General features: G+C 45.9%; 1 protein-coding gene across 1 annotated transcript; it reads left to right on the forward strand.

Annotated features, from left to right (window-relative positions):
* Positions 1 to 7,196: 7,196 nt before the first annotated feature.
* Positions 7,197 to 27,866, forward strand: LOC120042044 (Na(+)/H(+) exchange regulatory cofactor NHE-RF2-like; the record flags this gene model as incomplete). The annotated part of the gene is made up of 4 exons (XM_038986938.1): positions 7,197 to 7,457; positions 23,457 to 23,610; positions 23,996 to 24,114; positions 24,584 to 27,866. Coding segments are annotated over 4 exons (702 nt in total), but the record flags the coding sequence as incomplete, so codon positions are not given.
* Positions 27,867 to 52,500: the final 24,634 nt, after the last annotated feature.

A 52,500-nucleotide genomic window follows, 5' to 3' on the forward strand; every position in this document is an offset into this window, starting at 1 on the left:
CTAATACCAGGGCCTAGTTCTATTCTAATACCAGGGCCTAGTTCTATTCTAATACCAGGGCCTAGTTCTATTCTAATACCAGGGCCTAGTTCTATTCTAATACCAGGGCCTAGTTGTATCTAATACCAGGGCCTAGTTCTTTCTAATACCAGGGCCTAGTTATATTCTAATACCAGGGCCTAGTTATATCCTAATACCAGGACCTAGTTCTATTTCTGAATACCAGGACCTAGTTCTATTTCTAATACCAGGACCTAGTTCTATTCTATACCAGGACCTAGTTCTATTCTAATACCAGGACCTAGTTCTATTCTAATACCAGGGACTAGTTCTATTCTAATACCAGGACCTAGTTCTATTCTAATACCAGGGCCTAGTTCTATTCTATACCAGGGGCATATCCTAATACCAGGGCCTAGTTCTATTCTAATACCAGGACCTAGTTCTATTCTAATACCAGGACCTAGTTCTATTCTAATGCCAGGACCTAGTTCTATTCTAATGCCAGGACCTAGTTATATTCTAATACCAGAGCCTAGTTATATTCTAATACCAGGGCCTAGTTCAATCCTAATACCAGGACCTAGTTCTATTCTAATACCAGGACCTAGTTCTATTCTAATACCAGGACCTAGTTCTATTCTAATACCAGGACCTAATTCTATTCTAATACCAGGGCCTAGTTCTGTCCTAATACCAGGACCTAGTTATATCCTAATACCAGGGCCTAGTTCTATTCTAATACCAGGGCCTAGTTATATTCTAATACCAGGGCCTAGTTATATTCTAATACCAGGGCCTAGTTCTCATCTAATACCAGGGCCTAGTTCTCATCTAATACCAGGGCCTAGTTATATTCTAATACCAGGGCCTAGTTATATTCTAATACCAGGGCCTAGTTATATTCTAATACCAGGGCCTAGTTCTCATCTAATACCAGGGCCTAGTTCTCATCTAATACCAGGGCCTAGTTCTCATCTAATACCAGGGCCTAGTTCTATCCTAATGCCAGGGCCTAGTTCTCATCTAATACCAGGGCCTAGTTCTATCCTAATACCAGGGCCTAGTTATATCCTAATACCAGGACCTAGTTCTATCCTAATACCAGGACCTAGTTCTATTCTAATACCAGGACCTAGTTCTATTCTAATACCAGGACCTAGTTCTATTCTAATACCAGGGCCTAGTTCTATTCTAATACCAGGACCTAGTTCTATTCTAATACCAGGACCTAGTTCTATTCTAATACCAGGGCCTAGTTCTATTCTAATACCAGGGCATATCCTAATACCAGGGCCTAGTTCTATTCTAATACCAGGACCTAGTTCTATTCTAATACCAGGACCTAGTTCTATTCTAATGCCAGGACCTAGTTCTATTCTAATGCCAGGACCTAGTTATATTCTAATACCAGAGCCTAGTTATATTATAATACCAGGGCCTAGTTCAATCCTAATACCAGGACCTAGTTCTATTCTAATACCAGGACCTAGTTCTATTCTAATACCAGGACCTAGTTCTATTCTAATACCAGGACCTAGTTCTATTCTAATACCAGGGCCTAGTTCTGTCCTAATACCAGGACCTAGTTATATCCTAATACCAGGGCCTAGTTCTATTCTAATACCAGGGCCTAGTTATATTCTAATACCAGGGCCTAGTTATATTCTAATACCAGGGCCTAGTTATATTCTAATACCAGGGCCTAGTTCTCATCTAATACCAGGGCCTAGTTATATTCTAATACCAGGGCCTAGTTATATTCTAATACCAGGGCCTAGTTATATTCTAATACCAGGGCCTAGTTCTCATCTAATACCAGGGCCTAGTTCTCATCTAATACCAGGGCCTAGTTCTATCCTAATGCCAGGGCCTAGTTCTCATCTAATACCAGGGCCTAGTTCTATCCTAATACCAGGGCCTAGTTATATCCTAATACCAGGACCTAGTTCTATCCTAATACCAGGACCTTGAGTTCTTCCTGGTCAGGCCATATGGTCAGGGAAAACTCCTGACCCTACTTACAGTGCATACTGTTTCCTGACAATGTGACTTGACCAGGAAAAGCCCTGCACTCAGCCTGACTATGTTGTATTGATATCATGAAGGTGGAAAATATTCTGTTTGGATTTTCCTTTAGGAATCATTAGGAGTTATGCCTGTTAGTTTCCAATGGCCGTGTTCAGAACAGAAACGTAGCTCACACATATTGGAATGGGAGTGGAGAATGTCATTCTGTACAAAGTTCCTAAACAGAACACTCGATTTTCCAAAACAAGGATGGAGTTCTCACCCTGAAGTGATTTCCTGATTATAGGCTTGTTTGCCGACAGAAGGGGAAAAGCAAAAACTCGATTTTGTTCTGTTTCTCATCAAAATATCTAAAAGCCACTGACGTTGGAATAGTCCATTTTTCCCTCATAAATAGGGGTGGAGGTTGAAAACTGCCTAACCCCACCTGAAAAATAACTAATCTAGTAGGAAATGAAACTACCACATGTACACTGACTTTATATCCATCCATAATTCCAGATATCATCATTAACCTAGATAGGAAATACCTCTTATTCTTGTTCCCAGTTGGCTCCAAAACTCCCACACTGTTGCCAAGTGGAGTTGGAGGAGTGAAGCCTGGAGGGCGGCCATATTTGGCAGTGATGTGATTTATATTCTCTATATCTGCTGGTTGTCAGCTCAACTAACCAGTCCCTCCACACCCGTCACAGGTGTGAGAGTGACTATAACTGAAAGATGTTGTAACACCAAGCTCAGTGCAGTACACCACATGTAACAACCACTTCTTTAAAACCTCTTCGGGCTAGGGGGCGGTATTTTCACGTCCGGATGAAAAGCGTGCCCAAAGTAAACTGCCTGCTACTCAGCATATAATTGGTAGATTTGGATAGAAAACACTCTAAAGTTTCTAAAACTGTTAAATGTATGTCTGTGAGTATAACAGAACTTATTTGGCAGGCGAAACCCCAAGGACAAACCATCCTGGGAATCTTTTTTTGAGGTGACTGTTTTCAATTGGTTTCTAAGTGAATCTAGATTTATGATGCACTTGGTTGCAGTTCCTAGGGCTTCCACTAGATGTCAAGTCTTTAGAAATTGGTTGATGTTTTTCCATTGAGAAAAGAAGAAGTAGCCCTCTCCTTTCTGGGTGTAGAGCCAAGTGGACTGTTTTGTTTGAACAAAAGGACCATTTGTGATGTTTATGGAACATTTGAGTGCCAACAGAAGAAGATCTTCAAAGGTAAGGCATGAATTATAGCGTTATTTCTGAGTTTTGTGTCGCGCCTGGCGGGTTGAAATATGATTGTCATGTGTTTGAATGATGGGGTGCTGTCCTCAGATAATCGCATGGTTAGCTTTCGCTGTAAAGCCTTTTTTAAATCTGACATGGTGGGTGGATTAACAAGAAGTTAAGCTTTAATTTGGTGTATTGCACTTGTGATTGTATGAAAGTTAAATATTTCAAATAATTTTGGGGGAATTTTGCACTCTGCAATTTCACCGGATGTTGTCGAAACGTTCCGCTAGCGGAACCCCCAATTAATGGTAAGGTATGCGCATACATCGTCTCATAATGATCATGTCATAACATACATCGTCTCATAATGATCGTGTCAAAGCATACATCTTCTCATAATGATCGTGTTATAACATACATCGTCTCAAAATGATCGTGTCATAACATACTTTGTCTCATAATGATCGTGTCATAACATACATCGTCTCATAATGATCATGTCATAACATACATCGTCTCATAATGATCGTGTCAAAGCATACATCTTCTCATAATGATCGTGTTATAACATACATCGTCTCATAATGATCGTGTCATAACATACTTCGTCTCATAATGATCGTGTCATAACATACTTCGTCTCATAATGATCGTGTCATAACATACATCGTCTCATAATGATCGTGTCATAACATACATCGTCTCATAATGATCGTGTCATAACATACATCGTCTCATAATGATCGTGTCAAAGCATACATCGTCTCATAATGATCGTGTCATAACATACATCGTCTCATAATGATCGTGTCATAACATACATCGTCTCATAATGATCGTGTCATAACATACATGTCTCATAATGACCGTGTCATAACATTGATTATTTTCCTTTGTTTACTTCTCCTCTGTTTTTCCTCCTTTCCTTTAATATATGTTATCTTGCCCTTCAGAAACAGGAGAAAACAATCACATGAACGACTGTTGGTGTACTGACATTTGATCATTGCCATCTGGCTTGCAGAAATAGAGAAATCCCATTTAGATATACAGTATTGTCAGAGTTGTTATGACCACTTGTCTTGGACAGATCCTCAGAAGGCTTCTCATATCTTCCAAGTCCCTTCTTGTTAACTGATGCATTGTTTTTCCTCCAAGCCTTAACCAATCACCACTCTTTAATAAGACGTCTCCCGTTTCGCTGCACCTCAGCCTAGATTGGCCATCACAGACGGTGCTGGCTAAGGTACAGCGGAGGGGGCCTTTGGCACAGAAAGAGGAAGACACACACATGTACAGAGGGACGATGACATGGGCCACCCTCCAGGGAGTGGTTAGTGCTGTGTGGACGGGCATCTAGAGGCAGTCAGAGGTTGGCTTGGCAGGGACGGCCGTCTCCCCTCGCTAATGTCTACCAGCAGGGCTGTTCACACTGTTTATCTTACTCTCAGACCTTCCAGAACTCACTCACTCTCTCTCTCTCGCTCTCTGTTTCAACTCTCTCGTTTCTTCTTTCATACACACACAACCTCTCTTTCTCTTTCTTCTCCTTAACTTTTTCTATTCATCTCTATACCTCTCTCCCTCTTTCCTCTCTTTCTCTCAATCTCACTTTCCCCCTCCCTCCCTCCTCCATCTCTCTCTATGTGGATCCAGGACAGATCCCTGGGTGCTAATAGCTAAGTGACCGCTCTGTATTAAGCCCCACCCCTTCCTCCTGGCCTTGCGGTCACTTCCTGCTTCTCCTCCAATAAGAATTAATTTGAATGAAATCAGTGTGAATCATTCCATTGTACTCCACACCAGGCCTGGGTGACTTTCTTAGGGCCTCCTTCCCAGAACACTGTTGGTTTAAGCAATTTTAATGGAATTCTGTCCATGAAATGGGCCATGTTCTATATTTTGGTGTGTGAGAGAGACAGAGACAGAGACAGAGAGAGAGAGATAGAGAGAGAGAGACAGAGAGACAGAGAGACAGAGAGACAGAAGAGATTTAGTAAGTATTAAAACAGATTTTCCCTCCCCTATTAGATATCTACCTCGTAATACTTCTAAAAGTGACATCCATACATCTGCTTACTCCTTCCATCCCTCCCTCTTTCTCTCCCTCTATGCCCAGCGAGTGGCTGACCATTGTTGTTTTCCCTCCATATGAGCCAACATAGTGCACCACACCCTGTGTGTCTGTCTGCTAAAAATACCTTGGCAGGACTGGATGTATTGTCTGATGACAGGCGATGTATAATGCAGATATTGTGTGATAGTACACACACACACACACACACACACTGATAGCGTGTGTCAGGTATGTGTTCTTCATTGGGTGTTTGAGGGATAAGGTCCCATATGGGGGTTAGCCCAGACCCCCTACACCCTCTTTACCACTCCCTAACAACGCCTTATCACCCAACAGTGGAGGTGAGGTTACACCATGTCATTAATAACAATTACTCTGACACCAGTGACGCGTATTGTTAGTGAATGAACCTAGATGCTCATTGTGACCTTTTACACAGATACTCAACACAACATTTACCTCGATTCCCATGTACAGTGTAGTCTACAGTCTTAGCATCTTTTTTTCTATCTAGAACCTAAAAGGGTTCTTCAGCTGTTTCCATAGGATAACCTTTTTTGGTTCCAGGTAGAACCGTTTTAATTCCAGGTAGAACCCTTTTGGGTTTCATGTAGAACCCTTTCCACCAAGGGTTCTACATTAAACACAAAAGGGCTTTACCTGGAACCAAAAAGGCTTTTCCTGGAACCAAACAGTCTCCTATGGGGACAGCCAAAGAACCTGTTTGAGACCCTTTTATCTAAGATTGCATATCACTTTCCTGATAATCAGTTGTTATGTGTGGTTGAGGTTGAGGTGAGTGTTATGATGTGGTGTTGGGATGAGTTAGTCTTATACAAGGTGAAGGTCTTTGAGTTGGAGATTGTCTTTCTATACTTAAAGTCCAAATCATTTACATTACAACTATAGACTCAGTATAGAGAACCTGCTGAATGTTTTTTCCACTGATAGGCTAGCAGTGTTAAGGAGATGCAGGCCTACATATGAACATTCCTATTTTATTTCTTTGACAGTCATCTTACTGTAATAACATCAGGATGATCTGTCATGGAGGATTTCTCGCTCTGCTCATATGGCCTTAGTACATGTGCTGGTGTTGTACATAATACGTGTAGGTATCTTCAATCTGTGCTGCTTCTCTGACTCAAGTTGAACGGGATATACAGTAGATATGTAGGGGTCGTATCTTCAATCTGTTCTGCTTCTCTGACTCAAGTTGAACAGGATATACAGTAGATAGGTAGGGGTCGTATCTTCAATCTGTTCTGCTTCTCTGACTCAAGTTGAACAGGATATACAGTAGATATGTAGGGGTCGTATCTTCAATCTGTTCTGCTTCTCTGACTCAAGTTGAACGGGATATACAGTAGATAGGTAGGGGTCGTATCTTCAATCTGTTCTGCTTCTCTGACTCAAGTTGAACAGGATATACAGTAGATAGGTAGGGGTCGTATCTTCAATCTGTTCTGCTTCTCTGACTCAAGTTGAACAGGATATACAGTAGATAGGTAGGGGTCGTATCTTCAATCTGTTCTGCTTCTCTGACTCAAGTTGAACAGGATATACAGTAGATATGTAGGGGTCGTATCTTCAATCTGTTCTGCTTCTCTGACTCAAGTTGAACAGGATATACAGTAGATAGGTAGGGGTCGTATCTTCAATCTGTTCTGCTTCTCTGACTCAAGTTGAACAGGATATACAGTAGATAGGTAGGGGTTGGGATCAAGCAGAAGGCACATTTCATTTCCCTGTGTTTGTTTGGTAGAGAACACAAACAAGCAAGACTATTGGAGGGATCCAAACTTCTTCTTTCTGCACTTAAATTTGACAATACTTCTTTGAGTACTCAGTAGTGTATATGACTAGACTGTAGATGATATTGTGTATCTTTCTCTCTGTTCACTACAGGAGGCTCTGGCCCATGTTAATGCCCATGCCGAGGTGGCGCGGCCACCAGTGGACCCATCGGAGCTGTTCCCCAGGCTGTGCCACCTGGTGCGGGCCGAGACTGGCTACGGCTTCAACCTGCACAGTGAGAAGTCCCGGCCGGGCCAGTACATCCGCTCCCTGGACCCTGGGTCTCCAGCTGACCACGCCGGGCTCAGACCACAGGACAGACTCATAGAGGTGAGGAGAGAGAGGATGGGTGGAGGAGGGGAGAGGAGAGGAGGATGGGTGGAGGAGGGGAGAGGAGAGGGGGATGGGTGGAGGAGGGGAGGATGGGTGGAGAAGGGGAGATGGGTGGAGGAGGGGAGGATGGGTGGAGGAGGGGAGAGGAGAGGGGGATGGGTGGAGGAGGGGAGGATGGGTGTCGAAAGAGGGCAAGTGGTTAGAGACTGAAGAAGACGGGTGGGGGACTGTGGAGCTCCATGAAGGGGTTTATTTTTCATGAAGGTGAGGAGGACAGGTTTGTGAGGAGGAGGCTGGGAAGAAGGGCTAGTCCAGGAGGAGGTTAGAGGTGCAGGGGATTGGTGGTAGAGGGAGGAGGGAGTCTGATGTCTTAATAATCAGGGAACTATGGACCAGTAGAGGCTTGGTTTGTAAACTTTAGACAAGTGGTGAGAGAGAAGGAGACCGACTCCAATCAGCTAGTTTACAATGGTCCTAATGAGACCCTAATGAGGTGGGCTTTGAGAAATGGGGTTGGAACACCCTAATTAAGGGGGTTTATAGAACATGTCAGAGAGAGAGAGGGAGTGGGGTGATTGAACATGTGTCTGAGATAAGGGATACAGAGTGAGACCCCAACAGGCCTTTTAATCCCCTATGTACATTCAAATGTATGTGTGCTTGTGAATGTTTGGGTTTGTGCTTATCAGTGTGCGTGTACACAGGGGTGACCTCGTGTGGCAGCAGTCTCAATGCTCATCCGTCATGCATGTGCAGGTCCACATGTGCCTGGTTTAACCCCTCTAACGATACCACTGCTATAACACGGCCCGGACCCCGGCCTCATCTCTCACATGTTTGAGTTGAGATTAATGAGGACAGGCTGATAGTGGGGAGAGGTTGTTCATCAGTCTGAAAGCAGGATACAGACGGGAGAGAAACATATGAGGCCTGAATGTGTGGGAGAAAGAAGGGATGGAGGGATAGCAGAGGGTCAGAGATAGGAGACAGACAGGGGAGAAGCAGACGTGTGGAACATACTGATCCTGCTCACCATACACCCTCTCAATCAGACCCCCAGACACATTCCCATGAGCCCTGACCCCAGAGCAGTACATCAGGGCCTAACAAGGCCACACAGGGCCAAAACAGGGTCAGACAGGGCCAAATACAGAGTCAGACAGGACGTAAAATACACCGCATCAAAAACACAGGGTCAAATGAAAGTCACACAGAGCCAAACAGAATCTAGCTTAGTTTAACTGAACCTAACCTGGCTCGTAGCATTACCATGACGTTACCACAGCGTTGTGGTGAAAACACAAGGCTGGAAACAGTAAAAACAAAGTGTAATATGGCAGGCAGAGCAGTTGGATACAGTAGACCCCAACAGGGTCAAAGAGAGATACACACACACACACGGCTATACCATTCCAGTCCTGCCCATACAGTATGAATAACACGGACGGCTACACCATTCCAGTCCTGCCCATACAGTATGAATAACACGGACGGCTATACCATTCCAGTCCTGCCCATACAATATGAATAACACGGACGGCTATACCATTCCAGTCCTGCCCATACAGTATGAATAACACGGACGGCTATACCATTCCAGTCCTGCCCATACAGTATGAATAACACGGACGGCTATACCATTCCAGTCCTGCCCATACAGTATGAATAACACGGACGGCTATACCATTCCAGTCCTGCCCATACAGTATGAATAACACACACGGCTATACCATTCCAGTCCTGCCCATACAATATGAATAACACGGACGGCTATACCATTCCAGTCCTGCCCATACAGTATGAATAACACGGACGGCTATACCATTCCAGTCCTGCCCATACAATATGAATAACACGGACGGCTATACCATTCCAGTCCTGCCCATACAGTATGAATAACACGGACGGCTATACCATTCCAGTCCTGCCCATGCAGTATGAATAACACACACGGCTATACCATTCCAGTCCTGCCCATACAGTATGAATAACACGGACGGCTATACCATTCCAGTCCTGCCCATACAGTATGAATAACACGGACGGCTATACCATTCCAGTCCTGCCCATACAGTATGAATAACACGCACGGCTATACCATTCCAGTCCTGCCCATGCAGTATGAATAACACGGACGGCTATACCATTCCAGTCCTGCCCATACAGTATGAATAACACGCACGGCTATACCATTCCAGTCCTGCCCATGCAGTATGAATAACACGGACGGCTATACCATTCCAGTCCTGCCCATACAGTATGAATAACACACACGGCTATACCATTCCAGTCCTGCCCATACAGTATGAATAACACGCACGGCTATACCATTCCAGTCCTGCCCATACAGTATGAATAACACGCACGGCTATACCATTCCAGTCCTGCCCATACAGTATGAATAACACGGACGGCTATACCCTTCCAGTCCTGCCCATACAGTATGAATAACACGGACGGCTATACCATTCCAGTCCTGCCCATACAGTATGAATAACACACACGGCTATACCATTCCAGTCCTGCCCATACAGTATGAATAACACGCACGGCTATACCATTCCAGTCCTGCCCATACAGTATGAATAACACGCACGGCTATACCATTCCAGTCCTGCCCATACAGTATGAATAGCACGGACGGCTATACCCTTCCAGTCCTGCCCATACAGTATGAATAACACGGACGGCTATACCATTCCAGTCCTGCCCATACAGTATGAATAACACGGACGGCTATACCATTCCAGTCCTGCCCATACAGTATGAATAACACGGACGGCTATACCATTCCAGTCCTGCCCATACAGTATGAATAACACGGACGGCTATACCATTCCAGTCCTGCCCATACAGTATGAATAACACGGACGGCTATACCATTCCAGTCCTGCCCATACAGTATGAATAACACGGACGGCTATACCATTCCAGTCCTGCCCATACAGTATGAATAACACGGACGGCTATACCATTCCAGTCCTGCCCATACAGTATGAATAACACGGACGGCTATACCATTCCAGTCCTGCCCATACAGTATGAATAACACGGACGGCTATACCATTCCAGTCCTGCCCATACAGTATGAATAACACGCACGGCTATACCATTCCAGTCCTGCCCATACAGTATGAATAACACGGACGGCTATACCATTCCAGTCCTGCCCATACAGTATGAATAACACGGACGGCTATACCATTCCAGTCCTGCCCATACAGTATGAATAACACGGACGGCTATACCATTCCAGTCCTGCCCATACAGTATGAATAACACGCACGGCTATACCATTCCAGTCCTGCCCATACAGTATGAATAACACGGACGGCTATACCATTCCAGTCCTGCCCATACAGTATGAATAACACGGACGGCTATACCATTCCAGTCCTGCCCATACAGTATGAATAACACGGACGGCTATACCATTCCAGTCCTGCCCATACAGTATGAATAACACGGACGGCTATACCATTCCAGTCCTGCCCATACAGTATGAATAACACGGACGGCTATACCATTCCAGTCCTGCCCATACAGTATGAATAACACGGACGGCTATACCATTCCAGTCCTGCCCATACAGTATGAATAACACGGACGGCTATACCATTCCAGTCCTGCCCATACAGTATGAATAACACGGACGGCTATACCATTCCAGTCCTGCCCATACAGTATGAATAACACGGACGGCTATACCATTCCAGTCCTGCCCATACAGTATGAATAACACGGACGGCTATACCATTCCAGTCCTGCCCATACAGTATGAATAACACGGACGGCTATACCATTCCAGTCCTGCCCATACAGTATGAATAACACGGACGGCTATACCATTCCAGTCCTGCCCATACAGTATGAATAACACGGACGGCTATACCATTCCAGTCCTGCCCATACAGTATGAATAACACGGACGGCTATACCATTCCAGTCCTGCCCATACAGTATGAATAACACGACGGCTATACCATTCCAGTCCTGCCCATACAGTATGAATAACACGCACGGCTATACCATTCCAGTCCTGCCCATACAGTATGAATAACACGGACGGCTATACCATTCCAGTCCTGCCCATACAGTATGAATAACACGGACGGCTATACCATTCCAGTCCTGCCCATACAGTATGAATAACACGGACGGCTATACCATTCCAGTCCTGCCCATACAGTATGAATAACACACACGGCTATACCATTCCAGTCCTGCCCATGCAGTATGAATAACACACACGGCTATACCATTCCAGTCCTGCCCATACAGTATGAATAACACGGACGGCTATACCATTCCAGTCCTGCCCATACAGTATGAATAACACGCACGGCTATACCATTCCAGTCCTGCCCATGCAGTATGAATAACACGGACGGCTATACCATTCCAGTCCTGCCCATACAGTATGAATAACACGGACGGCTATACCATTCCAGTCCTGCCCATACAGTATGAATAACACACACGGCTATACCATTCCAGTCCTGCCCATACAGTATGAATAACACGCACGGCTATACCATTCCAGTCCTGCCCATACAGTATGAATAACACGCACGGCTATACCATTCCAGTCCTGCCCATACAGTATGAATAACACGGACGGCTATACCATTCCAGTCCTGCCCATACAGTATGAATAACACGGACGGCTATACCCTTCCAGTCCTGCCCATACAGTATGAATAACACGGACGGCTATACCATTCCAGTCCTGCCCATACAGTATGAATAACACGGACGGCTATACCATTCCAGTCCTGCCCATACAGTATGAATAACACGGACGGCTATACCATTCCAGTCCTGCCCATACAGTATGAATAACACGGACGGCTATACCATTCCAGTCCTGCCCATACAGTATGAATAACACGGACGGCTATACCATTCCAGTCCTGCCCATACAGTATGAATAACACGGACGGCTATACCATTCCAGTCCTGCCCATACAGTATGAATAACACGGACGGCTATACCATTCCAGTCCTGCCCATACAGTATGAATAACACGGACGGCTATACCATTCCAGTCCTGCCCATACAGTATGAATAACACGGACGGCTATACCATTCCAGTCCTGCCCATACAGTATGAATAACACGGACGGCTATACCATTCCAGTCCTGCCCATACAGTATGAATAACACGGACGGCTATACCATTCCAGTCCTGCCCATACAGTATGAATAACACGGACGGCTATACCATTCCAGTCCTGCCCATACAGTATGAATAACACGGACGGCTATACCATTCCAGTCCTGCCCATACAGTATGAATAACACGGACGGCTATACCATTCCAGTCCTGCCCATACAGTATGAATAACACGCACGGCTATACCATTCCAGTCCTGCCCATACAGTATGAATAACACGGACGGCTATACCATTCCAGTCCTGCCCATACAGTATGAATAACACGGACGGCTATACCATTCCAGTCCTGCCCATACAGTATGAATAACACACACGGCTATACCATTCCAGTCCTGCCCATGCAGTATGAATAACACGGACGGCTATACCATTCCAGTCCTGCCCATACAGTATGAATAACACGGACGGCTATACCATTCCAGTCCTGCCCATACAGTATGAATAACACGGACGGCTATACCATTCCAGTCCTGCCCATACAGTATGAATAACACGGACGGCTATACCATTCCAGTCCTGCCCATACAGTATGAATAACACGGACGGCTATACCATTCCAGTCCTGCCCATACAGTATGAATAACACGCACGGCTATACCATTCCAGTCCTGCCCATACAGTATGAATAACACGCACGGCTATACCATTCCAGTCCTGCCCATACAGTATGAATAACACGGACGGCTATACCATTCCAGTCCTGCCCATACAGTATGACTAACACGGACGGCTATACCATTCCAGTCCTGCCCATACAGTATGACTAACACGGACGGCTATACCATTCCAGTCCTGCCCATACAGTATGACTAACACGGACGGCTATACCATTCCAGTCCTGCCCATACAGTATGACTAACACGGACGGCTATACCATTCCAGTCCTGCCCATACAGTATGACTAACACGGACGGCTATACCATTCCAGTCCTGCCCATACAGTATGAATAACACGGACGGCTATACCATTCCAGTCCTGCCCATACAGTATGAATAACACGGACGGCTATACCATTCCAGTCCTGCCCATACAGTATGAATAACACGGACGGCTATACCATTCCAGTCCTGCCCATACAGTATGAATAACACGGACGGCTATACCATTCCAGTCCTGCCCATGCAGTATGAATAACACGGACGGCTATACCATTCCAGTCCTGCCCATGCAGTATGAATAACACGGACGGCTATACCATTCCAGTCCTGCCCATGCAGTATGAATAACACGGACGGCTATACCATTCCAGTCCTGCCCATACAGTATGAATAACACGGACGGCTATACCATTCCAGTCCTGCCCATACAGTATGAATAACACGCACGGCTATACCATTCCAGTCCTGCCCATACAGTATGAATAACACGCACGGCTATACCATTCCAGTCCTGCCCATACAGTATGAATAACACACACGGCTATACCATTCCAGTCCTGCCCATACAGTATGAATAACACAGACGGCTATACCATTCCAGTCCTGCCCATACAGTATGAATAACACGGACGGCTATACCATTCCAGTCCTGCCCATACAGTATGAATAACACGCACGGCTATACCATTCCAGTCCTGCCCATGCAGTATGAATAACACGGACGGCTATACCATTCCAGTCCTGCCCATACAGTATGAATAACACACACGGCTATACCATTCCAGTCCTGCCCATACAGTATGAATAACACGGACGGCTATACCATTCCAGTCCTGCCCATACAGTATGAATAACACGGACGGCTATACCATTCCAGTCCTGCCCATACAGTATGAATAACACACACGGCTATACCATTCCAGTCCTGCCCATACAGTATGAATAACACGGACGGCTATACCATTCCAGTCCTGCCCATACAGTATGAATAACACGGACGGCTATACCATTCCAGTCCTGCCCATACAGTATGAATAACACGGACGGCTATACCATTCCAGTCCTGCCCATACAGTATGAATAACACGGACGGCTATACCATTCCAGTCCTGCCCATACAGTATGAATAACACGGACGGCTATACCATTCCAGTCCTGCCCATACAGTATGAATAACACGCACGGCTATACCATTCCAGTCCTGCCCATACAGTATGAATAACACGGACGGCTATACCATTCCAGTCCTGCCCATACAGTATGAATAACACGGACGGCTATACCATTCCAGTCCTGCCCATACAGTATGAATAACACAGACGGCTATACCATTCCAGTCCTGCCCATACAGTATGAATAACACACACGGCTATACCATTCCAGTCCTGCCCATACAGTATGAATAACACGGACGGCTATACCATTCCAGTCCTGCCCATACAGTATGAATAACACGGACGGCTGCACACACACTGGCACTAGAGGGAGGAGTTGCTTTCAATGCTTTGATGTCCCTCTGTCTGTCCAGCAACAGGAGACAGTGAGAGTGAACTGTAGCTATGGGAGCTAGCTTCCTGTGTCTGTTAGATGACAATAACAGGCCAGGTCACTCCCTGTCCATATGCTCTAAGGTCCATAAATAGGTTTTATCATGTTTATATAGAGACTAAAGAGTCCCTGCCCTGAACCTGAAGACACACATCCAGAGAGAGAGACAGAGAGACCTAGATCTTCTGCACAGATTCTGTGAGACCAGGGCCCTGACAGTAAATCTCTGTAAGACAAAAATAATGGTGTTCCAAAAAAGGTCCAGTTCCCAATAAAGCCCCTTTAATTGAAATGTAATTGACAGAGATACCCTGCCCTGAACCTGAATACACACGCCCAGGGAGAGAGACAGAGATGCCCTGCCCTGAACCTGAATACACACACGCCCAGGGAGAGAGAGACAGAGACAGATGACTACACAGGACAGTAAATACAATGGACTCCATTGGGTTAATACAGGGTATAGTTCAATGCAGTACTGTAGGACATTCCACTGACTCCCCTCCCCACTGCTTAGATGCTGTAAGCACTCAGAGAGCCCAAATACCTGAGACAATACAGTACTGTCTGTCTCTACTGTGCTCTTCAATTCATAACAATAGAATCTCATTCTACGTCTATGCATTACCTTCCACAATATGTCTGCAAAGCAGCATTCAGCAACCATCTGTGACATTCCACCACATCATATTCAAAAAGGTATTTGTAGATCAAGAACCTGTATTGGTGTCCTCTTCTGAACACAACACAGTTAAAAGCCTTGGCCTTCTCCCTTCCTATATGAATGGGGCTCAACAGTATCAGCTGTGTTTTGACAGGACCGAGTGAAAGGGATTTCTAATGAACACAGTCTGGGTGTACAGTTTCAGCTCAGTGGTTCGTCTATAGTCATTGAAACCCTGTCTGTGTTAGCTAGATTAGCGCTAAGTGAAGTTACTCCCTACCCACTGATTCAGGGTCCCTATAATCAGTGGTGGAAAAAGTACCCAATTGTCATACTTGAGTAAAAGTAAAGATACCTTGATAGAAAATATGTAAAAGTGAAAGTCACCCAGTAAAATACTTGAGTTAAAGTAAAAAACGATTTGGTTTTAAATATACTTAAGTATCAAAAGTAAAAGTATAAATCATTTCACATTCCTTATATTAAGCAAACCAGATGGCACGAGTTTCTTGTTTTTAAATGTACGGATAACCAGGGGCACACTCCAACACTCAGGCATCATTTACAAACGAAGAATGTGTGTTTAGTGAGTCCGCCAGATCAGAGGCAGTAGGGATGACCAGGGATGTTCTCTTGATAAGTGTGTGAATTGGACCATTTTCCTGTCCTGCTAAGCATTCAAAATGTAATGACTACTTTTGGCTGTCAGAGAAAATGTTTTCAGTAAAAAGTAAATAATTTTCTTTAGGAATACAGTGGAGGAAAATTAAGTAGTACTTTAAAGTATTTTTACTTAAGTACACTATATATTCAAAAGTATGTGGACACCTCTTCAAATTAGTGGATTTGGCTATTTTAGCCACACCCGTTGCTGACAGGTGTATAAAATCGAGCACACAGCCATGCAATCTCCCTAGACAAACATTGGCAGTAGAATGGCCTTATTGGAGAGCTCAGTGACCTTCAACATGGCAGCATCATAGGATGCCACCTTTCCAACAAGTCAGTTCGTCAAATTTCTGCCTTGCTAGAGCTGCCCCGGTGTAGGGGCTGTTATTGTGAAGTGGAAATGTCTAGGAGCAACAATGGCTCAGCCACGAAGTGGTAGGCCACATAAGCTCACAGAACGGGACCGCCGAGTGCTGAAGTGTGTGGTGCATAGAAATCATTTATCATCGGTTGCAACGCTCACTACCGAGTTCCAAACTGCCTCTGGAAGCAACATCAGCACAAGAACTGTTCGTCGGGAGCTTCATAAAAATTAGTTTCCATGGCAGCGCAGCCGCACACAAGCCTAAGATCACCATGCGCAATGCCAAGCGTCAGCTGGAATGGTGTAAAGCTCGCCACCATTGGACTCTGGAGCAGTGGAAACGCGTTCTCTGGAGTGATGAATCACATTTCACCACCTGGCAGTCTGATGGACGAATCTGGGTTTGGCAGATGACAGGAATACACTACCTGCCCCAATGCATAGTGCCAACTGTAACGTTTGGTGGAGGGGGAATAATGGTCTGGGGCTGTTTTTCATGGTTCGGGCTAGGCCCCTTATTCTAGACGATTCTGGGCTTCCAACTTTGTAGCAACAGTTTGGGGAATGCCCTTGCCCCAGTGCACAAAGCGAGGTCCATACAGAAATGGTTTGTCAAGATCAGTGTGGAAGAACTTGACTGGCCTGTACAGAACCCTGACCTCAACCCCATCGAACACCTTTGGGATGAATTGGAGTGCCGACTGCGAGCCAGGCCTAATCGCCCAACATCAGTGCTCAACCTCACTAACACTCTTGTGGCTGAATGGAAGAAAGTCCCCAAAGCAATGTTCCAACATCTAGTGGAAAGCCTTTCCAGAAGAGTGGAGGCTGTTATAGCAGCAAAGGAAGAACCAACTACATATTAATGCCCATGATTTTAGAATGAAATGTTCAATGAGCAGGTGACCACATACTTTTGGTCATGTAGTGACTTTACATCACTGCCTATAATCATTTAGGTTAGGATCAGGAGTAGGCTGATCTGGTCCTAGATCTGGGGTTAAGGTTTAAGGACTACTTTTACCTTATGCAGTTTCCCCTATACAGTCAGTGTCAGTAAACTGTAGTCAGTGAAGCCCTGTGTCACTCAGTCATTGGTTTTGATGCTGTGTCTGTTAGTTCTAGCTGGATTAGTGCTAAGTGGCTAGGTCACTGTACCTGCTGAAACTGCAGGCAGAGCCCCGGGGGTTTGGCCTAGGTAACCCCAGGCAGGTGTGTGGGCTCAGCGGTTGACTAGAGGATGATTATGTGTGTGTTATTCTCTGTGGCTAATGGAGGATGTCTCTGACCAAGCAACTGTGTGGCACGGTGCACTGCTTGGTCCATCTGTCAGCAGCTCGTTAGTAAGGTGAAGACCCATATTCTTTTTCTCTCTCTCTCTCACTCTCACTCTCACACACTCACTCTCACACACTCACTCACTCACACACTCACTCACACACTCACTCACACACTCACTCAGGTAAACCATTGGAAACATTCCAGGGTGTGCAACCTAAGCAAACACTGACGATTATGATAGTACCTTGAAAATCGACTGCTCTGTAAAGCATTCAAACAGCACTGTATTCCAATGAAAAACAGGTTTGGCCCACTAGCACTACACTGACTGTTGTATTGTGTGGGAGTCGTCTAATGAACAAGGGCCCTATTAATTAGCTTGAGTGGGCTGGATTGTTTTGTTGGATTGTGAAGGATTGCTGCTGCTATGGAACATGACACAACACCTGCTCTCCTAGCCCAATACAAAGTGGGCTTGTTCCTCCTCATGCACTAGGGCTGGTATGATGAGACGATTCTCTACCAATTAGTGTGTGATGACTCCACTGAGCCTTATGTTCTGACACCTACTCTAATGGCGAGAGAGAGACAGAGACAGAGAGAGACAGAGAGGGAGAGGGAGAGGGAGAGGGAGAGGGAGAGGGAGAGGGAGAGGGAGAGGGAGAGCGAGAGCGAGAGCGAGAGCGAGAGAAAGAAAGAATAGATAGAGATGTGTTTCTGCACTGTAACGTTATCACTGCTTAACTCTCACTCTCTCGCTTTCTTTCATGCTCTTTTTTTCCAATTTTTCTCTCTATCACACACACAACACACACTCAACTTCTCTTGGTTTTACACATTCCTTCCTCCCTTTCTCTGTCTCTCTTTCCCTCCTTCTCCTAGTCTCTCCCTAGCCTTAACAGGCACTCACTGGACTTTTACATTTCCTATGTAACAGTTAGGAGAGAGTAGGCGGGTATCTAGCCGTGTTGTTACAGTGTATTAAACCAGTCTGGTATCTAGCCGTGCTGTTACAGTGTATTAGACCAGTCTGGTATCTAGCCGTGTTACAGTGTATTAGACCAGTCTGGTATCTAGCCGTGTTGTTACAGTGTATTAGACCAGTCTGGTATCTAGCCGTGTTGTTACAGTGTATTAGACCAGTCTGGTATTTAGCCGTGCTGTTACAGTGTATTAGACCAGTCTGGTATCTAGCCGTGCTGTTACAGTGTATTAGACCAGTCTGGTATCTAGCCGTGTTGTTACAGTGTATTAGACCAGTCTGGTATCTAGCCGTGTTGTTACAGTGTATTAGACCAGTCTGGTATCTAGCCGTGTTGTTACAGTGTATTAGACCAGTCTGGTATCTAGCCGTGCTGTTACAGTGTATTAGACCAGTCTGGTATCTAGCCGTGCTGTTACAGTGTATTAGACCAGTCTGGTATCTAGCCGTGCTGTTACAGTGTATTAGACCAGTCTGGCATCTAGCCGTGTTGTTACAGTGTATTAGACCAGTCTGGTATCTAGCCGTGTTGTTACAGTGTATTAGACCAGTCTGGTATCTAGCCGTGCTGTTATAGTGTATTAGACCAGTCTGGTATCTAGCCGTGCTGTTACAGTGTATTAGACCAGTCTGGTACCTAGCCGTGCTGTTACAGTGTATTAGACCAGTCTGGTATCTAGCCGTGTTGTTACAGTGTATTAGACCAGTCTGGTATCTAGCCGTGCTGTTACAGTGTATTAGACCAGTCTGATATCTAGCCGTGTTGTTACAGTGTATTAGACCAGTCTGGTATTTAGCCGTGCTGTTACAGTGTATTAGACCAGTCTGGTATCTAGCCGTGTTGTTACAGTGTATTAGACCAGTCTGGTACCTAGCCGTGCTGTTACAGTGTATTAGACCAGTCTGGTATCTAGCCGTGTTGTTACAGTGTATTAGACCAGTCTGGTATCTAGCCGTGTTGTTACAGTGTATTAGACCAGTCTGGTATCTAGCCGTGTTATTACAGTGTATTAGACCAGTCTGGTATCTAGCCGTGTTGTTACAGTGTATTAGACCAGTCTGGTATATTAGACCAGTCTGGACAAGAGGAATACCTATGTGAGAATGCTGTTCATCGACTACAGCTCAGCATTTAACACCATAGTACCCTCCAAACTCGTCATCAAGCTCGAGACCCTGGGTCTCGACCCCGCCCTGTGCAACTGGGTCCTGGACTTCCTGACGAGCCGCCCCCAGGTGGTGAAGGTAGGTAACAACATCTCCACCCCGCTGATCCTCAACACTGGGGCCCCACAAGGGTGCGTTCTGAGCCCTCTCCTGTACTCCCTGTTCACCCACGACTGCGTGTCCATGCACGCCTCCAACTCAATCATCAAGTTTGCGTACGACACTACAGTGGTAGGCTTGATTACCAACAACGACGAGACGGCCTACAGGGAGGAGGTGAGGGCCCTCGGAGTGTGGTGTCAGGAAAATAACCTCACACTCAACGTCAACAAAACAAAGGAGTTGATTGTGGACTTCAGGAAACAGCAGAGGGAGCACCCCCCTATCCACATCGACGGGACAGTAGTGGAGAAGGTGGAAAGTTTTAAGTTCCTCGGTGTACACATCACGGACAAACTGAAATGGTCCACCCACACAGACAGCTTTGTGAAGAAGGCGCAGCAGCGCCTCTTCAACCTCAGGAGGCTGAAGAAATTCGGCTTGTCACCAAAAGCACTCACAAACTTCTACAGATGCACAATCGAGAGCATCCTGTCGGGCTGTATCAACGCCTGGTACGGCAACTGCTCCGCCCACAACCGTAAGGCTCTCCAGAGGGTAGTGAGGTCTGCACAACGCATCACCGGGGGCAAACTACCTGCCCTCCAGGACACCTACACCACCCGATGTCACAGGAAGGCCATAAAGATCATCAAGGACAACAACCACCCGAGCCACTGCCTGTTCACCCCGCTATCATCCAGAAGGCGAGGTCAGTACAGGTGCATCAAAGCAGGGACCGAGAGACTGAAAAACAGCTTCTATCTCAAGGCCATCAGACTGTTAAACAGCCACCACTAACATTTAGTGGCCGCTGCCAACATACTGACTCAACTCCAGCCACTTTAATAATGGGAATTGATGGAAATTATGTAAAAATGTATCACTAGCCACTTTAAACAATGCCACTTAATATAATGTTTACATACCCTACATTACTCATCTCATATGTATATGTATATACTGTACTGTATATCATCCACTGCATCTTGCCATCTTTATGTAATACATGTATCACTAGCCACTTTAAACTATGCCACTTTATGTTTACATACCCTACATTACTCATCTCATATGTATATACTGTACACTATACCATCTACTGCATCTTGCCTATGCCGTTCTGTACCATCACTCATTCATATATCTTTATGTACATATTCTTTATCCCTTTACACTTGTGTGTATAAGGTAGTAGTTGTGGAATTGTTAGGTTAGATTACTTGTTGGTTATTACTGCATTGTCGGAACTAGAAGCACAAGCATTTCGCTACACTCGCATTAACATCTGCTAACCATGTGTATGTGACAAATAAAATTTGATTTGATTTGATATCTAGCCGTGCTGTTACAGTGTATTAGACCAGTCTGGTATCTAGCCATGTTGTTACAGTGTATTAGACCAGTCTGGTATCTAGCCGTGTTGTTACAGTGTATTAGACCAGTCTGGTATCTAGCCGTGTTATTACAGTGTATTAGACCAGTCTGGTATCTAGCCGTGTTGTTACAGTGTATTAGACCAGTCTGGTATCTAGCCATGTTGTTACAGTGTATTAGACCAGTCTGGTATCTAGTCGTGTTGTTACAGTGTATTAGACCAGTCTGGTATCTAGCCATGTTGTTACAGTGTATTAGACCAGTCTGGTATCTAGCCATGTTGTTACAGTGTATTAGACCAGTCTGGTATCTAGTCGTGTTGTTACAGTGTATTAGACCAGTCTGGTATCTAGCCATGTTGTTACAGTGTATTAGACCAGTCTGTGTCACAACCACCTCCTACTGCCCTCACTTCATAAGTAGCAGCGTTACTGAATTTTAAAACAAAATCCCCCTCAGGACACTGATACCTGAAACCCACACTATTGGTTCAGCAGAAGCTAGGCATCAATATTTGATGGTGTACCAACGTTAAGGCAGGCAGCACCGTGCAAAGCTACAGTACTAGCTGAATAGAGTTCATGGAATATACAGGAGTCTGTGGAAAGTCACAGGGAGAAACTCTCTGACAGAAACGTGCTGATGTGTTAGTGACTGGGGTGTAGGTGTGTGGGCTTCTTCTCTCCTTTCAGACACTCTCGCTCCCCTCTCTCTCTCCTCACCCCCCCCCCCCCTCTCTTTCTCTCCTCACACACCCCACCCCCCTCTCTTTCTCTCCTCACACACCCCCCCCCCTCTCTTTCTCTCCTCACACACCCCCCCCCCTCTCTTTCTCTCCTCACACACCCCCCCCCTCTCTTTCTCTCCTCACACCCCCCCCCCTCTCTTTTTCTCCTCACACACCCCCCCCCCCCCACTCATTTTCTCCTCAACCCCCCTCCCACTCTTTTCCAGCTGAATTCACAAGTTGCCGAACCAATAAAAGAGGGTTTACTATGACCAAAGAGAGAGAAACAAAGTGTTTGAAAAGGAAACAAATAAATGATGTTCTACTGTTAGAGCCCATTAGCTTACATGCTCGTTCCATCCTTGTTGTAATGGGGTATGGAATGTAAAGGTATTCTGTTCAGCTTGTACGTCATTGAGGAAGGAATGCAGAATATTCTCTCTCTCTCTCTATGCACCATCTTGCAAAAATGTGTGTCTGATTCCTCACAGGTTTTGTCCTCTCTTCATTGAGTCCAGTGGAAAATGATCGTTTTGGTGCATTGCACCCTCTACTGTTTGGATCAAGTAACGGTTCGCATATTCTGTTGAACCTTGTCTGAATAAATAAGTATTTTAGTTTAGGCTATACCATGGTTTTGGACAGTTGTGAATGTCCTAAAATGCTGGATCAGGTAAAGAGACTGTTGTTGGATTGAGACTGGTGACCTGCTGCACTGGTCCAGTGTGGACGTATCAGAAATCAACCAGTGTAAAGTCTGCACACCAGTAATGACAGATGACCGACTGACCAACATCACTAGTGTGCTTTTTTAGAACTTGTTTTGGATACTTAGTTGTTCCTGTCTGAACCAGCAGCAGGATCTAGAGTTTTCACTGTTTCTTTCCTACCGTATCCATATTCACAACCAGACAGCACTGAACGTCTTTCAGACATTGAAACATTGAGACAGTGACGAGGCCAGATCACAGAATCACAGACAACAGTATAGATGGAGACATCTGACATCACTCACCCATAACACCCTTTCTTCCCCTCTCTCTCCCTTCTCTCCTTTCAGGTGAATGGGGTGAACGTGGAGGGCATGCGTCATGCGGAGGTCGTGGCCTTCATAAAGAGAGGAGGAGATGAGACCAGGCTGCTGGTGGTGGACCCTGACACAGACCATCACTTTAAGAAGATGGGCGTCACCCCGTTGGCCAGCCACGTCAAAGGTAGGCCTACACACTTGTTGATCTGGAAAACAGAATATTTATTTAAAGTGTACTCTTATAAACCACGCCAAAGGTACAGTACAACTCAGGACAAGTCTCTAGTCTAATTGTACATCTACATTTTACAGTTGCATATTGAGAAGGCAGTAATGGTGTTGATGATCCTAATCTATAGTGAAATGTTACGGGGTAGTTCATCAAAACCAGCATCAGATAACTGAAAATCTGAGCCTGTAATTCTGGGTGTTGGGTGAAGTTGCCCGTAGGGCGGATCAGTTTTGCATTTCCCCCACTAATGGTTAAGGTTAGGATTGGGGGGAGGAAAGGGTGGAGAAGCTGATCCTAGATCTGTACATAGAGAGTAATTATGTCCCTTCTTTCCCAGACTATGACGGTCCGTCCATATCCAACGGCTCCCCCAGTCCTCAGATCAACGGCAGCTTCACCAGCCGCTCCATCCAGTCACACCACTCTGACCTGAGCAGTCCAGACAACAGCCTGCAGGTGAGACGTGTGTGTGTGTGTGTGTGTGTGTGTGTGTGTGTGTGTGTGTGTGTGTGTGTGTGTGTGTGTGTGTGCGCGAACAAACATGCAAGAAAGCGTGCAAGGTATGTGTGTCTGCATGCGTGTGTGGACTATATTGGAGTGTACAGTATATAACCTCTTGTTATTTCGTATAACACATGTATCACATTAACACAGATATTATCAGAATTACACATCAGGGTTCTATTTCAATTCATTAAATTCAGGAAGTAAACTGAGGTCTACCAATTTTACCATTCCCACATTTGACCAATTCCAAATCATTGAGCAAATTAGAAGAATTGGAATTCCTGTTTACTTCCTGAATTGACTGAATTGAAATTGAATAGACCTCAACCCTGCCATGCGTGTGTATGTCAACCCACACTATAACTACCAAGTCGTCTCCGATATTAATCTATCTCTGTCTGTCTGTCTTTGTATCTAGCTGGGAGAGGACGAGGCGAGCCGTCTGATGGACCCCTTTGCTGAGATCGGCCTGCTCCTGAGTCCCACAGCGGCTGAGGCCAAAGAGAAGGCCCACGCCAAGAGAGCCAAGAAGAGAGCCCCTCAGATGGACTGGGACAAAAAACACCAGCTCTTCAGCAACTTCTGAACTTTTCTGCCACCCAATGAGAGAAGCAGAAAGACTGTCGAATTTGACATTTCTGAAACTTACCTTCAACATCCCTACCCGTTACCCCACCACCACTACCACCCAATCCAACAGAAGAGAATACGCAGATAGAATGTTGTTCTTTGAACGTTGGCAATCCAACACCCACTCCCCCCTGCTTCCAAAATGGACGGGATGGAATGATGGGCATCTCATCCTTTACCCCTCCTTCAATCCTCCCTTCTTCCACCCTTCTCTATACCCTCATCCCACCTCAGAGAGAGCTTGTCTGCTGGACTGAACTTGTCTGCTGGACTGGACTGGAATAAGAGACTCAAGATTAGCAGCTTCTTCTGAATCCTCCCGTCATCATCGCTCTTTCCCTAAACCATCCGATGTCCCTCCTCTTCTACCACTAACTCCCACTTCCTCTGAGGACTGCTCTGGAGAGAGGAGGCACTTATTTTTGTATTTAGAAAGTAGAAAAGCACCATAATAGGTGTTAGCCAGCCCAGCTATAAGGAGTATGGGGAATATGGACTATGTGAGATGTTTGTGAACACTGTGACCTGATCTTAAACATTGGGGTTTGTTTTGATCCAGTAAGAGAAGGAACGTACGCCCAAAGATGGATAAAACTTTTCCTCCCATGATCCTCCTGTGATTTTATTGTGTGATCGATGCGCCTCAGACTTCAAGGATTCGCTCACCAGGAAAAGCACAAACTGGAGGCTAAATAGCATCGCTTCTGTATCATCTCTGTTTGTATCAAAACATCTGTTTTCTCATAATGTCATAACATTTCCACTTTGCTCCCTATGTTGGATATGAACTGGTATTCATAGATGGTGTTAACAATGCATAGACAATCAAAAGCCTTACTCCATCCATCCCTCTCAATATGATAGCATTTAAGCTACATTGACTAAATGCATGTATACATGCACACACACAAGCCCCCTATGATTCTCTAGCCTATAGGCCTGCTTCACTCATTCTAAGGCAGTTTTAGTTCAATAGAGTGAATAGAGTGAAGAGTGAATAGATCAAGCATTGAGTTTTTTACACTGCCTGTCTAGTACACCAGGGGGTGCTAATAAGACACACAGCAACATGAAGCCACTACAGTGCACTGCTCCGAGATGTATGAGGATTGGGACATGAAAGTACCATAGAAGGAGAAGATAGTCTGGGGATGATATGACCACTTTAAAGATGTATGAGATCTATGTAACACCTTGTAACATTTACGTAAAGCCTGCAGGTATCATGTGTTATTACTAGTTATGAGTATCTATCATGCTTTATTACCTGTTATGAGCAAACATAATGCTTTATTACTTGCTATGAGCATGTATAATGCTTTATTACTTGCTATGAGCATGTATAATGCTTTATTACTTGTTATGAGCAAATATAATGCTATATTACTTGCTAAGAGCATCTATAATGTTTTATTACTTGCTACAGTATGAGCATCCATAATGCTGTATTACTTGTTATGAGCATCTCCATCTATGAGCCGAACACCTTTTATATGCAAAAGTATAGATACAAATAATGTATGAAATACCAAGATGGATATTGTACGGGATTGAAAGTGAGCCCAGAGTATCAAAGAAAGCTTACATCATTCAGTGTTGATGTGATGTTGTGGTAATGTTATGCTCATGTTGTGGTACAGTGATGACAGACTGACATAGTGCTTGTATCAGCTACTCCAGACTGGGTGTCTTTCTGTTGCACTTCAGAAGGGAAGGACACAGTTATTTTTGTACAACATGCCTGAATGCTGTGGATGGTGGACCGGCTGTGGTATCAAGGGCTTTGGTATGTGAGTATAGCCTGGTCGCAAATCTGTTTGTGCGGTATTGCCAACTCCTATGGTCATTATCAAGAGGCGTCACACAACAATAGCCATAGGAGTTGGTAAGACAGCACAAACCGATCTCGGACCATGCTACTCTGAGCTATGGGGCTAGGGGGTCTGATCAGTGGGCCTGCCCAGTGGGTGTGTGGGAGAGGCCTATCCTGGAGGTCAGACTCAGAGATGCTCTAATGAATGAGACCAGGGGAGCCACAGGACTTACAGGAGATTAGTCCTAGCATAGGATAGCATGGGGACAGCTGTCCTGCGCACAGACACAGACGGACCCCAGACCAAACCACTGTCACGCCTCATAAGGGGGTGAAGGTCAAGTTTATCTTACTGTGTGTGTGTCATCCACTGTTACGGATAGTAATCTCAGATCCCCCCGGTCGTTCATATTGTGGTAGGATCTACACAAAGAGAACACTCCCCAGACCAAACCACTGCTACATCTCATACGGGGGTGAAGGGAGATAGAAGGGAAAGTTTGTCTCTGTGTCATCCATTGTTACTATTCACCCAGGGTCCGTATAGTGCCGATCTAGGATCAGTTTTGCCTTTTAGATCATAATTAATAAGATTATATGGACAGGAGGGACCTGATACTAGTTCAGCACTCCTACTCTGAGACGCTTTCTGAATACGGGCCCAGGTCCCCCCTGGAGGTTCATATTGTGGTAGGATCTGAAATGCGGGTCCCTGGTTGGGCTAGGTCTGAGGTACAGGCCAGGGTCAGCTGTGCTATGCGGCGCCCACACCACACTTAGGACGGAGAGAAATGTCTGATCTGTTTTCATATATTGCACAATTAATTTTTTGTTAATAAGCATATTGTCATTACTATTACACATAATAGTACAGAAAACAGTTTTTATTTCTCTGGTTTCCATTTGTGATCTAGCACCAATGTGTTTGCATAAGGGTTTTGACTATTGGTCCATATGATGAGCTGACCGTTAAACCCTGAGCAGAATGGTGTATGACCCATGTATATTTACATTTTAGTCATTTGGCAGACGCTCGTATCCAAAGCGACTTAAAGGAGCAATTTGGGGTTAAGTGCCTTGCTCAAAAGTTTGTTGACAGATTTTTCACCTAGTCGGTTTGGAGATTCAAACCAGCGACCTATCGGTTACTGGCCCAATGCTCTTAACCACTAGGCTACCTGCCTCCCTACGGTGTATATATATGGCAGGTTGTATTTTTTCAATAAAGTGTGACAATCTCCTTCTGGACTATATGACATCCTCTCAGTGTCATCCCTTCTTCTTCTGTAAGTCTGTTGTCTTGTCTCTGGTACTAGTGGGGGAGGGGGGGTCATCTGTTCAATGAGCTAATCTTCCCACAGCTGTGATCCAGGAGTTCTCAGAGTAACTCCTCCTCTTCTCTCTCCGTTTGTCTCTCTCAAGGTCTTCCCCCCTCTATCTCCCTCCCTATTGTCCCGGTCCTCCTTCTCGTTCTCTCTCTCTCTCTGTCCCCCTCGATCCATAAGGATTATGTGAGTGTTGGCATACAGTTACACTCTGTTTCCAGAATTCTCTTGTGCCTCCAGCTGCCGTGAGTACTCAGGCCCGTTAGAGGTCACGCAGAGGTCCAGAGTGTGTGTTTTGGAGGAGTTTGTGTGTCTGTCTATCTGTGTGTGTGTGTGTGTGTGTGTGTGTGTGTGTGTGTGTGTGTGTGTGTGTGTGTGTGTGTGTGTTCAGTCAAGTCTGAAAGAGTCATTATAGATTGTGTGTCCTTTATTGTCTACTACGGTGCTTCAGCAGCCTGGCATTCAGAGCTTCCCAGCCTGTTTGTACTAGACTCAGCAGTCTGGCATTCAGAGCTTCCCAGCCTGTTTGTACTAGACTCAGCAGCCTGGCATTCAGAGCTTCCCAGCCTGTTTGTACTAGACTCAGCAGCCTGGCATTCAGAGCTTCCCAGCCTGTTTGTACTAGATTCAGCAGCCTGGCATACATAGCTTCCCAGACTGTTTATTAGACTCAGCAGCCTGGCATTCAGAGATTCCCAGCCTGTTTGTACTAGACTCAGCAGCCTGGCATTCAGAGCTTCCCAGCCTGTTTGTACTAGACTCAGCAGCCTGGCATTCAGAGCTTCCCAGCCTGTTTGTACTATACTCAGCAGTCTGGCATTCAGAGCTTCCCAGCCTGTTTGTACTAGACTCAGCACACTGACATTCAGAGCTTCCCAGCCTGTTTGTACTAGACTCAGCAGTCTGGCATTCCGAGCTTCCCAGCCTGTTTGTACTAGACTCAGCAGAGACACTCTGACTGACTGGTGCCTAGAGTCTGTGTGTCCTCCTACGCTTTCCCAGAAAGCCAGTCATGCATAGGTCAGAGGTCTGCGACTGGTCAAGTTAACGGTCAGACAGTGAGAACACAGTGATGACATGGTTACATGGGTCAAATTCATTAGGGCACACAGTAGCAGAATGTTTTGAAACTGAAAACAAAAAGGAACATTTCTAATTGAACAAGTCTCTCCCTGTTCAGGCCATTTCCCTTGTATTTGTCATTTAGCAGACACGCTTATTCAGAGAGACTTACAGAAGCAATTAGGGTTAAGTGCCTTGCTCAAGGGCACATCAACAGATTTTTCACCTAGTCGTCTCGGGGATTCGAACCAGCGACCTTTTGGTTAATTGCCCAGCGCTCTTAACCGCTAGGCTACCTGCTGCCCCTCCATTTGGTGCCTAGTGAATACGGCCCTGTTGTGGGAGTACAGTGATGACATGTACATGTGTACCTATTGTGTCATTGTTGAGGCTGTGTCTGAAATGGATGTGGAGGTGGTGACGTCTTTCCAGAGTCAGGTCAACAAATAGACAAGACGTGGGCTGTGTCTAAGAGATTACTAAGATGTTATGTTGACTTTGTAAATCCTAACCTCAAGAATTGGGCAGCATTTTCATAACATCCCTATATCAGCAGAACCATCAGAGTTACAGACATTGAAACCACCAGAAACCACTAAAAAGACATTCTCTGGCCACATACAGTTAGGCTTATCTACATTTACCTCAGCTGTTCACTAACAACTGTACATTAACACTCAAAGACAACAATACACATTCAGTTAGCTAGGTGGAGCAACGGCAACAGTGCAAACTAGGCTGTGTGTGTGTGTGTGTGTGTGTGTGTGTGTGTGTGTGTGTGTGTGTGTACACGCATGCATGCTTGCCTGCCAACGTGTGTGTGTGTGTGTGAGTAGCCCGGTACATCCAGTGCCATACCTGGTCTTTGTGGTAATGAGATGCCACACGAGGACACATTAAACCCCCCAGAGGCACTGGTGGAGACTGACTACGTTCTAGATGTGAAGCCAGGCAACATCAAAGGATGGACAAGTTCAAAGCCGGCAGCAATTTATCAGAGCAGTAAAAACGGATAAAGGATCCACAGGTGATCATTTCTATTCACTCTGTCTATACAGGCATGTTTAGCCTCTCTTCTATTCAGTCTGTCCCCGTCTATGCAGGCATGTTTAAACTCTCATTGTTGTTGGGTTTTGATGGGTGATTGCTCTCCTTCCCTATGTGTCTGTCTGTCTTTTTCTTTCTCTCTCTGCCTCTATTGTGCTCTCACACACTCGCTCTCTCTTCAAGAACATCTCTCTCCTGACTTTCTCACTCTTTGCCTCTATTTCTCTCTCCCCCATTCCTCCATTTATCCCTCCCTTCCTCCATCCATCCCTCCCTTCCTCTCCTGCCCTGCCCAGGTTGGAGTAGAGCCCCAGTAGTGCCAGTAGGGCAGCTGTGCCCAAGAGGAGAAACCGGAGCCGAGCCACGGAAGCACACGGGTAGAGGAGGGGGAGAGTAAGGGGGAAGAGGAGGCGGGAGTCTCCGTAGCCATGGTGACTGTGTGTTTTTGTTAGCGGCGCGTGAGTCAGCCGAGCGATGAGTCACAGTCAGGAGGAAACACACACGGAGGCACTACAGACACACACACTCACATGCACTCCAACTCACTGTGGAGCCAAATAAGGACAACTACACTAACATGCACACAGAGAGAGTAGAAAGAGAGCGAGAGAAGGAGAAAGGAGCATGAATGAAGAGGAGAGGGAATAAGTAAGTCTGACTATGAAAAAGAAAGAGAGAGAGAAGCGCTGAACGATTAAAAATAGAGAGACATGCAGAGAGAAATACAAAAGAAGGGAGTAGAGAGAAGAGAGAGTGGAACCACAAGCAGACAAATGTGGAGGGAGGGAGGGGAGGAGAGGGAGAGGTTGGAAGAGGGCATGGGCACATACCTCTTCCCAGGGGCACACTTTACGAGGGAGTCAGGGCGGAAATGAACACACCCTGTTAGTGCACACCTTGGCTTAGCTGACTAATCCTACAGTTGACTTAAGGCAGTGATTCCCAACTCCAGTCCTCCAGTACCCCCAACAGTGCACATTTGTTTGTAGCCTCAGACAAGCACACCTGATCCATCTTGTCAACTAATCATCAAGCCCTCAACGAGTTGAATCAGGTGAGTTTGTCCGAGGCTACAACAAAAATGTGTACTGTTGGGGATACTGGAGGACTGGAGTTGGGAAACGCTGCCTTTAGGGATTGTCCTATATGCATACACATATACAGTTCCCTCCTGAATTATTGGCACCCTAGGTAAATATGAACAAAAAAGGCTGTGAAAAAATGTCATTGTTGTTTGTCAGCTTGATCTTACACTCAAAATATAATATGCATCTAACCTTTAATTGAGTTAAAATTGATTAAAGAAAAAAAATCATCAAGAAAAAATGACTTTATTCATTAACATGCGTGTCACAATTACTGGCACCCCTAGAAATTCTTATGAACAAAATCTAATTGATGTATATTCCGATTAAGATTTGACTTTTTAAAGTTTATCTGATTCTATGGGAACTCTTAAGTGGCCATCCATGACTTCCTGTTTCACTGGGGAATAAATATGTGGTGACACACAGGCTAAACTCCCTTAGTCATCCTTCAAAATGGGAAAGGCCAGAGAACACACAAATGAAATTATACAAAAAGTTGCTGACCTTCACAAATCAGGCAATGCCTATAAAAAGATAGCTACACACCTTAAAATACCCATCTCCACTATTAGGGCAATAATTAAGAAATGTTAAACAACTGGAGCTGTGATGAACCTGCCTGGAAGAGGACACAAGTGTGTTTTGCCAACACGAACAGTGAGAAGGATGATTCATATTTGGAGAATTGCAGAAGTTGGTTACATCTTGGGGTCACCAAGTCTCCAAAACTACAATTAGACGCCACCTTCATGCCGCCAAGTAATTTGGAAGGGTTGTCAGAAGAAAGCCTCTGCTGTCACCAAACCACAAGCGCCTGGAGTTTGTTAAATGTCATTGGAACTTTGATTGGAAGCAGGTTCTATGGTCTGATGAGACTAAAATAGAGCTTTTTGGCAACAAACACCAGAGGTGGGTTTGGTGTAAAAAGATCCATGGTCATGTAGAAAATAACCTAATCCCCACTGTGAAGTATGGTGGTGGATAAGTGATGTTGTGAGGCTGTTTTACTAACAAAGGCCCTGGAAACCTTGTTAGGATACCTGGCATCATGGACTCTTCAAGTACCAGGAGATTTTAGGCCAAAACCTGTCTGCCTCTACCAGAAGGCTAAAGCTGAGTCGTCACTGGATCTTCCGGCAGGACAACAATCCAACACATACCTCCAAATCCACATGAAAATGGTTCACTGACCATAGAATCAAGATTTTGCAATGCCATCCCAGTCCCCTGACCTAAACCCCATTGAAAACCTGTGGGGTGAGCTGAAGAGGAGAGTCCACAAGCAAGGACCAAGGACTCTTGGACTCTTGGAGTTTCTGTATGGAGGAATGGTCTCAAATCCCTTCCTATGTATTCTCCCACCTCGTCTAACATTATAGGAGACGACTCAGAGCTGTTATCTTGGCAGAGGGAGGGTTCTCCCACCTCGTCTAACATTATAGATGACTCAGAGCTGTTATCTTGGCAGAGGGAGGGTGTGTTCTCCCACCTCATCTAACGTTAGAGGAGACGACTCAGAGCTGTTATCTTGGCAGAGGGAGGGTGTGTTCTCCCACCTCGTCTAACATTATAGATAATTCAGAGCTGTTATCTGGCAAAGGGAGGGTGTGTTCTCCCACCTCGTCTAACGTTAGAGGAGACGACTCAGAGCTGTTATCTTGGCAAAGGAAGGGTGTGTTCTCCCACATCTAATGTTAGAGGAGACGACTCAGAGCTGTTATCTTGGCAGAGGGAGGGTGTATTCTCCCACCTCGTCTAACATTATAGACGACTCAGAGCTGTTATCTTGGCAGAGGGAGGGTGTGTTCTCCCACCTCGTCTAACATTATAGACGACTCAGAGCTGTTATCTTGGCAGAGGGAGGGTGTGTTCTCCCACCTCGTCTAACATTATAGGAGACGACTCAGAGCTGTTATCTTGGCAGAGGGAGGGTGTGTTCTCCCACCTCGTCTAACATTATAGACGACTCAGAGCTGTTATCTTGGCAGAGGGAGGGTTCACAGTACTACATGTACTAAGTGAAGGGGTGGTAATCATTGTGACATTTATGTTTTCAAATAAAATAATGATTTTTTCAACTAAATTAAAGGTTCAATGCAAATTATATTTTGAGTTTAAGATCAACCTGATAAACAACAATTACATGTATTTTTTTACAGCCTTTTCTGTTCATATTTACCTATCCTAATCTATATAATAGAGTGGTATCTGCTTTTGTCATCATTTAGGCAGTGTTTCATTCTAGTTAGGGATAGTCCTACACCTACACACCAAGAGATGAACACCATCATCTATATAAAAGACAGGTTTCTGCTTTTATCCTATAGACCCATCAAACTCAACTCTGGACCTCCAAGGCAGTTCCACTCCTTCTTTTCATTGTTCCCCTCTAATCAGGGACTGATTTAGACCTGGGACACCAGGTGTGTGCAATTAATTATCAGGTAGAACAGGAAACCAGACGGCTCCAGACCTCATAGTTAAGAGTTGAATGCCCCTGCTGTATAGACAGTGCTTCATCATATAGACAGTCCTACGTCTACACACCTATGTACACCATAATCTATGTAATAGATCTTTTAAACGTTCTACTCTATGAAGGGCTGTGTGGTAAGAGTGGTAGAGTTAAAGAGAGGCATTAGACACTGTCATTTTGATATCCTTCGTCCTTTTTGGATGTGTTTCTTTTCCCACGGCGTGTTGTTTGAGCAGAGGAGCCCGGTGCGCACACACACACACACACACACACATAAACATCATCATCTCTTGTGTTTATTCTGAAGGGCTTGTGTAGGCTGAGGTTTATACATAGGGCCTATGGAGAGCAGAGCTGGCCCGGCGAGACAGAGTTGATGTGTGTTTTGGCTGCTGTACCTCTGGAAGAGTGGCTCAGTACATCTCAGGGGGAAAGAGAGAGTTTCACACGTCTATGAGAGAGAGTGGAGATTGTGATGGAGGTCACACGGTACTACCATTTAATTCATTTCATCTATTATACACACACACGGTACGTTAGCCCCTAGGCTTGGGAAGTATACCGTATATACCGTATACAGGGGGATTTTGAAATTCAGACAGTATGATTTTAAATACTGTACAAAAAAATATAGAGATGTTTTTTCTTCACAAAATGTAATTGAGCCAGTCACATGGTATGTTAGTTTACAAAGAGCACATGGAGCAAAGTGAGTGATGATCCACCGTTCAGCAGCAGAAAGTTGATCAAGTTACACTTGAAACTCTCGTGTAATGTTTGCCAGCTAACTACACGCCTTCAGAAAGCATCCACTCCTCTTCACCTTAACCACATGTTGTTGTGTTACAGCCTGAATTCAAATAGATTACAATGTTGTGTCACTGGCCTACACCAAATACCCCATAATATCAAAGTGGAATTATCTTTTTTACAAATTATTTAAAAATGAAAAGCTGAAATGCCTAAATAAGTTCAGGAATAAGAATGTGCTTAACAAGTCACATAAGTTGCATGGACTCTCTGTGTGCAATAATAGTGTTTAATATGATTTTTGAATGATTACCTCATCTCTGTATCCCACACTTACAATTATCTGTAAGGTCCCTCAGTCGAGCAGTGAATTTCAAACAAAGATTCCACAACCACAAAGACCAGGGAGGTTTTCCAATGCCTCGCGAAAAAGTGCACCTATTGGTAGATGGGTAAAGCAAAACAAAAATTGACATTGAATATTCCTTTGAGCATGGTGAAGTTATTAATTACACTTTGGATGGTGTAGCAGTACACCCAGTCACTACAAAGATGCAGGCAGATACAGAAAGAAACGAAGGAAGCCTGTAAATAATAAAAATATTCCAAAACATGCATTGGAATTAGACACTAAAGTAAAACTGCAAAAATTGTGGCAAAGAAATTAACTTTAAGTCCCCTTTTGTTTTTACACTGCTGCTACTCGCTGTTTATTATCTATGCATAGTCACTTTACCCCTACCTACATGTACAAATACCTAGACTAACCTGTACCCCCCCCCACATTGACTCGGTACCGGCACCCCCTGTGTTACTTTTTTATTCTTCATTTTTTACTGTAGTTTATTTAGTCAATATTTTCTTAACTTAACTAAGCACAGGCAAAATCCTAGAGAAAAACCTGGTTAAGTCTGCTTTCCAACAGACACTGGGAGACAAATTTACCTTTCAGCAGGACAATCATCTAAAACACCAGGCCAAATATTGTTTACCAAGACGCCATTGAATGTTCCTGAGTTTTGACTTACAGTTTTGACTTAAATTGTCTTGAAAATCTGTGGCAAGACTTGAAAATGGCTGTCTAGCAATGTTAAACAAATAAACTTGACAGAGCTTGAATAATTTTTTTAAGAATAATGAGCAAATAATATATACAATCCAGGTGTGCAAAGCTCTTAGAGAATTACCCAGAAAGACTCACAGCTGTAATCGCTGCCAAAGGGGATTCTAACATGTATTGACTCATGGGTGTGAAAAGTTATGTAAATAAGCTATTTTGTATTTCATTATCAATACATTTTGATAAAATGTGTTTTATCCATTTTGAATTCAGGCTGTTGTCACGTTCCTGACCTGTTTTCTGTTAGTTTTGTATGTGTTAGTTGGTCAGGACGTGAGTTTGGGTGGGCAGTCTATGTTTTCTGTTTCTATGTTGGTTATGGGTACCTAATATGGCTCTCAATTAGAGGCAGGTGTTTTTCATTTCCTCTGATTGAGAGTCATATTAAGGTAGGTGTTTTCACACTGTTTGTTTGTGGGTGGTTGTCTCCTGTGTCAGTGTTTGTATGTTACGCCACACGGGACTGTTCTCGGTTTGTTTGTACGTTCGGTCTTTTGTGTAGTCATTTTCCTGTTCGTGAGTTCTGCGTTGTATGTAAGTTCGCATGTCCAGTTTTGTCTACTCCGTTTTGTTGTTTTGTTAGGTTATAGTGAAGTTCGTGTTTTCGTCTTTTCTGTAAATAAATATGTCAACTTCAGAAGCTGCGTTTTGGTTCAATCCATGCTCCTCCTCTTCGGATGAAGAGGAAGAGGACTACCGTTACAGAACCACCCACCAACAATCCAGAACCAAGCAGCGCAAGTTTGAGCAGCGGCCAAGAAATCAGGACTCATGGACTTGGGAAGAAGTATTGGAGGGAAAAGGACACTGGGCGCACATTGGGGAATATCGCCGCGCTCGTGAGGAGATGGAGGCAGCGAGAGCCCAACAGCGGTGGTATGAGGAGGCAGCTAGGAGACGTGGCTGGAAACCGGAGAATGAAGCTCGAGACCGGATTTATGAAGGTACGCGGCTAGCGAGGAAGCCCGATAAGAAACCCCAAAAATGTCTTGGGGGGGGGGCTAAGAGGTAGTGGGCCAAGGGCAGGTAGGAGACCTGCGCCCACTTCCCAGGCTAACCGTGGAGAGCGGGAGTACGGGCAGACACCGTGTTACGCAGTAGAGCGCACGGTGTCTCCTGTACGTGTGCATAGCCCGGTGCGGGTTATTCCACCTCCCCGCACTGGTAGGGCTAGATTGGGCATTGAGCCAGGTGCCATGAGGCCGGCTCAACGCGTCTGGTCTCCAGTGCGTCTCCTCGGGCCGGCATACATGGCACCAGCCTTACGCATGGTGTCCCCGGTTCGCCTACATAGCCCGGTGCGGGTTATTCCACCTTCCCGCACTGGTCGGCGACGGGGAGTATTCAACCAGGTAAGGTTGGGCAGGCTCAATGCTCAAGGGAGCCAGTACGCTTGCACGGTCCGGTATTTCCGGCGCTACCTCCCCGCCCCAGCCCAGTACCACCAGTGCCTACACTACGCACCAGGCTTCCAGTGCGTCTCCAGAGCCCTGTTCCTCCTCCACGCACTCTCCCTATGGTGCGTGTCTCCAGCCCAGTGCCTCCAGTTCCGGCACCACGCACTAAGCCACCTGTGCGTCTCCAGAGCCCTGTACACACTGTTCCTTCTCCCCGTACTCGTCCTGATGTGCGTGCCCTCAGCCCGGTGCCACCAGTGCCGGTACCACGCACCAGGCAAATAGTACGCTTTGAGAGTCCAGTGTGCCCTGTCCCTGCTCCCCGCACTAGGCTTGAAGTGCGTGTCTCCAGTCCGGTGCCTCCAGTTCCGGCACCACGCACCAGGCCTACAGTGCGTCTCAGCCGGCCAGAGTCTGCCGTCTGCCCAACGGCGCCTGAACTGTCCGTCTGCCAAGCGCCGCATAAACTGCCCGTCTGTATTGAGCTTTCAAAGCCGCCCGTCTGCCATGAGCCTGCAAAGCCGCCCGTCTGCCATGAGCCTACAGAGCCTTCCGCCAGACAGGAGCCGCTAGAGCCTTCCGCCAGACAGGAGCCGCTAGAGCCTTCCGCCAGACAGGAGCAGCCAAAGCCTTCCGCCAGACAGGATCAGTCTGAGCCATCCGTCTCCGCAGCGCCATCTGAGCCATCCGTCTCCGCAGCGCCGTCTGAGCCATCCGTCTCCGCAGCGCCGTCTGAGCCATCCGTCTCCGCAGCGCCGTCTGAGCCATCCGTCTCCGCAGCGCCGTCTGAGCCATCCGTCTCCGCAGCGCCGTCTGAGCCATCCGTCTCCCCAGCGCCGTCTGAGCCATCCGTCTCCCCAGCGCCGTCTGAGCCATCCGTCTCCCCAGCGCCGTCTGAGCCATCCGTCTCCCCAGCGCCGTCTGAGCCATCCGTCTGTCCCGAGCCATTAGAGCCGCCCGTCTGTCCCGAGCCGTCAGAGCCGTTAGTCAGTCAGGAGCCGCTAGAGCCATTCGTCAGTCAGGATCTGCCAGAGCCGCCAACCAGACAGGATCTGCCAGAGCCGCCAACCAGACAGGATCTGCCAGAGCCGCCAACCAGACAGGATCTGCCAGAGCCGTCAGCGAGCCATGAGCGTCCAGAGCCGTCAGCGAGCCATGAGCGTCCAGAGCCGCCAGCGAGCCATGAGCGTCCAGAGCCGCCAGCGAGCCATGAGCGTCCAGAGCCGTCAGCCAGCCATGAGCGTCCAGAGCCGTCAGCCAGCCATGAGCGTCCAGAGCCGTCAGCCAGCCATGAGCGTCCAGAGCCGTCAGCCAGCCATGAGCGTCCAGAGCCGTCAGCCAGCCATGAGCGTCCAGAGCCGTCAGCCAGCCATGAGCGTCCAGAGCCGTCAGCCAGCCATGAGCGTCCAGAGCCGTCAGCCAGCCCGGAGCTGCCAGTAATCCAGAACTGCCCCTCAGTCCAGAGCTGTCTCTCTGTCCGGAGCTGCCTTTCAGTCCGGAGTTGCCCCTCTATCCTGAGCTACCTCTCTATTCTGAGCTACCTCTCTATCTCGACCTACCTCGCTGTCCTGAGCTACCTTGTCTTGGTGTTGCCCCTTATATTAGGTGGGTGGAGAAAGAGGGTGGTCATTCTAAGGGGGAGATGTAAGCTGGGATTGACTATGGTGGGGTGGGGACCTCGCCCTGAGCCTGAGCCACCACCGTGGTCAGATGCCCACCCAGACCCTCCCCTAGACTTTGGGCTGGTGCGCCCGGAGTTCGCACCTTAAGGGGGGGGGTTATGTCACGTTCCTGACCTGTTTTCTGTTAGTTTTGTATGTGTTAGTTGGTCAGGACGTGAGTTTGGGTGGGCAGTCTATGTTTTCTGTTTCTATGTTGGTTATGGGTACCTAATATGGCTCTCAATTAGAGGCAGGTGTTTTTCATTTCCTCTGATTGAGAGTCATATTAAGGTAGGTGTTTTCACACTTTGTTTGTGGGTGGTTGTCTCCTGTGTCAGTGTTTGTATGTTACGCCACACGGGACTGTTCTCGGTTTGTTTGTACGTTCGGTCTTTTGTGTAGTCATTTTCCTGTTCGTGAGTTCTGCGTTGTATGTAAGTTCGCATGTCCAGTTTTGTCTACTCCGTTTTGTTGTTTTGTTAGGTTATAGTGAAGTTTGTGTTTTCGTCTTTTCTGTAAATAAATATGTCAACTTCAGAAGCTGCGTTTTGGTTCAATCCATGCTCCTCCTCTTCGGATGAAGAGGAAGAGGACTACCGTTACAGCTGTAAAAAAAAGATATGGATTAAGTCAAGGCGTATGAATACTTTATGAAGGCACTGTATCTTAGTTAACTATCTAAGATGTACCAAATACATTTTCTCCAGCTCAGAGCTCCAGCTATGCATTTGGTTTGCTAACTTGCTCGCTATAGGAGGCTAGCTTGCAAGATCAAGCTTCTTGTTTACAGCAGAGACAATCAATCCCCTGCTGGATCAGGTGTGAGTAACCTTTTGAGATAGTTGTATAACTTTATGGGCTGGGTTGTCTATCCATGCATTTAGTTTATGTCTGCTTGCGCTAGTTAGCATTTAGCTAGCGTCAGCTATAGGAATTCACTAGTAATTTGATAGCATTTGTTAGCATAAAAATCTAAATAAAATAGAGTCCTTTTTTATGTTTGAAAGAAATGGCGCCCCTTGTAATATGGCGCCCCGTATACCACAATATGGTACAGGAATGGTATGGAAATCTGGATACTGCCCTAGTAAGCCCTGCTCTGTTCTGTCCTGTTCCCTCCAGTGACATCTCCTGTTTTTACACTATAAAAGCAGTGATATACTCAAGTACTCAACACTGAACATCATACATTTTACTCAGAGTGTCCCCGACTCCTCAACTGATGCTAATATATGCTATACAACTGCTTCGCAGGACAGCCAATGAGATAGCAGGCCATGCATGGCTATAAGTCTTTACTATTTCCTGACCATGTGACCTGACCACCAAAAACTCCTATTTTGGCCCTATAAATAGTCTTCTAGCCCAGTCAGTATGGCATCGACAAGATGGCATTACATGTTCTACCATATGGTCCATTAGATCAGGAGGCTAATTGAAATGTAAATATGTCATACAGAGTGTGCAACTGTTTGTTCTGTGTGGCCTGCCATCCATCTGTTGTATATCATGGAAATGGTAAAGCAGACAATTCTATTAACATGGGGTTGTCCATGCAGGACTGACATTGTTACAGCAAAGACTTCTGACTGGAGTGGGAGGTCAGTGGGCAATGAGGAATAATACATGGATTTTAACACAGAGAGAGGTGGAGGGAGGGGGAGAAAGAGAGAGCGAGAATGTGACAGGGATCATGAGAGAAAAAATAGTGTGTGAGGGACACAGAGAGATAATGTGTGTGCGTGTGCGTGTGTGTGCCTATTTACTTGCACAGATGCCTGCGTATGCGCGTGGCACGCTCGTATGTGTGTGTGATAGAGAGACCTTGCAAGAGCTATTTGATTAATGAACAAGAGGAAGTCACTGGGCTTGTGTCATTACAGATGACCTCAGACAGTTGAATGGAGGAACAGAACACAGACTTCCCCCCTTACCTCAACAGTTTACTCACGCCCACACAGTTTTACAATTAACTCCGTCAGTTCACTAGGATACCACTGCAATACATTCAATACAACACATTTCATTTCCTTCCTTTTCATCAGCGTCACTGCCGTTTCACCACGGCCTGCAACACTACAGTTGTGGGTTTGATTCTCATAGGGTCATGGATATGGTTTCCACAAATAACAAAATACGTGTTGTTTGAAAAATACATACAAACTTTATATAAAGTCTTCAGCTAAATGACCATATCATCACCATCACTATCATCATTATAGTTGTCATCATCATCATCATCATCATCATCACCCTCCCCTCCCAGTGTGTTGTTCAGCTCTGCTGGAGTAGTCAACATAGAAATAGAATAACTAGACTAGACAGAGAATAGCTTCTCTAATCATTCCCAACATGACCTCATCTCTGGAACATCCACACCACAGTGTCTCTATTAGTGAGCTGAGATTAGTCTGTGCAGTGTTCATAACATGCAGTGTGTGTGTGTGTGTCTCGGGACTGGGTGGAGAAGCCCTTATCAGAGGGACAGGAGTCAATATCATTTAATTACAGATATTAACTAACTAAGTAGAGAAGGAGACAGAGAAAGGGTGAGGGATAAATGAGAGAGGAGAGGGGTAGCAGGATAGAGAGAGAAAGAGAAATATTTAAAAAAGGGATGGAGGAAGGACAGAGAGAGGGGGAGGCAGAGAGAGGAGAGGGAGAAGGAGGAGAGGGGAGGGGGAGGCAGAGAGAGGAGAGGGGGAAGGAGGATGGAGGGGAAGAGATGAAAGGAGATGGGGCAGAAAGATTGAGAGAGAGAGAGAAAAGGGGGGTGAGGGAGAGAAAAGGGTGATGAGGGAGAGAAAAGGGGGGATAAGGGAGAGAAAAGATGGATGAGGGAGAGAAAAGGGGGATGAGGGAGAGAAAAGGGGGGATAAGGGAGAGAAAAGGTAGATGAGGGAGAGAAAAGGGGGGATAAGGGAGAGAAAAGGTAGATGAGGGAGAGAAAGGGGGATAAGGAAGAGAAAAGGGGGATGAGGGAGAGAAAAGGGGGGATAAGGGAGAGAAAAGAGGGATGAGGGAGAGAAAAGGGGAGATGAGGGAGAGAAAAGAGGGGATGAAGGAGAGAAAGGTGGTTATGGCAGGATATATTTAGCCAGTGAAGGGGTAGAGGGCGGTCTCTTCTCAAGGGGTTTTCCAGGGTATATTTAGGCTAGGCCTCCACTAAAAGAGAAAGAAAATGAATGATGTGCTTACAGTACAGAAGGACCACCAGTCTGATGTAACACTGTGCAATAAGGGACACACACACCCCACTTTTCATCAGGGACACATGCTTCTGCTAACAAGTTAACAACACAAGACAGATATTAGACTGCCAAATACCACAAGGCAACTGTGGACCCCATTTTATTTCAATAATAAAACTCCTTGAGACTTTTCAACACGTCCACCAACACTCAACTCCCAGACACCACAAACGGAGTGGACAGGGGGTACCGTCAGGAGCCAGTCTACAAGTCTGTTTTCCTCACACAAATGTAGCTAACGTGGTGAAAATGAAAGAGAATAAGACAGACACAGCTGAAAAGTGATGCTAATAATAATGAGGCAAAAACTGTGCGGTCTCAGTAGCATTAACGATAATAGCATGCGTACTGGCCGGGGAGCGGTGAGTGGAGAGCGAGCACCGAGCCGCAGTGACGTCATTGTGGTTCCACAGCACTTCCTGTCTCTGCTCTGCTGCAATGTTTGTGTGTCTTGTCTCCATGGCGACTGCCAACACATAAATACCAGAGCGAGAGAAGACAAAAAGAGGGAGAGAGAGAGAGGGGGAGAGAGAAATGAGAAAGAAAGAGGGGGAAAGAGGTAAAGAAAGAAAGTGTGAGCGAAAGAGGGCGAGGGAGAGAGAAAGAAAGAGAGCGAGGGAGAGAGAGAGAAGGAAAGAGGTTGAAGGGAGAGAAATAAAGTGAGTGAAAGAAACGAAAAGAGACAGAAAATTAGGACAACCTCATTACCCACCAAAGTCAAGTGGACCCAATCTGGCCCTCAGTGACTGGCTAACTGGACCCAATCTGGCCCTCAGTGACTGGCTAACTGGACCCAATCTGACCCTCGGTGACTGGCTAGCTAGACCCAATCTGGCCCTCAGTGACTGGCTAGCTAGACCCAATCTGGCCCTCAGTGACTGGTTAACTGGACCCAATCTGGCCCTCAGTGACTGGCTAACTGGACCCAATCTGGCCCTCAGTGACTGGCTAACTGGACCCAATCTGACCCTCGGTGGCTGGCTAGCTAGACCCAATCTGGCCCTCAGTGACTGGCTAGCTGGACCCAATCTGGCCCTCAGTGACTGGCTAACTGGACCCAATCTGGCCCTCAGTGACTGGTTAACTGGACCCAATCTGGCCCTCAGTGACTGGCTAACTGGACCCAATCTGGCCCTCAGTGACTGGCTAACTGGACCCAATCTGGCCCTCAGTGACTGGCTAACTGGACCCAATCTGACCCTCGGTGGCTGGCTAGCTAGACCCAATCTGGCCCTCAGTGACTGGCTAGCTAGACCCAATCTGGCCCTCAGTGACTGGCTAACTAGACCCAATCTGGGCCTCAGTTACTGGCTGAGTAGACACAATCTGTCCCTCAGTGACTGGCTGAATGGACCCAATCTGGACCTCAGTGACTGGCAGAGTGGACCCAATCTGGACCTCAGTGACTGGCTGAGGGGACCCAATCTGGACCTCAGTGACTGGCTGAGAGAGGCATGATGGTCTTGACTTTACTACCCTGCACTGAGCCTGGACAGCATTCTGTTGACGTAGTACCAGGGGAACAGAGACTGTGACCACAAGTGCCCAGGTCTGGTTCTGTTCTGGGTCTTGTCTGGGTCTGGTCTGGGTCTATACAGTGCCTTAGGATTCAGACCCCACATTTTGTTACGTTACAACCTTATTCTAAAAAAAATCCTCATCAGTCTACACACAATACCACATAATGACAAAGCAAAACAGGTTTTTAGAAATTTGTGCTAATTTATTAAGAATAAAAAACGGAAATATCACATTTACATAAATATTCAGACCCTTTACTCTGTACTTTTTTTAAACACCTTTCGCAGCAATCACAGCCCCCAGTCTTCTTGGGTATGACGCTACAAGCTTGGCACACCTGTATTTGGGGAGTTTCTCCCATTCTTCTCTGCAGATCCTCTCATGCTCTGTCAGGTTGGATGGGGAGCATTGCTGCACAGCTATTTTCAGGTCTCTCCAGAGATGTTCGATCTGGTTCAAGTCCGGGCTCTGGCTGGGCCACTTCTTCCATTTAAGAATGATGGAGGCCACTGTGTGGGCTTTAGCCAATTAGTCCTCTGCATGACAACGGTAGTCAGAGGAAGTTGGTGAAAGCATGCATTCAGATCTGGAACCAGTCTAGTAAAGCCTTCAAAGAAGTTTGCTGAAACACATACAGATCTGGGTCCCATCCTCACTGATTCTCAGTGTATTCCCAGTGTAGAGTGAGTGAGAGATGAGGGAGTGGAGTCAGGTTGTAGTTCGGTCCAGTGGAGGGACGGTCTCTCTCCATTCTCTCAGAGGAAGACCTATTTCCTCTCTGGAATGCTTGTATAATTAGATCCCTGCTGTCATGACAACCAAACGGGATCTTTTTTTCTTCGTATCCCGGGGCTGAGTTTAGAGTCACTTATAGTTGTGTGACTCACTGTCTGAGACACACTGACTCTGACACTTCACATGACTACCTCACACACACACACACACACATGCACACACACACACACACACACACCAGACAATTACTCTCACATTAATTTCAAAGTCAGATTCGAAAAGATAAGTATTTTAATTTTGGAAAGTACTTGGAAATACACTTGGAAAGTATTGGAATGCATTTGAAAATACTAAAATACACTTATTACACACCCATGCATTTAACCCAGGTATTTGAAAAAGGCACTTAAAATAAGTAAGCTATTTATAGGAAATTATTTGAAAATACTTTAAATATTTCCAATAGAAGAAGTTGATTCAGGCCACATTATTTAAAAATGCTCAAATACACAAAAAAATTAGTATTTAACTAACAAATAATCTAATACACATTTTAACCCAGGTCTGACACACATACCGCACACATAAGAATCATGTGTTATACATTTCTCTCAATAAACTCTGAGCTGAAGGTGCAAACTGACCCAGAGTGAACATGTACAGTAACATAACGTCCACATTCATTACACTGAACTACGACCCCTACATTCCTTTATGACCCCCCTACCCTTTACACACATACACACCACAGACACACACACTGACTCACACATTGAGCACACAATCCCATGCATGCACCTTGCACTGTGAACCTGGACCCTCAAGGACACACTCACACTCTACTTGAGCTTTGTTCTAGATTATAGCTCTGCATTCTATATTAGGACTCACATGATGACTTTTTCTGTCTAGACCATGACATTTCATATGCTACGACAGAGGAGCCTTCTTAGTGCTGAGACACATCACTGATTCAGTATCAGGGAGACATTACAGACAAATTCAGCCCATCTGACCCTGACGCACTCACGCACGCAACAAGTTTTTTTTCAGACAGGTCTTACACACATACACTCACACATGCACACACACACACACACACACACACACACACACACACACACACACACACACACACACACACACACACACACACACACACACACACACACACACACACACACACACACACACACACACACACAGATACACATTATTACTGACATACACAGACAATACACACTTCCCACAATTCAAAAGAAGTTCTATGACAACATAACAAATCCACACAAATCCATGAACACTATCAAATTCGTCAACTGTAATGTCATCCAAAAGTCCCATTTCAAGACAAATATATCTCTGTTATCATCTGCCTTACTGTAAGAATCATTACATATGCCTTTGTTAGTGTTGCTTAGAAACAACCCATGTGTGTGTATATGTGTGTGTGAGCGTGTGTGTGTGAGGAATGTGTAACGTACACACTGTGCTTACTGGGGCGTGGTCATCTAAGTAAGGCTCTTTCCTCACACAGTACCCACCCTGAGACTTGTGGCGGTAGGGGAGGAGTGGATGGAGGGAGGAGGAGAGAGAGTAAGGAAAGTCGTAAAGTCTCTAATAGCCTCTCTCAGAGGCGCGTCTTACCTGTGGGTGAGGAGAGGAAGGAGGAGGCAGGGAGGGAGGCTGTGTCAACACTGGACAGGTGCGGACCAAACCACACAGGCCCTCTCCTTCCCTCCCCGTCCCCCCAAGAGTTACCAACCACTGAGCCTCACAGAGCCATGAGGACTCATAAAGATAAAACATCTAAACGAGCACCTGTTGCTTCACAACAATAACAGAAAGTGGAAACACATGATAGAATCAAACTTAATTGGCTTCCGGGTTAAGTGGGCATTGTGTCAAGAAGCAGGGCGGCTTGGCTTGGTTGGGTTGTGTTTTGGAGGACGCATGGCTATCGACCTTCGCCTCTCTCAAGTCCGTACGGGAATTGCAGCGATGAGACAAGACCGTAACTACCAATTGGACACCACAAAATTGGGGAGGAAAAAAGTGTAATTTAAAAAAAATAATAAATAAAAACAACAGAAAGACAAAAATATGAGGCTTATTGAATTTGTGGACTTTGGTTCATAGTGTTCCACCTCAAGCATAATCTGTTACTGATGCAGTAACACAAAATGAAGAGCATAAGTCAGTGATTTCCGTTGCAAAGAAAACCTAAAACAGCATGGGCCAAGACATTACACAATGAACACCCCATAAAATGTTATCCTCTCAGCCCTAGGCTAAGTCTTGGTTAAATAGCATTGCCCCTTTATTACCAGCATTACAGCTAATTGCCTCCCTGCCCCCTTTCCTGTGTGTTACAGCGATGTGGGGAAGGGGTGGACCCAAGCTTTGACGTTTACAAAAAGGAATCCCCTCAATGGCTGGGGCTGGGCTGCCCGACTCACTCAACCCGTCTGGCTCCCAGACACACACGCACTCACACACACTGTCTGCTCTGGGAGAGAGACAGAACAGAGAGAGAATGAGAGACACTGCAACCTTGAAGTTCAACTCATTCTCTGGGAGAGAAAGAGAGTGAGAGAGTGAGAGAGAGGCAAACAGTCTCCTCTCAGGTATGTAACACTTATATCTTCTATCACATAGGATGTTCTTATTTTCACCATTGCCCCAGATAATGGTCTTACTGGATTATTGACGACTGTTTAGTTTTTTAAGTGAGGATGTAGGCCTAGATGTCTGTTCCTAACAGGGGAGGGAACCCCTTCACTTTTCACCAGCTGTTTGTACAACAACCTGTGGATCAGGCTTTTTACTTTTTCTGGTGAACGGTGGATATCTTTATCTGGATCTGCTACTCGAGTGTCGTTTGGATATGCGAGATATCGCCCTGATCTAAGAGTAATTTCTGCCGCCAATGTGAACATCCACCCAAAGGTCATGCTGTAAATGGTTTCATTGTCTGTGACAGTCTGTCTAGTCTGTCCGTATGTCTGTCCGTCTATCTATCTGTCTGTCCGTATATCTGTTAGTCTGTCTCTCGCTCTCTCTTTTTGTAAGTCTGTCTGCCTATCCGTCCGTCTGTCTGTCTACGTCTGTCAACCAGCCCTGAGTTAGTTGGGGGCTGAGAGACAGAGCACAGCGGATGTCATAAAAAGTTTGTTGGAAAAGCAGGCGAGAGAAGGACGTGGAGCAGACAGAGAGAGAGGGAGAGAGAGGGGGAGAGAGAGGAGAGCTCTGAACATTCCTGTCATTGTTCAGAAGTCCTGTAAGTCTGCTACAGCGGCCCAGAGAGGAGAGAACCTCCATGAAAGGGAATTATACAGATCACGGTTCTAGTCAAGGGTTTAGCCAGCCAGGATGTCTGTCTCTGGCTATCTGGCTCCCCCTCTCTGGGGCTCTCAGCATGGGTCTCTACTGGAGCTAACTGGGCCTCCAGTCCTAGACCTCCAGGCAGAGGGAGTGGTGGGGAGGTGATCATTTATCCTCTCACACTGTGCTCATTAAGGCAGCAAGTGTCACCGGACATTGGGGAGAGGGATGGAGGAGCAGAGGGATGGAGGGGTGGAGGAGCAGAGGGATGGAAAGGTGGAAGGGCGGATGGTGATGAAGAGGAGAAATAGATGGAAGGAAGGGAGAGAGAGGAGAGGGAGGTGGAAGAGGGCGAGGAGAAAGAGAAGAGGTGCCGGACAGGAAGGTGGAAGAGGGCGAGGAGAAAGAGAAGAGGTGCCGGACAGGAAGGTGGAAGAGGGCGAGGAGAAAGAGAAGAGGTGCCGGACAGGAAGGTGGAAGAGGGCGAGGAGAAAGAGAAGAGGTGCCGGACAGGAAGGTGGAAGAGGGAGAGGAGAAGTAGAAGATTAGGGTCTGGAGCGAGGCCTGGTGTTTGGGGTGTCTAATTTGGGGAGTCTGTGTATGTGTGTGTGTGTGTGTATGTGTGTGTGTGTGTGTGTGTGTGTGTGTGTGTGTATGTGTGTGTGTGTAAGGCGGCGTGGGCGTCCATGGCGAAGCACGGTGGTGGTGGGGTTTGGCAGGGAATAAGGCCCAGGGTAGGGTTACGGCCGCTGGGCTGAAGGGAGAGAAGGATTGGCCGGGCTGAGCTGGGCTGGGTTCTGGGCTGGTACGGCCATCGAGCTTTTTGTCTGGAAATACTTTTTATTTTTCATACCAATGTACCGCATGTGACGTGTTCCCTTGGTTGTTGGTTCGACTTCCAGTGAACTTTGAATTGGCTTTGATTCTGTTACCGCTGTTAAACATAACAATGACATTGACATCTTTCTGTGAATGTCATTGAATGTCACGGAATCAGCACTAACTATGCCCTCACACGCATGCAAACACACACACACACACACTTACTGGGAGGAAATGGAGGCAAGCACACACAAAGGAACGGGTGTGGTAGTGTATCAAGGTGTGTAGGTCTATAGAACGAGGTTAAAGCGAGTGTGCCACACAGTGATTCCGCTGTGTCACACACACTACTTCAGCTCTCTTGATTGAAGGACTGATTGAAAGGCTTAAGAGGATTCATGGTCATTTACGGTAGGCCTCATCCAGTTTGTTATGATGTCATCTTAGCAACACCCCTGATCCCTGCCTATTTACAGTATTGAGCATCATAAGATCATGGGAATACAGTAGTTTTCCATAGTAACACATAGAAATATCCAAATATTTTCAAAATTGAACTAGACATTATGTTCCAGTCTATATTTATCTGTCTATGTACAGCAGTGGAGGCTGTTGATGGGAGGACGGAGCATTCAATCCATTCCAGACATTATTATGAGCCTCCCCTCAGCAGCCTCCACCGATGTACAGTATGCTGTAGTCTGTAAAAACACAGTATTACACTTTGGTGAAAGTAGACCCCAGTGGTATGGTTGGTCCAGTTGGTTCTGTATTAGGCTTTGGGAGCCAGTTCACACCACCAAGTTGAGTATGATGTCAGGCTGCTACAGTATCGCTTTGGATTCTGTTCTCCTTTTATGAGTCGCTAAGGTCAGAGTGCTGCTAACACCTCACTGTGTTTGCTCTAAAGGACATTGTGAACAAATGCTGTTTGCATATTGATTATATGCATACTGTGTGTGCATTGTACTCTGAAGTGTATTCAGCAGCGTGTGCGTTTGCGTTTGCGTGTGCGTGTGCGTGTGCGTGTGTGTGTGTGTGTGTGTGTGTGTGTGTGTGTGTGTGTGTGTGTGTGTGTGTGTGCACGTGTGTGCACGCGCGTGCGTGTGTGAGAGAGAGGCTGCTTGGATAGGCACACAGGGAGAAGATATGTGCTGAGACAACACACATTGAGATCCAGCTGTCTTCACACAGTGTTTTCCACTTAGCATGTTATGCCCTTGTGTAAACGGCTGTGTAAATGCTACTGCTCAACTCACACACACTACCCAAATATCTGAGAACAGGGAGATTGGTGGCAGGAGGAGTCCACGTCTACACATAGAGAAACACGCACACACACACCCTATACTCTCTTTTCCATATACACACACATAGGCTACGTACGCATACACACACACACACACACACACACACACACACACACACACACACACACACACACACACACACACACACACACACACACACACACACACACACACACACACACACACAGCTTGTCATTGCTAGGATACATCTGCTTCTGAACATCACTCAGTCAGTGATTACATTTTCCTACAATTCTCCGCTTCGCTCGGGATTCACAAATTACCAAATGATGATTAGTTGAGAATTAGCCAAAAACTCGTTGACTCAGAATGAGAGAGAGGGGGAAAGCAGTGAGAGATATTAGCCGTCTATCCTTTGAATAAGTGTTTGAGGTGAGGCGGCAGAGCGGTGTGCGTCACCAGCCATGCTGTCATTAAGAGGAGAAGAGGGAAGGAATGAGCTCATAGGTACTAACGGCTGGGGGTCAGAATGGGGAAAGGGGAAAAGAAGGCGCCAATGGAAAAGAAAGAAAGAAAGAAAGAAAGAAAGAAAGAAAGAGAGAGAGAGAGAGAGAGAGAGAGAGAGAGAGAGAGAGAGAGAGAGAGAGAGAGAGAGAGAGAGAGAGAGAGAGAGAGAGAGGGATATATATATATATATATATATATATATATATATATATATATATATATATATATATATAGAGATATAGAGATATAGAGATATAGAGATATATATAGAGATATAGAGATATAGATGAAAGGACATATGGGTACACAGCGTAACTGGCTGATATGCTGCCAGAGAAGAGTTTCAGTTATGGTCTGTCTTATAAGGGCACTAGGTTTCTTCCCAGCAGCCACCCTATCACGTCTAGTCCTGAGCTGTTAATCAAGCTTTGATTGGTTAATTGACCCACAGAGAGAAGCAGTGGTGGGACAGAACATAGGTTTGGCAGAGCAACCCAGGTTTTGGTCAGAAAGAGAGAAGCTTGTTAGCATTAGCCATTACTCATGGGGCTGTTATGCACCAGTACAGAGAGAACGAGAGATGTTTGTTAGCATTAGCATGTACTCATGGGGCTGTTATGCACCAGTACAGAGAGAACGAGAGATGTTTGTTAGCATTAGCATGTACTCATGGGGCTGTTATGCACCAGTACAGAGAGAACGAGAGATGTTTGTTAGCATTAGCATGTACTCATGGGGCTGTTATGCACCATTACAGAGAGAATGAGAGATGTTTGTTAGCATTAGCATGTACTAATAGGGCTGTTATGCACCAGTACAGAGAGAACGAGAGATGTTTGTTAGCATTAGCATGTACTCATAGGGCTGTTATGCACCATTACAGAGAGAACGAGAGATGTTTGTTAGCATTAGCATGTACTCATGGGGCTGTTATGCACCAGTACAGAGAGAACGAGAGATGTTTGTTAGCATTAGCATGTACTCATAGGGCTGTTATGCACCATTACAGAGAGAACGAGAGATGTTTGTTAGCATTAGCATGTACTCATAGGGCTGTTATGCACCAGTACAGAGAGAACGAGAGATGTTTGTTAGCATTAGCATGTACTCATAGGGCTGTTATGCACCATTACAGAGAGAACGAGAGATGTTTGTTAGCATTAGCATGTACTCATAGGGCTGTTATGCACCAGCACAGAGAGAGCGAGAGACGTTTGTTAGCATTAGAAGCAGTCATAGGGCTAGTGTGTCCCATCAAGATATATTATTAGCATGTGCTGGGCTGGTCTGTCTGTAGGCTACCCAGAGATAATAGAGATATGTTTGTTAAAGTTAGCAGCATGCCAACCTGCAGGCTACACAGAGATGTTTGTCAGCATTAGCTAACAGTGAGCACTCATAGGGCTGCTTTATACACAGTTCATAGCGTGACTAGGTATGGAATACAGAATCTCTTTCTCTGTGGAATCTTATCTCCGAGGGACCATTTACTTCAGGTAGTCCAAATACATACAAGTTACATTTAGACATAAATAGTGACTGTATATCAATATTTTGGACACAATCAAGTGAGCTGTGAACACATTTTGTACTGAGTGTTTATTTCACTGTTTATTATCTTTGGTTTGTGTTAAAACCGCCGGTCTGTTAGACATCAATGATAAACTACATTAGCTAATTATAGTCTGACACTACTCTTCATTCACAGATCCAGCTTGGTAAAATTGTATTAGAAACTTTACAGCTTTCAGTGCTACAGCTAGCATTAGCATCTGCCTATACAGACGACAGTTATATAGCATGTTAGCATTAGCGATGCTAACACGGGTGTACCTTGGCTGGCACGGCACGGCAGGCCTTGTGTACAGACACATGACAGACACCAGACTAACTTAGTTAGGGCCTGGAATTCCCCCCAAAAGGTGCTCTAATGCTGACTCATATGGTGTGATCCAGAATCACTAGACTAAAACAGCTCTCTAAAATTGATATCCGTCCATTAGGTAATGGTTAAATATAGCACTTTGGTAGTACTGGATGTACCAAACTCAGTCTTGATGTGTCATTCACTGTGGCAGAGGAAGAACCCAGCTCCTGTGAGGTTTTGCTGGGGCTTAGTTAGGACAAAACCCCAGCTCCTGTGAGGTTTGGTTGGGGCAGAGTTAGGACAAAACCCCAGCTCCTGTGAGGTTTAGTTGGGGCAGAGTTAGGACAAAACCCCAGCTCCTGTGAGGTTTGGTTGAGGCAGAGTTAGGACAAAACCCCCGCTCCTGTGAGGTTTGGTTGGGGCAGAGTTAGGACAAAACCCCCGCTCCTGTGAGGTTTGGTTGGGGCAGAGTTAGGACAAAACCCCCGCTCCTGTGAGGTTTAGTTGGGGCAGAGTTAGGACAAAACCCCAGCTCCTGTGAGGTTTGGTTGGGGCAGAGTTAGGACAAAACCCCAGCTCCTGTGAGGTTTGGTTGGGGCAGAGTTAGGACAAAACCCCAGCTCCTGTGAGGTTTGGTTGGGGCAGAGTTAGGACAAAACCCCAGCTCC

Source organism: Salvelinus namaycush, unplaced genomic scaffold, assembly GCF_016432855.1.
Source record: "Salvelinus namaycush isolate Seneca unplaced genomic scaffold, SaNama_1.0 Scaffold607, whole genome shotgun sequence".
Taxonomy (NCBI): Eukaryota; Metazoa; Chordata; class Actinopteri; order Salmoniformes; family Salmonidae; genus Salvelinus; species Salvelinus namaycush.